This window comes from Prunus mume, linkage group LG2 (assembly GCF_029339155.1).
Source record: "Prunus mume cultivar Tortuosa linkage group LG2, ASM2933915v1, whole genome shotgun sequence".
NCBI lineage: Eukaryota > Viridiplantae > Streptophyta > Magnoliopsida > Rosales > Rosaceae > Prunus > Prunus mume.
The window spans coordinates 37,349,749-37,421,319 of record NC_142699.1 but is presented as its reverse complement, the minus strand read 5'-3'; the positions used below and the strand labels follow the sequence as shown (position 1 = coordinate 37,421,319).

Below are 71,571 nucleotides of genomic sequence, written 5' to 3'. Positions count from 1 at the left end.
GGGTTGGTCCAAACCAGGAGGAGGATATGTGATTCTTGGTAATTCAATCAGCGGAGGAAATATTGGATCTGGAGCTACTGGCATTAATTGCTTGGCTCAGGTCTCTCAGCACCCGTGCAACCGTAGCCTGAGACACAAGTTGGCTCATCTTGCAAGCAACACGCATAAAAAGACTAGACCACCAACGCCAAGGCCCTGTATACAAATATTTACCATGAAAGAAATCAAAATCTTATATTGTCAAACTATAAATTATGTACTGTTTATTAAGTAAAATGTGAATCTTTAATTTACAGTTTAATAATATAACATATCATATCATAATGTTCGTTGATATAATATTATTAATTATGAAATTGAAGATCTGTATGTACTTTTTTCAGATAAAAGACAAGCTTTAAGGTTAATTTTAGTGATGAGGTTGAGTGAAAAAAAGAGTTAAAATTAGGTTAAGTCAGAATTCGAGTCCGCCATATTGTAGGTGATCAAGAAATTCCTTAACACGTGATAGAATAAGTTTACATATCATGTTATTAGAGTACAATCTCGATTAAAAAAAATTCCAAAAGTCATTGTTCCCTTCCCGATTAGATTTTAAAATGGTAGTAATAGTATTTAGTCTACTACTAAATTGAGTAAATTAGTAAATCCAAAGCTGACCCATTTAAGCTAAAATCTTGTGCTTTTCGCTAATATATGTAATTTAATTTATAATAATGGAGAATGGCAAGCAAGAGGGAACAGAGAAGTACTTTTGGGAAGGTACAATATGGGCTTCCCATCTATCACTGTCTGATTAGACAGTAGATGGATGGATGGATGGATGGATGGAGATGAGCAGCAGCAGCAGCTAGGCAGCTCCATTATTTATCATCATGATCATCATGTGATAAATCCAACACATCATGTTGTGTGGGGCCCTCTTTCTTCCTCTGTTGTTTTTGATGCTGTTTCTTTCGTTCTGTTTTTGATGAGACTATAGTCTGTCAGTGTGTGCCACTCACTCACCAGACTCCCTGAATTCGTGTCAAAGTGTCAACGCCGTTAGATTTTCTAAATAAAGTTGTTGTAGCCGGTCTTTGTCAACACCTCCTCCTCACACCCTTCCATATCAATGCCAAAATATACACAGAATTTACTTTCTCCTATAGACAAATACGTGCATAAAAACAATCTTGAAAGGTATGAACTTCTTTTATTTATGGAAATCATAAGACGTTAGTTGTGGGATGACCACTCGAACTACAAGCCTCTTGCCAAAAGATTTAAACTTAGAATAATTGTTTATTGGGTTTAGAGAGAATCATAATTATTTTCTTTCTAAACAGTGGGGGGGCATACTTGATACACCAACACCAAAAAACAGTGTTAGGGATTAGTGGGCCCATATTCCCACTAGCCCTACTCATTTATGTGGAGACCCACCACCGAAAACATCCATGATGTCAACCGCATTGGGAAAACAGGGAAGAAAAGCTTGTAGAAGGTAATGAGCAAATAGAGCATTTTGGGCTCTCAAGGGAGAGATGGGCAGAGGGATTCTCTTTGATATTATTTTTGTTTGAAACTTATGAACACATATAAACATCTCATAAAAAAGAGAGAAGCCCAGAGAGAGCACACTTCTCATCTCCTCCACTTACATCTCATCTCTTGCCCTAACAACTTTAAATATATTATCTATAAATACTCTCCCTATTGATAATTAAAATCCTAATGGACTTGGGATAAAAAGTGTCGGGAAAGGTCGGGAACGCCGAGGCGGAGGCGGTGGTGGACGCGGCGGGTGGTGTCGAAGCTTGGGTTTTTGGGGATGAATTTGGGGTGGGGCTAGGGATGAAGATAAAAAATAAGAGAGAGGAATTAAAACTAAAAAGAAGAAAAAACCATTTCCATGTATAATATGGCACCAGATTTCTAGTCCTTGGAACTATGAACTGAACCACCACAAACTCAGCAAATTAATTAACCCAAATCAGCAGCAGGCAGCACCAACTTTCAGTCAATTTTTTCACATCACATTGCAACTTGAGGTGTTCTCATCACTAAAGAAGTGCGAGTATTCACCAGCTGGAGGAGGAGGGTATGGATAGTATGGGGGTGGTGGGCCAGCTGGCATGTAATTCACAGCTGGTGGAGGCCTAGCATACACCATAGGCGAAAACCTCTCATTGCCCATTGCCCTTTGCTGGTTCATCACAGCTTGCAAGTATTGTTGTTGCTGGAAGGGGTTTCCAGGCATGGCCTCAGGCCCAGCTCCCTGGAAGTAGCCGGCCCCGCCTCCGCCACTGCCACCATTCATCGGTGCTGCTGGCAGGCCTTGAACAGCTGGAATGTTGCCCATTTGGCTCATTGGCATGCCACCCATTGGCCCCATTGCCATGTTGTTCATGTTGGCCATCTGACCCATATTACCTCCTCCAGGCATGCCCTGAGGGCGGCCACCCATGTTTGAAAAGCATTGCTCATAGCTTGAGCTTCACTCATTCCTCCACCGCCACCACCTCCGCCTCCACCGCCCCCCTTTTTGCCCCCATTGGCGTTATTGATGTTTGCATTAGGACCACCCTTGTTAAGTGCTCCGCCACCATTTTTACCATCTGAGGGAAATCCCCCAATTTTTGCCTCCATTTTTTCCACCTCCACCACCTTGATTTTGATTGTGATCTCCTCCACCACCACCCTTCTTTCCTCCTCCATTTTTACCCTCATTGTTCCCACCTCCCATATTCACCTGAACAGGCACAGGCCCACCACCACCCTTTTTCCCATTACCCCCACCCCCACCTCCATTTTGACCACCATTCCCACCCTTTTGGGCAGCATTCATATTCATCATCTGTGGATGGTTCCCATTCATCATCGCCATCATATTAGGCAACTTACCATTACCCATCACAGGTTTCATCTTATTAAGAGGATGATGGGGGTCATCCATGTCATCATCAAACTCCTCATCATCATCATCATCATAGTCCTCATCATCAAGGTCGTCATAATCATCATCACTCAAATCCTCATCCTCACGCAAGTTGAATTTCACAGCCTTCTGGTTGGGGTTTGGGGCTGGGGCCTTGAAAGGAGGCATTTGCATGCCCTTCAATTGGGGGAGGTTCAGATCTTGGAACCCTTTCATTTGCTGAAGCTGCTGAAGCTGCTTAAGTTGCTGAAGATGTTGCTGCTGCTGCTGCTGAAGTTGCTGCTGTTGCTGAAGTTGCTGCTGTTGTTGAAGTTGCTGCTGTTGCTGCTGCTGTTGTTGGCCTGGTTGACCAACCCTTGGGCTGGTTGTTGCCACCACCCCCACCCTTGGGCTGGTTGTTGCCACCACCACCCTTCTGGGCTTTGTTGTTTCCACCTTTGCCATTGTCGATTTGCATGTTTTTGAGCTGATTGGCCATGTGGCTCTGGTTGTTGTTATTAGCCTTTGGAGCACCCCAGAGCTCTGCATGTTTGCCAGATTTTGCAAGCTTCTTAATGAGAATGGAAGGGTCTACATTTCCTGAGACAGTCACCTTCCCCTGCTCTGCATCTATGTCGGTGGTGAAAACTCCTAAAGAAAAAGGAAACACAAATTAATAATTTCAAAAATAAAAAGATGCAAACTTGAAAGTTCTAGTATACAAGAAGAACAAAAATCTTCTGGGAAATGTGATTCAGTACAGGGAAATATTAGTTGTCTGTGACAGAGTCAACTTAAAAACAGGGCTCTAACAAAATGGAGCATACCATCAATTTTCTGTAAGATTTTCTTCACTTTCTGCTTGCATCCATCACAGTGTATGTTCACTTTGAGAACACATTTCTGCATGTACAGATAACCCAAAGAGCAAAACAGAGTAAAGAGAAATATTCAAAAAGAACAAGACGAAAAAGAGCAAAGCTTGCTTGCTATATGCTACATGAAATAAAGGGATAAGCAAGGCAGACAAATAACTTTAAAGAAAATTAAATACATTTGAGTTCAAATGAAGCAAAGAATTAAGCACAGGGGACTGAAGGAGTACCTGGATCTTCAAGAACTCTTCTTTACTCATAGCTGCAACTCAAATGCAACAAACACAACACAATAATGGAAAGAGAGAAAAGGGTCGCAAATAGATCTAAGAAACAGAGAGGGTGAATTACAAGAGCTCGAGAAAAGGGTTGTCTCTGTTCTTTCTTTTTGGGACTTTTTTCCAAGCGAAAAACACAGAGAGACAATGAGAGAACAATTAGGTCCAAGTCTCTCTGAGCGGAGAGAAAGTTTTAAGACCCAACAAGGTTCAGTCTTTGAAGAAGAGCGAGAGAGAGAGAGAGAGGGGCTCAGAAGCGGTGGGTAGACATTACACTTCAATCGGCATCTCTGCTTCCTCTATTTCAGGGCAAGAGAGAGATGGGGTGAGTGAGCTAAAACAAAGAGAAAAGGAGACTGACAGAGAGAGAGAGAGAGAGAGAGAGAGAGTGTGTGATGTCTCCAAGGCTTTCACTCTTTTCTTTTGGGCCTTTATTTATGTATTTTCCATCCCTACCATACACACAGAACAGACTGTAACTTACTACACAATTAGAATTCCAATAAGCATGTGGGTCAAATTTGGCTTGGCTTGGCTTGGCTTGAGCCAAAGGTCAGCTTTGGCTTTGGCTTTACCATGGTGGTGAGCATAGTTTGAAATATTGATAATATTTCGGTTTTTTGAATTACGGATATTTCGGAATATATCTATTTATATATCGTATAAATATTGACAATATCGACGATAATATCGAAAATATCAATGTAAAGGAAAAAAAAAAGGGGGAAGGGAGGAAAAAAACACAAAGGGAATTTTGAACCCCTCCAATTTTACCCTCCAACACTTTAACTACCATATATCACTTATGTTTTAGTGATAATATGCTAAAATATTTATATTTATATGAGTGACATGTTAACAATTACATGCAAAACTATTTTGGGGATTTATCATTTGATGAATACTCTTCATAATACACTTACTCTACACATATAGAGATGATGAAGATAGTGAAAAATTTGAACCTCATAGGAATTTTATGTGGTACTAAGTCACTCATGTATCTTACCATGCAATGTATAAAGTGTAAAATATTGTAGTAAATCATTATATATAAATAATTATAGTGTGTTTAATTTATTATTATTATTATTATTATTAATTACTACGTATTTTCTACACTCAGTGTTTACCAGCTTGCTGTATAATCAACTTAAATAAGTTAAATCAATCATGTAATGCATTTCTTTTTAATTTTTTTTGATAAACTAATAGATAATTGACTAAATAAACATTCTCCAAAGTTTCAATAAAAATTTCTACTTTTTTTTTATATACAATTTCCGTGGTTTTTATTCATTTTTTATCGATATCGATAATATCCCGATATTTCCATCGAAATTTTCATATTTTTACACTACCGATATTTTTGATATCATCAATATTTTAGACCATATGGTGAGTCGTGAGTGGTGAAAGAGGAGGCTCGGATTTGTTTTTAATATTTGATAATTATTATCAGCAGATGTGAATGAAATCTGTCAGAATTCCTCTCCCCAAATTGGGTGGTATAATAAATATTGTCATTAAATAGGATCTTGTTTCCTTCCTCTATCTTATTTAAATTTTTACCTGATTCTTGTGCTTCCTAGTCTACATTCATCTGTCCACCCTAAATTACCATAATGCCCTCTTGGGTTGAAAGGAAACTTGAGCTTGGCAAAACTTTTTTACCTCACCACTGGTGAAGAGATATCTGGGTTTTGATCTTTGTCAGTTCTATCCAACACCATTGAGTAATGACCTCGCGTTGCGACTTTCTGCCATATAGTTTCGATGCGGAACATATATGTACTAAACATACCATGTAATGGAAATATTCAAATAATGAAGACAAATGTCATTCTCGTTCTCATCTTACAATGTGATTTGATGGTCAGAACTGTCGATCTTCAAAGCTATCCTTCAAAAAACATGCATAAAAGACTTATCTAATTAGGCTCACATCTAATTTAAAGTTGGACCAAGGGTGAGAAGTTAGATGTTGGTCATCGTGGCTTGGATCATTGATTGCAATGATTTGGTGTTTAAGTAATGAAAATTTTCTCTCTCTCTCTCTCTCTCTTCTTTTTTTTTTAAAACAAAGAAAAAAGAAGGAAGAGTATAGCATAAGGTCACCAAATTCATAAGGATACAATATAACAGGTGAAAGAGTCTAACAACGATTAGATCAAATTCAATTTTCACTTTACATGATTTTTTCGAAAAAGTGCCAAACATTGAAATAGTATATAATTGAATTTATGAATAAACTCTTTTTACATCCTGAAAAGAAATTTTTTTTGCAGGCATCGGGTACATACCATTCTCTTCCTATTTCTCTCATTATGTGTTAATAATGTCTCATGAGATTGTAACATTTTTAAATAAAGATAAAGAGAGAGATGAGAGAAAATAAGATGGAATAAATGACACAAAGGTGGTGTACTATGCATCGTATTGGTTATGGCATGAAACTTGTAATATAAAACCAAGATCACTAGCTAGTTCTAGGTTGCTGTCTAAATTGAATAATTAGTGTCCGATGTTCATGCAAATATTTCTCTGTGGCATTGGAAATGATTTCTAAACATGGAGAATTGATATTGACACGGGTTTTCTTGGTTTGAGATAAAAATCCAAGGAGATCGATTCATTTGGTTGTCATGCATTGCATTCTGATAACATCTGGTACGTCCTCCACATGCAGTACTTGCTCGAAATTTTGGGCCAAGGTTGTCGTTACCACCACATTTCCACGTGAGAAGAGATGGGTGAGTTGAAAATTGAGTTATAATATAATTTCGTGTTACATGCAATTAACCGATAGAAGAAGAAAAACATAAAAGGCTATTTCAAGTTCGAATCTCTCTTTTGAAGAAAAAAAAAAATTCAACCCATGCAAAAATGACATTCTACTATGGGGAAAATATAAAAGTTCGTAGCCTTTTTGTGCTCATATCATTCATCTTCCCCAAAATTATTGCTAGCTAGTTGCGAGCATACCAACTAGTAGAAAATTTCTTTTCATGAGGAAGAGTTGCCAAATTTGGATTGTGGTTGGTTTAATGGAAGGTGCATTATTTATGATATGTGGGAAAACTTGGAGATAAAAAAAGAGAAAGGAAAAAGTGAAAAACGCTTTAGAAACTACCTATGGAATTGGTATATTTCCATATGGTAAGGAAATTGTGAGTATTGGCTGTCATATAAGCTTTTTCAGAAAGAAACTAAGCTAGCTGTTGGTCAGGTTTATGCAACGCTAATAATGAAGTTCCTTTGGTTTTTTTGGATCCTGCCCTACGTTAACAGCAATTAGGTAAAAGAAAAGCAACAAGAGGGCCACAAGCAAAGCCCTCTTGATGCAGATGAATCATGCTTATGGGGAAGATTTTTCATGAGTTTGGGCACTCCCTTTTCCTGAGGATGCAAATCATTGCTGTCCTTGAAAGCTTAAACTGGTGATAATGAAACAATCCCTTGTTGCTTTTCTCCCTTTAGCTTCCTTTTTATTCCTTTGAAGAGGTAACTTTACCAGTAAAAAGATGTTTGAACGGTGACAAAGGGCCTTAACCCAATTGCTTTTCCTGTTCTAATTCAAACAAAGACAAAAAATTGGTTTCGAAAACGTTGATTGTGTTTCTGAGGGCGGCTTCTGGAGTCCGTAAAGGTTTAAGCAAAACCATGTTCTATTAGCAAAAGTGAAGAAGAACTTGTATATCATGAGGATAATACTGTTTTGCTATCCCGAACTAATCATGTTTTGCCAGTGAAAAAGTTATCACGCGTGGCGGAACATGCCCTGTAATATATAAGTTTTTCTCGCAAAAGTAAGTAGATCCCAAGAACAAATAAAAAAAGGTTGAAAACTAGGCTTTCCATTTAGCCTCCATACACACAGACAGTAAAAGCAACACGGCAACACTTCATAGCAGAATGGTGTAGTGTGTGATTTTGAAAACTAAATAACATGGGGCTTTGTTGAATGATGTCAAGTGGGTAGGCTAAATTTGGGATTTTGATATTACATATTTTTTTGTCACAAAGGGTCTTAAAAAGAAAAGACTTGGGCGGCCATGCAATGCCATTGCCATTTATGCAGGAGGTGTCACATGAACCTCCACATGGCCTCTGGGATAGATAGTGATTAATACGAGAAATGAGGATGAGATTTATGGAGATAATTTATTCGATTCACCTGCAAATGTAACTAAAAGGCTTGCCCACCCACATGGTTTCTGCAAATGCTTACTCGTTTTAACCCTAGATTTTTTGTCTGTAGGGAAGAATAATGGAGCTGTTGATGTTAAGATGTTGACTTTTCACTATCAAGGAAAGCCTCTAACTTTTGTACAATTTGATTTTTTTTTTTTCCTCTGTGCTTCATTCTACTCACAAAGATTCATCTATAATTTAAGACTTTCCAGAATAGCAAATGCCCTTCTGGTGACCATGCGCAATGAGTAAGATGCCAATAATAAAACCCAAATGATATAAGCAGTTGCAGTATTATCAAATTTAATGTATTGATGAAAACATTCTAACAGATTTTTCTTGTTCTTTTTCACCAAAACTTCTTGTTGGAGTTACATGCAGAGCAGACACATTTTTCAAGCTCTACAGAAAATCAATTCTTAGGACAAGCATTTTGGAAAGATATCACTAAGTTACAGAGTTGAATATATGCAGTGCTTAATGGACTGGACAGGCAACATTAGAAAAGAAAATAGGAAAAGAGGGTGGTGATATGGGATTTTATGTCCAACTTTTACTGCAAGCAATTAGCACTGTGAGCATATAGATTAAAAGGATATCACCGAAACAGCTGGTGATTATATAAACAACTAACAAAGTGGGATATTACCAGCAATCAACACTATTATAGCAGAAAGAAGTGAAAACAGGAGGATTATGACAGCTTTGGACTAAAATTCTTCCCCCCAAGAATTTTCACCATTTGAAGAAACCAAATAAAGCCAATGGTCATGTATCCAACCAACATGAGAAATTAGTCTCCTAACAGGCCGCCACATATAAGAATAACAAAGCCAGTTCTACACAACTCCGAAGGTCTCACAAATTTGTGTCCATGGTGAATTCACAGTGGTGTGATCAAGTTAAAAAGAAGACTAAAGCTAATATATAAATTTAACTGTAGTCCCTCAAGATGAACAAGATGTGATTCTCTAGAGAGCATAAAACACACAAACAGAGACATATAAGCAATAACGGACTGAAGCCAAATACAGGAAGAATGTTCAATAAGATGCAAATAACATCCTCTCACAGTCCACCTGAGCTTTATAGATTCTTAATTTGTCCCTTAAAAGATAACTTCAATGGAAAATATTCCCTCCCAGACTCTTTTTCAGCTGTATCCCAGAGTGAAAAAAGTACTTCCCTCAGACCCAGAATGTTTCTCCTATCCAGATGCCCCAACCCCCGGACCTGGAATGTTCTTCATTCTCTTTCTTGACATACAGCTCACCATACTCCTGGCTAACCCATATGTACACACACAAAAGCAAATAATGTATAGAAACTATGGATATCATAGAGACTCAACCAAAAAGGGGGAAAGTTAAGAGTACACTCTTCACCCCCTTTAAATACTGTATAACTCAAAAACTTCAAAAAACATCTACTGCATTAGGGGACAGGAGGTCTGGTGGAAAGTTTTCAGCCATCTCTTTGAAATATGTAATTTGACAAGAAGGTTCCTTAAATGTAATGAAGGAAATCAGACCCACACTTTTTAACTTATCATTTGTTTTTTGAAGTTCTATACAAGTTGCCTGTGTAGGAAACTGTTGAAGAAAGCTTGTGGCTCACACACACCAAGTGTATAATGGTAAAGAATGTTCTTTCTTGGAGAATCAAATTTGAGTAAGCTATGTAAGATAATCACATGCATATTAGAAAACATCGCATCAATTACAATATACAAAACAAAACAAAAAATGCATTTATACAACAGGTGAAAGCACACATAAAAGAAGTCAATAGCCATACCACAATCCACATAGTATGGAGAAAAAAAGTATTTTCATTGACGACTTTTATTTATCTCGATCCCTATGAGTTCCTCAATGGGTTGACGGCAGATAGGGCATTTATTGGATTGAAGCGTCAACTCTTTTGCACAATCGCTGCACATACACTGGAAAAGACAAATGAAATGAGAATAAGAAACAGTAGTCTTAAAAGTGAAAAGCAAAAGAATAGAGGTGTTTATCCTAGCTTGCAATGTTGTATACAATTCTTGGAGTTATGAAGGACTCAAAACTATAATCAAGAATTTGATTTCTCATCATCTAGAGAAAAAACATTTAGGGTAGTTCAAAAGAAATTTGAAAAAGAGATGATGAAAACCAGGGTACCATGTTAGTGACCCAACCATCCAATGCTCTCACTCCTACTGATACTTTAGCAACCACTAAGATGAACTAAGAAAACTTGAAGGTTAGCAGGAACCTCCTATAGGACCAACTAATGGTAGATGGTAATCAGATGAGTCAAGCCCATGTGCCGCGATGAGTTCATTCACAAGACACATGCTCGAGCACAATGTGCTTGAGCCTTCCTGATCATTATTCTTAACAGCATTTCTACCATATGGTACTAGTGCAGATTCACCAGCATAATCTATGGTAATTAGCTCTCTCTCAATATAATTATCTAATCTTAGACAAAGTCTCACCATATGTCGACAAGGTAGCACAGCAGTGTCCTTAGGTTCAGTCATGCATATCACACACTCCTTCCCCGGGTCATTGTCATCAAAGCCTTCCACTGTCGAGCTTGCTATTCCATATATCTCACGTAGCTCATAACGAACTTCATCAATCCACAGTATCTGCCTAATTACTCTCACTTGGAAATGGTCACCATTGTTCTTTTCTAGTACAGCTTGAGTAATCTGCATACGAGGGGATGTATCTGGGGTAGGCTCAACAATATGCTCATCTGTTGAATGAGGTGGAAATGTTTCAGCAGATATTACAAGCGGAAATACATCTTCTCCAGGTGATGGTTTTGAAAGATCATCCAACTCAAAGAAACCTAAATCAATGCCTGTTCCTGAGGGCTGACGAAATTTTTGCCCGGAACCCTTCTGAAAGGGGACTCTCACTGGCACAAATGCTTCAGGGAATAGTGGATCAAATCTACAGTCTGGCTCTTCCTTGGCAAAGTAGAACACTGTAATGCTGTCAATAAGAAGACATGATCAGATAAACAGAACATGATATACCCCATAAGAAATGAAGATCACCAAAGCACTGATAATTAGGAACAAAAAAGAAACAACAGCCTCTGCGCAAGAAAATGGAAATCATTACATATAACCATGAAGGACTACTAGCCATGGTCTTTACTGTTAGAGAACCATGACTGGCCAATAAGCATGTGATATAAGTGGAAACACTTATTTAAGCTATATACGGCGTATACATAGGGTGCGTGCTACATACATGCATAACCTTGCTGACTGGCTATAGACAGTTGCTCAGCAATAATATGCAGCAATCAAAACACCAATTTTTATATAACGCTACTTTTAGATGGTAACACTGCTTGCATATCAGTTGATATTATTAACCTCTAGATATAAAACAAGGTCTATAAAAGAGGCAAGGAAATAAGCCCATTGGGACCACAGATAGTGTGGACACCAATTGTAAAGAGTTATCTTTAAAAAATTGCCTTCCACAAATTTTTGATACAAAACTTAAAATGAAAGCACAAGAACATATAGACTCAATTATAAAGATAAAAGCTGTACTTTACGTAGTGCTGTCTTCAAACCTACGAAATACTTTATGAAAACAACATAACATTAACTGCATCTTACTTTGGTTAATGCTTATAGGTATATAATTATTAGATCACAAAATCTTTTGAAATGTGCGAAAGTTCGTAGTGCCAAGCATAACCCTCTTTTATATAGAAACAGATAAAATTTATAAATGGTAATGCCAGCATGACCTCTTAATATCGAGAGTTCAAGATAAATAACAGAAATCTGGAAAACATTGATGGAAAAGTTAGCCCAAACACTTGATTACAGTCAAACCTATCCCCTCCAATCTCTACTTCCTCTTTTTTTGTGAAGAAAATCTTTACTTCCTCTTATTTTTTGTGAAGAAAATCTCTACTTCCTCTTAAGAGCTGTTTAACAAACAAAACCAAGAAAATGTAAGCCCTTATATATGACAGGGAACCTTCCAATGGAAGAGAAGGGGCACCCATACCTTCTTAAGATAGAGAAAAACCTATAGCATCTATTGTAGAGCTAAAATTTCTGGAAAAAGAATTCACTTCAAAGAAACAAATGACAACCAATACTAATGTGAACTTGTTTGAACTTTGAAGCATTGATTCACCATTCTAAAAAGGAACCTTAGACAGATGTAGCTAATTTCCTTGTAATGGTCATGTCTACTACTGTCATCCAACCAACAGAGAAAACACATGAAAAAGCGAAATTCGTGGGCTTCATGTGTTTTAAGGCCTCCCGTCAGCAATTACATCGTCCAAAGACTCAAATATGAACATTAAGTAACAATCATTTCGTAAGTCCCACTTCTTATGATAATTCCAAATACTTAGCTAATCAATAAAATTGCAGTAATGCATTACATTTCTCTTCTTCCATCTCTCATCTTCCTTACTTAGTATGAATACCCTCTCTCTAATTAATTGCTAGGGAAACTCCATCTCAGCTAACCCAAACTGGGATGAACCTTTCGTATTCTCAGGTCCGAAAAGCTGTTAGCTTTGAGATCCAAAACCCAAATAAATCAAAACACTCATAGGCACTCAAATCATCACAAGCCTCAAGAATATGGAACAATTCAATAATTCAATAAGTGGAAGAAGACCTCAATTTGCTTACCTCCCATCATACATGGCATCGAAAACGAAAGAAACCAAATGTTGATCAGGGTTCAGCTCATCTATCTCAAGCCTCAATGTGTCCTTATGCACGTTGACATCGTTCTTCACCTTCTTGGCGTTCTGATGCTCAACGTGAGGCGGAGGAGGCGGCACGGGGCCCACGGGAGGCCGAATTGCGGGCCACCCATTAGCCTGATTGGCAGAATAATAAGGCTGGTAATTGTAATTGTAACTGAAGCGACCCATGGAGGAATTGGCATGGTTGCATGAACTGTAGTGGCCATAGCAGTAATGGGTTTGAGGTGGAGGAGGAGGAGGTGTAAGAGGAAGAGGGTAGGCGGGATAAGGACCTCTGGGTTGTTGAGCGTAAGGGGTGGCGGTATTGACATATGGGTAATTACTATTATTTGCAGAAAAAGTAAATGAAGAAGAAGATGAAGAAGTAAGCAGAGGACCAGGTGGTGGTGGAGGTGGAGGTGGAGGTGGCGGTGGTGGTGGTGGTGGAGGAGGAGGAGGAGGAGGTGGTGGAGGAGGAGAGAGAGAGGGATGGTCTGAGGAGTAATAGCGATGAGAACTTGCGATGTATTGGGGTTGAGGTGGTAGTTGTGGAGGTGGGTTCTGATAATAGCTGTTTCTTCTTCGGTTGCTACTCCATGAAATCCCCATTTTTGAGAAATGGGTTGGGGAAGAAGGCGAAAACTTTGATTGAGATGAAGAAAACAAAAATGGGTTTTGGGAGACTTGGACTGTGGACCGTGCTACTGTAGAAGAAGACTGTAGCAGAAAGAAGAAACGAGATCGCGTTTTGTTCGCGTGAAGAGTCAATTTGTGTATAAAACGACAGACGCATTTTGCGCCGATTAGAAACTCCGCGGACAGACACTATTTTGCGATACGATTGGAAATTCCGCGGGGTTATATCTCCTCAATATACATAAAACAAAAGACATGATGAAACATTTAAAATACTAGAAAATGCGATTAGTTAATGCAAACATTAATGATTGAAATTATTAATTAAATGAGAATAATATGATAAATTAATGTGTTTTCATATTTAAAAAAAATTAAAATTAAAAGAAAATTAAGAAAATTGATCATATTTTTATGGAACACAACTACCCATTATCTTTTTTAATTGTAAAATAAATTTTTTTTATAAAAATAAAAATAAAACTTCTCGCAAGTAAAGGTATTAGTTGCGATTTATTTTTGGTTTGTAATTCAACATCTCTGACCTTTTTTTATTTCTTATCCTAATCTCAGTTTCATCTATTTGAATGAAACTTGTAATCAAATATTTGATTCATTGGTCTATAATTCAACATTTCTTACTCATATTTTTTTATAAATAATTTTGTATCTCAATTTCATCTATTTGAATGAAACTTGTAATCAAATAGTGATTCAATTCTTACTTTTCTTAGGGTTGAATCAATAGTTTTTTTGGAAGGGGTTCATTTTTTTATGGCTTTTTGAAGGGATAAGTTTAACATAAGTAAAAGAATTTGGAAATGCTTCTCTGGCCTGGTCAGACAACATAGAAGCTTCTTTGAGTTCAAGTTTTCTACACTAATATAATAAAGATGATCATGGATTTATCCACATGTTCAAGCCTGGCACTTTACAAAGAATGAAAAATAATAATAATGGGCCTCTAGTTTAGGAAGGGCCCGGTCTACTAGGCATAAAAGGTTGTGTCCATCACCGCCATTTGTGGACTAGGCCTTTTTATTTTATTAGAAAATTAACTTGGGTGTAAAACCTTAATGTATTTTTATACCAGCGATTTTGGGGAAGGGGGTATTGAACTTAGGACTTCGGGTGTATGAATAAATACTCTTAACTAACTGAGCTCTTGCGTAAAGCCCTAATTTTTATTGTAAGGGGCATGTAGCTAAAGTGGTTAAGAGCAGTTACCTCACCCAAGGTCTTAAGTTTGTTAATACGATACTCTTTCGTAATATAATTTAACCAAGTGTTACCTTAAAAAGAGGCTATGTTCTTGTCAATTGACCCTAATTTTTAACTCAATGGTTATTAGTTTCTTAGTACCAAACACAAGCATGAGAAGGCAACTTATAACCATTGAGTAGAAGTCAATGGTGTTGTTTGTATACAGAAATGTTTACTTTTATCTTTTTCCTTTGTTTTATTTCTTGATCTTCAAATTGTACAAATCCTTGTAGAATGACATAATCTTGTTTGCTCTGTGGACCATGTGGCTGATATGAACCTAGAATGACATAATCTGAATATCTGAACACGGACACAACACCATTGTTAATCAGCTAAGAATTGAAGCCTTTGTTTCAACGATTTCATTTTGACTTCTACCACAAAAAGAACCCAACAACAAATCAATTTTGAAAACACAAAACCAATAGGTTAACCAATTGGCTCGATGCCGGCAGCAACCCTTCTTGAATAGTTGAATTCAACAAGAAGAAAAGTCTGGCTGGCAGCTGTTGATAAACAGAAATTATATAGTCATCTTCCACAGCAAAAATTACAAGACAAAGGTCTGCTTCCGCAAACACTGCAAGGTCTCTTTCTGCATTTGTTTATTTATTTATTTTTCTTGACGGCCAAACATCACATTGATAAAACCATATTTATCCAACAGATGCAACAATTTCATTCAGTATATAATACTACAATGTTACCTTCTGAAATCTTAAAAAACACACAATGATAGAAACAAAAAACAAACAAAACCAAAGAGGGATGAAAACATGCTTTAGTAATGTCATCACCACACATTACATACAAACTTACAAACAGAATAAAATCTCATCAGCAAAAATCTGGCCTGGGTTTCTTGCGAACCGATATGCAGCCTCTTTGATGATCCCTAAAGATTCTGATCTCACAATAGTCTCTGAGGTCCTCAAGGCTAATATATTGCTGCTTGACCATTCTCAATGTGTCACCACCACCAGTGTCATGAATCCAAACATAAGGGTGGCAAGTCTCATCATAGTAATAGAGCAAGCTCTTCATGCCACCACTCCCAATCTCACCACCTCCAGGCATATAGGCTTTGTATATGCTCTTGCATTTCAGCCTCTTTGAAGAGCCTGGTTTTATTGTGTGAACTTTTTTCAGTATAGAACCAACTCTTATTTGCAGCTCCAGAGGCTTGTCACACAGGTTCCAGATCCTTGTCCCAAAACCTGAGGCTTGTTGAGTATGATCCCTGCATCCATCAAAACAACCCCCAGTTGGGAAAATGCCAAATCTGGGCATCTTTGCTTTGAGGGCCTTCAAGTGTTTGGTCACCCTGGATTTAAAGACAACATGCATTTTTTTTGTGTTGCAGAAGATTCACTTCACTCATATATTTGACATTTGTAATCCATATATAACCTACATGGGGCTATAGCCCCATTAAGTCAATTCATGATACTTTCTGATATTCATGAATGGATGGCTGTGATTACTTGAGCTCTGACCTAACCAAGAGGGCAGTCATCACTTTCGGCAGTTGTGATTGTGTGACACTATATAGCTGATGCATGGAGTAATTGTATGAATTGTACCATAGAAAGATTTAACATGATAGAATATTGTTACCCCTTCCATTAAGGAACTGGTGGGTCTCCCAAGGGCCCAAAATTCAACACAAGACAGTGGGAAAGTTGGGATATGGAGACAAAATAAATTAATGAAAATGCTGAAGACCGCTTTTTCTTTGTTTGGAGAGGGAGAAAGAGATAAAGTGAAGTGTGCCCACACATACAAAGCTTAATAATGAGGTCTCATGTATATGATGTTGCTTCCCATTTGGTCATAGCAGCAACTACTTACTTTTGATTTACTCCTGTTCAGTAGACACCTTTTCCCTCCCAAAACTGCTCCCATTTCTATAAGCATATAAAATCCCTGGTAATTTGGACCACAAGAAGATTAGGACTTTCTCACATGGCTTTTTGAGTGGGGTGGTGTTTGTGCTGGTACATCACAAAGCCTAAAATATGTTACAGGAGCTTCTGCATTCATTCTTGTCAAAACAAACATATTGAAATTTCAGACTCATCTACCCAGCACAATATTTTCCACCATGACCCACATTGTGGCTCTCACATTGTCATATCCAACAAATACATTACTTTAGCATCAGGGCAAATCCAATCTTCTGTTTCTCACGTAACGTTTGGTGCAGAAAGAAAATTTATTATAAACTAATGGTAGGAGTCGCCTGTTATATTTTGTCAAACTTTACAAGAGGACAATATGGTTAACAGCAGATCTTCTGATAAGAAGCTTTACAGTACTGATGATTCTTGTTATAATCATCTGTTCACACTTGACTTATAGTGAGCTACAGATATTTTTAAAGACTAAGGATCCCTACGCTAATCGCAAACTACGACTACGCGCAGGGATCGTTTCACTATACTCTCTAGGGAGTAAATAAACTAATCGTTCAATTTACATCAAACCAACCATTCAAGGCAAAGGACTCACAAGAATGATCTCAATGATTTTCTAATTTTTATTTCAAGGTGAAAAGACAAAGCTACAGTCAAATAATACAATCTTCATGGTCAAATAAGCCACATTTGTCCAAAATTACAATCTACAATATGGGTAAACTGTACAGGGAATGAATAAAAAGTACCAGATGCTGGAGTATTAAATAGGGCATGGCCCCATTGAAAGAAGGTAGGTAGAAGAAGAATTTACAAAGAACAGGGATTTCACTTTTCATGATTGTCTTCAGACGGGTCTATCTTGATTAAGAGAGGTTGGTTGAGATGCGCAGGTGCTTCAGCGACAACAGGCAACTCTGGTGTAGCATTGATATCAATATCCTCATTTTCAGCCAAAGCTTTTTCCAGAGCAGCCTTGGCAACTCTTGTCACACAAATCATTAGAATCACTGCAAACAAGCCAAACAAAAAGAAAAGGAAGACAACTGACTACTTCAAAACTTCAATATAGGTACAGAAACTTATGTTACAAAAATAATATTTACCATCACTATTACGATGAGTATAAAACTAAAAGTGCAATTTTTAACCAAGTCTTTCTTATTCACCATTTTCAATATTGACAATTTCACTTAGTCCATAATTTTCTTTCGGGGAATCAGAAACTACCCTTGAATTCTGACTCAAGTTCCTATGTCTTCTCAACTTTAAATCCATCAATATCTTTCAAAATTTTGAGTTTATTTATTTCTTATTTTTTATTGTCATATAGCCTCCTCAGTTATCTCGGCTAGTCAAAAATCATGGAGGGTCATACAAATCATGTGATTACAATGCATCATACAAGGAAACTGATAACAATAATCAATGAGTAACATGCATGTAAAAGATGCAAAATGGCAATGCCTCTAGAATGAGATGATTCCCTCTCTCTCGCTCCTCCACACCTCCCACCTCCATCTAGATAAACCCTTTATTTTAGGCTTTCTATTTTTTTTTTAATGTTAATAGTCCTTCACACAGTAAATATCTTTGAATATATGATCGTCTTTCTTTGCCCACTTATAAAGCAACCATACAGAGATTTGTAATTTAGAATCTTCAATCTATGCCCCCTCTTTCATAGAAAAACACAAAAATCATGTCTAATCAGAAAACCTCAGCATACCATTATCCAGATCATAACTAAAATCATAAAAATTAGAAAACCTCTTCTTTTCATGAAAGTAAATTGTTACCCAATCTCATACCTGCCTTCATCAATTACATTAACTTCACAACCCCATTACAGTGGTAGTCTCAAACTTTCTCAAGTCACCATCTCCCCCAACCCAAATGCAAGACCACAAGAATCACTAGCCAAAGTCCCTCTACTATTGTCTTTGGGGCATGATTTGGAAACATCACAATGCAATGACCGAGACTACCAATCTTGACTAGGAGCTCGGGCTGGGGATAGTGGCGGAAGATTTCTTATATTTCTTGGGAGAAGATTGGGTGGTGACCTTAGGTTGGAGAGGCAAAGTAAGTGGAGAAAGACGTTGATAACTATAAGAGAGCATATGATGATTCCGATGACCAGCAGATGGAGGAGGCTAAAGATTAAGGTGGGTTGGAGAGCTGAATTTTTTGGAGGGAATTACAGCTCTGAGCTCATAAATGCTACATTGTGCATTGACCATGTTAATGGGAAGGGAGAGAGATTAAGGAGAACATGAGAGACTTTCAACTCCTGTCAATACAACAACACTGACATTTCCTACTTAGGAGTGTGCCAAAGTCCAAAAATTATATTTCCCTATCTGCTTATTTCGTTCTTCCTTGTTTCAATAACATTATTTGTATCTTAAGCTGGAAAAACGAGATCATGTTATGATAGTAAGAACTCAAACATCTTTGTCTAACATAGTAATTCCCATGCTCCCACCCCACTAAGAAGGAAAAGAAGAGAAGGTGGCCCAAAGAAAAGGCTTGTGTGTGCTTGTTGAGATTTTGCAACGTACCAGATACTGCGAGGCCCAATACGATAAAAGCCTGCATAGATAATATAAAAGAGTGAACATTTCCCAAAGCCTAATTCAAAATCTATAAATTGTGCTCTCTGAGAGCTTTATATGTCCATAACAAACAGTTATGAACTTATGATACAACCTTTGGAACATGATACTCACAACATGGTCCATAGGTCCTTAGTAAACCATGTTGATGTGATATCAATTTGGATAAATCACATAATTACAAGCAGTTTCAAACAGAAAAAGATGAGATAGCTCTTACCCAACGGGTCTTTGAAAATTCACCCCATCCATGGGTCACATCAGAAAGATCCTTGAGAGTTGTTCCAACATATACTAGCGCAAATGTTATTGGCTGTAAGAGAATCAATATCAAACACATTAACATCCCAATGAAACTAAATCTCTCTCTCTTGCATAGCAACATGTTGGGATAGAATCACAAAAAAAGTAGTGTCTCAAGGAGGGTGAAGAAAATACCATCATTCCTAACCAGGAAGCTAGCATGTATTGTCCTATTGGAACAGGAGTCACAGACAAGAGGTAATTTAACATGTTGAATGGGAGTAGGGGAACAAGACGAAGCAACAAAACAATCTGCAAAAAAATTAAATAAGCAATATCAACATCTGTATTTTTTACTATAGATAAAAGTCATTTTACACTCTAACTAATTCCACTACTTCCTTGTTTCATTGTTCACCACTTGGAAAACAACAAGTTGGGGTAAATTAATAAGATACAAAGCACATGGAAACACCAGTAAATGTGCATGCTAAAAATGTCAATTCAATTAATAAGGTCAGATATGAATCACCCAAACCTTAAATCCAGATCTCCGAATTGCAATTGCAACTGCCCGGAACTGAGGATAATCCTTCAACCTGGAAACAACAAATGATCTCCCAATCTGTATGGGAATTCATGAATAAGATAAAGAAATAAAAACATGAAAAATACAAACACATTATGACCAAAAGGACACAAACAAAATATTTACATACGAATGAGGAAGAACAGATATGAGAACTTAATACACCAAGAGGTAAGATTGTTTCACTGCTTTCACTGCTTCCCTCGTGATATTATTATTTTTTTCTTTCAGAAACTCAAACACTAAGAAATATACAATGAGATCTCAGAAACTTACAGTTCTGCCAAGAAGGAAGGCGGCCCCTGCACCTACAGTGGCTCCAATTGAGTCTGCAACAAAGCCCACAGGTAGCCCAAAAAGATAACCACCACCAAGCTGAAATATTTAAATGAGGAATCACATAAGGGTGCAAACTTGCAATTTAATCAGGAAGTTCTTTTTGAATTTTTCTCTGTGTAACAAAAGAAGAAGGGAGGCAAAACAAGAAGGAACTTCAGACCATGGGCTTGATGTTGCAGACTATAATAGTGAAAGAAAATTTTAAATGAAGTAGGCAAGTTATATGATAGATCATTATTCTACAGTAATTACAGTGGAGTAACAACAATTGCTAAGACATCGGACAAATGCTTACAGTAAGTACTGAAGCTGGTACTGCCAAGACTGTTAGTGGAATGTATGCAACAGCCCTGCATGTTACCCAAAGAAATATAAGTTGAAAGGTAAACAGAGGCAGTCTGTTACTGTTCACCAGTAAGTCATCTTTGAGAACAAATTTAACATGTAGGAAGTCTGTTACTATGACTAACTTCTAATAGTACAACTAAAATGATGACAGCAATCAAAATGAGACATGAACATGATTATTAGTCAGGGCCAAAACCAAGGAAAAAAACGATTTTGTAGAATAAGATGGTACAATTGCACATACGTTACAGTGCTACAATTTACTTACAGAACAAGCGGACCCCAAGGACCAAGATCCTGCTCAACCCATAATAAGAAGTCCTTCAAAATCTGCAGGTAGTAGTTATTTTATCAGTCACAAGTAGGACCATATTCAAATAAAAGAATTTGGTATCAACTTCAAAGGCAAAATTTTGGGCTAACAAAAGTCTCAAGGAAGTGATCCACAACATAAACCTCCTATAGCAGCAGCTGACAGAATTTATGCAATTAAGAAAGAGAAGTTCTACTGCATTGTCACATTTTAAACTAAAGGGAAAACTGAGATTGTGGGGAGGCTATAAAGCAACAAAGCAACATCCATATTAATATTCAAATGACATAAAATCTAGTTAGAAATGAACAAAGAATCAAATTCAGCTCAGCATTTTAGTCATGCTTGAAAGCATAATCCCAGTTTCCAACCCATCAAATTGGGCTCGTCCCCCAAAATCCATTCCAACTTTACTGTCAAGTCATGAAACATGTAAACTACCAAAGCCAAACCATAGCTCTAATGGAAAATATGCATACCCAAATTAAACAGACAAACGAATAACGTTATAAATCACAAAATCGAACAAAAGGCACAAGCAAATCATCCAATTCGCAAAACCCATATTGAAAACTAAAGGGAAAACAACGACCAAGGAAGAAACTCACAAATTGAGCAATCAAACAATGGAAACAAAACAGACCCAGATGAGAAAACCGAACCTTTTCAACAGGGAGAGTAAAACAAGCAGTGGCTACAGCGGCCACAAGGAGGAGGAGGAGTGTGATCCTGAGCGCAGAACCCCAAGTGAAAGCCATAAAGAACCTTCGACGCCAAGGCCTACACTCCTCGTCGTCGTCGTTGTATATAGGTTGTTTCAACGACAAGCGAGGCCTCAAACCTCCAAGGTTTGCCAGATTTGATTTGGCTCCAAAAAGACGTAAGCTTCCGCCCTCTTTCTTTCTGGGTACCACTGTTTTTGTTTTGTTGTGTTCTTATCTTTATGTATGTCTGATTGATTGAGAATTCTTTTTTCTTTTTTCTTGATGGGAGAACAATTTGGGAATTTCAGAGATGGGATTTGGATTGAGAATGAGAATGAGTTTGACAAAGAGCAGATCAGCAGGCACAAGTCCTATAATTGATTAATATTGTGATCATCTGTGCGTCTGTGTGTGTTGGTGGAGATTAAACGTTATTTCTGGAGTTTGCTTCTGAATCCCTTGTGAATTATTTAACTTATCAATGTGGCATGTTTTTCCAAACGCGTTACTGCCTGGTTTTTTTTTTCCTTCTTTTTGTGTGTGGTTCTTTTCAATATTTCCTTTGCATTTCCTTTTTCCTCCTTTAAAAAAAAAAGAGTTTTACTTGTTATCTAAAAGTCAAAATAATTGCAAGGAATTACCAAAAAATAGAAGAAGAGAAATATATAATATTTTGTCACAATGTTAGAGATTATGTTCAGTATGTAAAATTTATATAAGCTTAGAAATCCTATAGAAATAAAAATACATTTTTGTTTTGTTTTGTTTTTTTTTTTTTTGTTTGGGTGAAATTTTTTTTGTTTTGTTTTCACAATCTTAGAGATTAACAAATAAAAAAAATACCACTTCTAGGTTGGGTTGTTGTAGGGCACTTAGAGCACTTCCAACGGCAAGGAGAAGCCCGGGCATGAGAGGGCCTAGGCCTGCGTGACGGTTTTAGAGAGCAAAGGCAAGGCGTGGGCCCCACCACTTTGGGCAAGCCCCACATGTAAATCCAGCCCGCGCTGCTGCTTGGGCAAGTGACATAATGTTAACGTAAGCATCCAATTAAAATAATAAAAAAAGGTCAAACCAAAAAAACCAAAAAATTCAGAATTTTTTTTTAATAAATACCTAGCCATATTCTTTACTTCCCACACCAAAACCTTATCAAAATTAATCGTTTATGTATAAATAAAAATAATAATGTAAAGTGAATAGTAATTACCCTTTGTCATGGCAATGGGTGGAAACACACTTTGTCTTTTGTAAGTGACACTATTCATGAATAAGATTCTTGCCTCCCTTTGCCCTTTGCCATGACAAATAAGTGAAAATACTCTTACGCTTCAAAAATGGTTCTGTGCTATAAATGGGCTGGACATTATTCGCTGAAAGATGGTTTGAGCTGGGTTTTCTCCCTTCTCATGCTGGCTTTACATTTCAGGACAATTTGATCCTCAACTTCTTATTGGGGCATGGGGTTACCGGCCTTCAAGATTGACTATGGCGCAGATGCAAATATCTTTCATCAATTTTACATTTGTCCCATTTCAGAGTGTTACATGAGAAAAAAAAAAAAAAAAAAAAAAGAAGAAGCGATTATAATGAGACATTCTCCAATAAGTATTTAAGTTAAGGATTAGTTATATACTTCTAATCTTGACCGTTGGATTGCATCTCATTAAATGTGTTGGTAATCTTTTCGATGCAATCCAACGATTGATATTAGAAGTATATAATCAATCCTTAACATAAAATACTTATTGGAAATGAAGTCTGATTAACACTTTTGTTAGTGTTTGGCTATTGAATAAGAGTTGGCATTTCGTGCTTAGGTAAGGAACTACTGTTCGAATAATTCTTTTGTGTTATTGTTATATTGCCACAGTAGTAACATTATGGGGTGGTGTTATGGCCACTCTAAGTATTTTCCTGTTCAATGCCGTCGTGCCAATAACCACAAAATATATTATCTATTTTTCTGTTGCAATTTTGGTTAAGGAAGGTTTTCTATTTTACTTTTTTTCTTTTTCTCCTTTGCATGGAAAATTTATTTATTTATTAATCTAAATTTGCTTGGCAATTGGATTTCAGATTCTCAAAACTAGGGGATAAACCCTAAAAAGCCAGATGCCTAAAGGTGCTCTAGCAAGGACGGACTGACCAATGCAAGCCATATTGGTAAAATGCTGTTAATCAAATTAAAGCACTGTTCTCCCTGCATCAACTGCTCAAGTATCAAGTATTTGTAGGCCACCATTCATTTAGCATTAAAACTTGACCAAGTTTAGCTAAACCAAGAATCAAGGCAGGGCTCACCGAGGAACCAAACAAGCTGCCTGCCAGCTAATTCCTATTGAATTATGCAGGTATGCTAATCATTGTTTGTCATTCAACATTCATTGGATTCATTGGTATTTCATGTGGGTCTTGATTAGAAATTAGAATGAGGGAAAAATAATTTGGGGGCCCTAATCTATGTGGTTGAGAGACTGAATTTTTTATTTATATATATATAAGCGATAATCTAAATCATTGGACTAGACCTCGTTGGCTGGCAAATTTTGCCAAATGCCGATGGAGTCTAAAAACACAAATTTTGCAAGTTGTCCTTGCATGCCTTCGAAGGTTCAAAGCACTCCTCCCGCCAGTTAAAAGGGAAAATTGTGGACCATATGCTTTATCGGCACTTTAAAGGGAAAATTGGAAAGGTGCAATAAGGAATAAGCCGGACAAAATGAGGTACAGTTAAAAGTGAAAGGTACCTTTCCATCTTGGATCCTAGAAGAGTTTCTTAAGAATCACATGATACCAAATTAAAAACTAAAATTGTGACCAAAAGAAAAAAAAGAAAAGACCCAATTACAGTAAATTAGTTGTATGTCCTGATATTGAAGATGAAGAGGAAATATTCTTCGATTATAACTGAATTTAGGCCACTTTTGTGCCCTGTTTTAAATTTATCAGCAAGGCTGTAAAAAGGAAGATATCTTTGCTGAAGCTTGTAAAGATTTTGCTTCTGCACTTGATTCTGGTTTTTTTACATGACAGGCTGCATTCATGCTAGTGATAGATCAATGGTGTCTAGTTCATTTGGATGTTCGGTGACTCATACAATTGAGGGCACCAAGATCGTTGTGGCAGTTTTTCTCTGGTGAGCTTGAATCGATCGTAACCAGTATCGTGTTCAACATAAGGAGAGTTGGAAGAACTCCGGTGAGCTTGAAGCAATGGTGATCAGTATTGCATTCAACATAAGAAGTATCAAAAGATCATTTTGTGACAGAAGTTGAGTTACGAAAAAATCAGTAAACAATATCTAGAATGTGTCTAGGATAAGTGTGTGAGTATTTTTTGTAATTATTGTTCTACAATGGATGTGTTTTGGACTGAGAAATCTCATGGATTTCCCCAAAGGTGGAGTTTTACCATGTAATGTAAAATAATTCTCTGCATGTTCTTTTTATTTTATACTCTACACAGTTTAGAATTAATAAACCATATCAATCATGCTACTGAAGTTTATTTTTATTTATTGATTATAATTTTAAATTGGCCTATTTATCCCCTCTAGGCATTATTAGTCATCCTCCCAAGTACTTTCTGTCAAATTCAGAGAGACGGGTTATTGGCCCACTACCAACAACACCGATATTGTCCCTAACTTAACCGCCTACAAAGCCCAGTAAGTGTGGGGTTTTATCACAAAAGGCCTCGGTATTATTAGTAGTAGAACCATTCATTATATTTTGTATTTTATTTAGTGAAGTTTCCGATGTGAGACTCATATTCTTTAACAATGTTTGCGAGTCCTTACTTAGTTAAAATTTTGGTTCCTTACTATGTTAGGATTTTAGTTACTTACCATTTATCTAGTCATATTATAATTGAGATTTATTTCATATTATAATTTATATTTATTTTCTATTGTAATTTGGATATATTTTCTATTTTATTTAGGGTTAACACATTTTTGTACTTGTATAAATACCTTCATATTGGAGAAGAATAATAATATGAGAATATCTGAATTTTTTCCCCTACTTTGTTTGACTTGGTATCAGAGCCAGATTCTCTTGTGACCTGTGCTTGCGTTCTTCTTGAAATTTAAGTGCTTTCCTCCCCTCCTCTTCAGGGAGGGAGGGGGAGTGAAATGAATATGTTTATTGACGTATCCTCATTACTTTGATGTATACCCTCAAAGATGTTGCTTATTTCTTGACTCCAACGACCCCTTCTCTTCAGGAGGAGAGGAGGAGTGAAGAGAAATTGTGTCTACGTTAATTAACTCAAGTTTATATGGAAGAAGTTATTGTTGCAGTTGCCGCTACATCAGCGTTGATGTTCTTGTGTTCGATTCGTCTCTACCTTAACCCTAAACACTACCTATTTCTGTTGCACTATACACCTAGCCTATAATCCTAGCCTGCCGCCGCTTTCCATCTTGCTACCGTGTTGCCACATACCTTGCTACCGTCGTGTCTGTGTTCTACCTTATCTCTGCCGTGTTCACAAGGCTTCGTGTTTTGCCTTATCCACTACCGTGCTCACATGGATTACGTGTTCGCCTTACCTCGCCATGCTCACGAGTTTTGTATTCCGCCTATTTATGCCGTGCTCACGTAACTTCGTGTTCATCTTACCTCTTGCCGTGCTCACAAGGCTTCGTATTCTGCATTATCATTCTTTGTGCTCACGGGGTTTCGTATTCGCCTATTTGCCGTGCTCACGTGGCTTCGTATTCTCGCCTTATTTATTGCCATACTCACAATGCTTTTGTGTTCGCCTTATCATTTATCGTGCTCACGTGTTCGCCTTATATGTTGCCGTGCTCATAGGATTTGTGTTCGCCTTATCTACTACCGTGCTTTTAAGGTTTCGTGTTCTACCTTACCTATTGTCGTGCTTACAGGGTTTCGTGTTCGCTATGTATCCTATTTTTTCGTGTTCTGCCTTACCTATTGCCGTGCTCACAGGATTTCTGTGTTCTGCTATGTGCCCTATTTTTTAGGGTTTGCTCTTGTGTTTCCGCTGCAAACTTTGCTTTAATTTGTCACTTGTTTCACTCGTGGTTGACTAAAAGACATTCTCTACAATTGGTGCTTCTCAAGTATGGTGTTCAGTGACTCGCTTGTGAAGTTAGGTCTGCGAAATATCTTTGCCCAACTTAAGGGGGAGTGTTGGCGAGTCCTTACTTAGTTAGGATTTTGGTTTCTTACTATGTTAGGATTTTAGTTACTTACCATTTATCTAGTCATATTATAATTGAGATTTATTTCCTATTATAATTTATATTTATTTTCTATTGTAATTTAGATATATTTCCTATTTTATTTAGGATTAACATATCTTTGTACTTGTATAAATACCTCCATATTGGAGAAGAATAATAATATGAGAATATCTGAATTCATCTTCTAAACCATATGTAACTATACATAAACAAATAAAGAATGATAAAGCCAATCTAATGAACAGTATGGATCAAAATAATGAATGCACCATCTCACACTCTGCCTTGAAGCACTAGCAGAACTGTGTTAAATACCATGCATTCCGGCATTCTGGGAAGGGCCTGCATCTGAGATTCTCTTGATAGAATAGCGCCAAAGCACCATTTTCCTTCTAAAATTGCCTCAAAAAGTGAATTGCTTCACCTGCTTGCAGAACCTTGGTAGCTGGCACAAAGTGCACTCAGCAGTATATGATCCAACATAAGGTCTGCAAAATAATGGTGCCCGATGACACCATCTCTCCACTTCATCTTTGCAGGAAGTCGGCCATAGTGTACCCCATCATTGCACCGGTTATCGTAATGCCACGGGAAGGTCATATCGAAATTGTCAATTACACCAGAAAGGATCCCAGCTTCCTTCAATTTATCTAACAATACCCAATTGAATGCCTCCATCTTACTAGGATTAAATGCCAGAGCTCGTGCATACCCGCCGGTAGCTACTGTGGTACGATAAATGACTCTTGGAACTGCCAATCCTCTCTGCCTTATTGACTCCATAACTTCCACCCAAAATGATGCTGCATAGCTTGCCCCATTAATGAATGATCTTATGTTAGACCATTTTACCCCATCGTGTAATCCAGAATTCATGACTATAGTATCTGGAACCGTGTCTTCTGAGAAGTACTTCTTTATCAAATTCCTAAATCCTTCATTTTGCAAAGAATTCAAACCTTGGTAATTCAGTGTTTCATTCCAATGACCATTGAAAATGTTTGTAATTCGAACTGTCTGTGAAGGGTCTTTTGGGTTTGTAAAATTCATATCAAACCGTCTAGGAACTGCAGCTATATCAGGCCGATCCAAGATAAAATTGAGAATGTTCCGTATTGAGTCGACGTGGTTGGAATCACCCCAGAAGAAAATCCACCGGTTCTTCAAGCAATTCCAAGCAGCATCAGCTGAAAACAACCTAAAAGAACAGTGTGCGGAGTAAACCCAACCATTACTCTCCAACAAACCCAATGAACCATTGCACCATGGACTTGGGCAAGGAAAATTTGGGGCTAGGCACCGGTACCGACCATCTTCACTAATTTCACAAGCATCATTCTTGGCATGCCTAGTCCACCTTCCAGTCCAAATATCTCTTCCAAAATCGGACTCTTTGCAAGTATGTAGCTCTGGCAATTTAGCGGAGCCTTTGGTAAACCTGATTGGTATCTTTCGAAGCTCTCGATCATACACAAACCGGTGTGGTGATAATTTTAGACCCTCAAAATGCCTAAAAAGGAGAATAATAGTAAGATTGTATAACCCCACAAAGTCCGGATGAATTTGAAACGAGACAGAATAAGATCCATTGCCAAAATCCTTCACAACAGGCCTAGATTTCCATGAGTCCCCAGAAAGATCAGTCTCAAAGTAATCCCCACCTAAACAGCGAGGCTTCTTGTCATCACTCAGTGCTCGAAAACCAAATTCATAGATTTCGCCAGCTGGTAACTCAATTAGATCCCTACCATCCAAATCAGGAATTGCAATTTCCACTGTTTTAGAAGCTCTGCAAGGCTCTCCTCCAGGAGCTAGCCACCGAGCTAAAAGATTCTTTGTAACGTTAGGCTCTAATCCAGCTGAAACCCAACTCAAATCAGCTGGAACTACAGGATGCGTTTGATTTATATCCAACTTTACAGAAACCCCAGTTGAATTAGGCTCAGAAAGCGATTCAGAACGCGAAAGATTAACTGGGTCATGAGAATCAAAGTGGGTTTTGAACTGGGTCACTTTGGTTTGGTTCTTGGTCTGATTTGCCGCAATGTGCAAGGAGCTAAACTCCCCATTTTCATGGTTTTGGGCGAGATTAGTTAAAGCACTAACCTTTGTGACGAGGTAAGCTTGGCGGGACCTTGTAACGAAGCTCTGCATAGTTCTTGCATCGACGCTCCAAATGACCACCATTCCAACAATAACCAGAGCTGTTAAAACCCCAACTCGCCAATGAAGCAAAGGACCCGACCTTGGACTTAGACTCCATGGCTGTGATGAGGGCCAGCTCAGTCCCTTCTCCGGCATCTCACGACTGCAAAACCCACAACAGCAACAGCAACAAAAACAACGTCAACAACAATAAACTAAAGCCAATCCAAATGCTAAAAAGCTGTTATCTTTTTTCGATTACAAGAAAGCTGTTAACTTTGACGACAAGGAATATGTTTTTCTCGGATTTTTCAAGGCAGTGCATATAATAATAGTAGCCAAAAAGCAAAAAAGAAAAAATTAACACTAATACTTACTTGGTCTCTGCGTGTGTGTTGTACAATGTTAGAGATTTTTTTTTTTTTTTTTTTTTCTGCTTCTTTAATTCTGGAAAGCAGAGAGAATCACTCTGACAAATTATAAAATGCAGCTCTCCTCTTCTTCTTCTTCTTCTTCTTCTTTTTCTGGTCAGATGGATTTTTTTATACTCTGTTTCTGGAATCCAAAGCCTTCAAGGACCGGGCTTGAGACTCGTGAGAGAAAAAGGAGAGAGACTCTCTCTCTTTATTTTCTTTTTTAGTTGTATAAATTTACTATAAAGCTCTGCAAGAAAAAAGACATATATACTTATTAGCCTTGTCTTGGGGGAAAAAAGAAATAAAAATAGTTATCAACATATATTGAATATTAGTGCAGAAAAATATTTATTAGATTTTAGGAGGGAGTTGTGCTCCTACCAGGAAGCTGGTAATAATGCTTGTGGACGGAAATGCCCCTGATATTTAGGAGGAAGTGGAGGTGAGGTTGATGGATAGTGGATCACCGACAGGGTGGCCAATAGGTAGGGGCGTCGGCATGGGTGAGGAAGGGGTGTTTATGTCATTTGATGCATTTATGAAATTGATTGTGCATGGTGACGGTGGTTTGGGACGTCGTGCCACCTGGAATCACGTGTAGATGTTTGAGTGATTGTCGGACGCAGAAAAGGCCAAACCCGAGGAGCCGACCCATTAAGCAAGATAAAAAGAAAAAAAAAACTCCGTGGATTTACACGGCAAAACACTGACAAAAATCAATTTGTTTATAACTAAATTGTTGTTTTTCCATTATAAGATAGATGTTTTAAGGTTTTAAAAACAACGCTATATGTGACTATGACTATAAAAGGAAAATACTTGACAAACAATTTATAGTTTGACATATACGTAGAAATTTATTTTTTTGTATTTTGTACAAGTCACTGCAGTATATGAGTAGGTTTATAATCTACATATAATAAAGAATGACTCATTATCTGTAAGAAGTCGAGTAGTGTATTTTTTTGGAAATTAATCAAAAGTTCTTAAACAATGATTTTAGTATAAACTTTGATGATATGTACGCTAATACAAACCAAAGAACAATTAAGAGGTGGAACGTATTCAGATTCGAAGAAACAAAAGACGATATGAAATTATCATTAGAAGAGAAAACAAACAAAAAAACAAAGCTTATTTATAAGTGTAGATAACGCTACCCATAGTCGATTTTGAAGTGAAATAAAGTGATTATTAGTAGTTTGTTAGAGTTGGTTGGTAAGCTGTCACATATAAACAAGTTTGTGAAGTCAGTTGATGCATAACGTGTTATTATGTCGTGGCATATCTATAATCACATTAATTAAATATTAAATTTGACATACACCTTTCAAATTCAATTTGTGTTACCTACAACCCTTTACTTTTTATTCCTATAAATAATACCCAATTTTAATAAGTAAAAACTCATGACTAAGATCCAACTTATTAAGCTCAATATCTGATTTATTATAATTTTTAATTCCCAAAATACCCCTATTTACAATTCAACATGTATAGTGAGAGGTATTATTCATTTGCATTAAAGTAGGGGAAGAAAAACAGTTAGCCACCAAATAAAGATCTAGTGGCATGATTTGTAAATAAATGACACGTTGTGATCCAATTTTAAAATTGAGTTTTACTTAAATGTTGTATTATTGGTGGGTTATCATCTATGGTGTTCGAGTTACAACTTACAAGGGCCTATTTTAGCAAATAGTAAATTTGACTTAACCCCACACTTAAATAGTAAACTAATTAAGAACATTTGTGGTATCATCTAACGGCCTTTTGCCATGGCAATGGGTGGAAACACACCTTGCCTTTTGCAAGGGCTGCCACTATTCACGCGAATAGTAATAGCCACTGCCTCCTCTTACCGTTTACCATGGCAAATGGGTGGAAGTGCTCTAATAAAAACCCCCCGCTTGAAGCAAGCGACAACAATTGATATTTTTACGTAGGGGAAGAAGGGCACACTAATTACCAATAATTAACACATGCATGCAGCTAGCTAGGTACGTGAGAATTAATAATAATAAAACTTAATGAATCACCTGATCATGTGGCCCAGATTCCTCCCTCTGTGGTTCTGATGATGATGAACAAGAAGAATATCAGATTGAAATGTAGCCTGTCCTCCCTGCAGTTTGGATTTACTTCCCTGAAAACAGCTTCCTGCCTTGATATATATTATTGGTATTGGATTTTCTGGCTTGGCTTTCTTTGGGTGTCTCGATGGTTTCGTTTAACTGCTAAGCAGCTTGTCTTTAGGGTTCTTGTTTGCATTTTGGTGCTGTTGTCTCCTGGCTTGTGTTTTTATTTGGCTAATTTTTTGTTTCGAGTTTTTCTAGTTATTTTGATGGTGATGTTGGTCAGCTTGTTCCTTTGTTGTGCGGCCGTTTTTTCGGTTGGCTTTTGTTCCTTTTAGTTTGGGGAGTTTTCCTCTCGGCATTTTGGGTTTGTATTCTTATTCTTTTTGTGCTGTCAACATACATTCATTTACTAAAATGGGTTTATTTGTAAAAATATAAAACAAAATGCGTCATGTAGATAGCCTCCACTCTTTATCTTTCGTATAAAATAATAATAAATTAATTAAATTAAATGTATTTAGAATAATAATATATTTGGAAATTTGGAATATTTTATAGAAATCGACGTATAAATAACTATATGACAATAAACACGTAATCATAGGTGGTGGAAATTGGTCTGCCTAAATCTGGACATGAGATGAGAATGCCAACTAATAAAATACAAGCCCCATGAAACGAAACACACGGAGGATGGACGTGTGGAAAAAGCAAAGAAAATGGGAAGAGGGCTCTTTTGATTTTGACCGTCCAGATGTGAGCTTTGTGAAGGAGTTGTGGACCATGAAGGAACAATAATTGGTTTAATCAAATTACAAATAAAAGTGGGTGGCAGCCAAATTTTCAAAGAAGATGGCAAAAGGTTAAAAGTGATGTTGCAATGTGTGAAGCTCTAAATGGCTTTTTTGGGCTAAGATAGAGAGGAACAGCTTTGTCTTAGTGCGAAAGTGTTGTGATATTTCTTTTCACTTTTCTTCTAACTTATCCACACAAAAAACAAGAAGTAATTCAGAAGTTGGCGGAATTTGACGTTGTTGAAAGACATTGTGAGCACACTAATGGCTCGTACCAACCCCACCCAACATCTACCAGAAAAATCCATTTCCACCTTCCATCGTCCTACCCTCCCGTCCCGTATACTAATTATTATTAGTTAAGTCGTGTTAAAGTCAATCGTCCACGCAACTGATCCCGGTAGAAATCACATAACGATTAGAAATCATGTGGCGACTCACCTTAGCAAAAATCCTACCACATCGAAGCTAAAACCAGCCCTACAGAGGCAGAGAATCACCAAATCAGAGCTAGAAGACAAGTTATAACGTGAGGCACTGCTTTAAACAGCTTTATTGGCAGTGTCTTGTGCGAATAATGAAAGTTCTTTGATGGTGCAGCCAAATTCAATCTTGAAATAAATCCCAAAAGATTATGTTCACATGATTGGACAAGCAATTTGAATGCATCCAGAGACCTCAATTCAAGTGTACGGATAAAATATGGTCCATGTAAATGAAGCTTTTCTGGTTTGTAGTATATCCAGTCCGCGAGGAGAACATGATGATAAAGTATCTCATATGAAGAAAATATCAAGTGTTCAAACACAAAACCAAACCTCAAAATCATCAGTTTGATTCCACAATGCTAAACCCATAAAAAGGTGCAAAATATTTTCTTTTCTTTTCTATTTCCTTTCCCGATGAGTTAACAAAAGAAGAGTGTTCGACACAATCTCAACGGCGTGAGCAAAATAAGATCGAAATTCACTTGGAATTTTCTATATAGAAGAAGAAGAAGAAGAAGACTGAAAGCTGAGAAAATTAAAGACTGGGAATAAATGGAATAAAACGAAAGAATTTAGAATTGAAAATGGAGGAAAATAGAGCAACACACTAAACTAATGCCACGGATCATCCCAGCCTTTAGGTCCCTCTCTCTTAACAAAATCAATAATGGCATGGACAGCTTCATCAACTCTGTTAGAAAGGGAGTGATTACCATATTCAATTTCAACTTTCTCTGCACCACCCATTGCTTTACACAATCTGCATGAGATCCATGATACCAACACAATTGTTTAAACACATCATAGATTATACACATGCACAGCTCCAGTGTGCACATGCAAGCACCACAGGAAAAGAGATTAGCATGCTGTAAGGCATTATTTTTTGTTTCTTCTTAAACAAAATGAAATTTATGTAAAATAAGCAAAATAGTTTTGGTATCTTACCTTTGGACCAATGCTTTCTTGTCAACATAGTCTGGCACATATTCATCAGCCATGGAATACATAACCTGCATAAAAAAATATGACTTAATTTGTACTCATTGATATTGCCATTCACTAAACCAGAAAGCAATATCCTTCTTGTAAAAGGTAAACAAAACGCATGCTTGTCACCAAGAGGCTGATAATGTATTGACCATTTTTACTGAGCTGAATCCTTGAGCAATATTTTTATACCTTTGTCTTCCTGTTTTCTATCTTTTTTACCCTCTAAAAGAGTTGTGTTATTATGAACTTGCCTGGCTGAAAATATAGTAATAGTCTTATTCTGAAATTCTTTTATTTACTTCCTCTGCTCAAGTTGTTAACATCTCGCCTAAAATTTTACTTTAAATCAAATTAAGATACATTACAAACACTCTTTCTTGCAAATAAGAAAATTAAATAAGGACCTGGCAAGGTGTGTTAGCCATGTGCCCAAGTCTCAACCTCAGCTGGTCGTCAGTAAGGTCAGAACTAAACAAGTCATCATCCCCGTTGTATGCACAGAGAGAGTGATACCTGCAAGGCAATTCGTTCTTTAGACAATGAAAAATAGCAGCAAAGAAAGACAATATGGAACTCGGTGGCTAAGTAGCAAGACAATTTCTTAGCGTCATGGTGCAACAGACACATTGTACATCTCTATATAATTAGATCGGGCTTGTACCGGATCCAGACCAGCCGAACCTCTTGTGCACCTCTTTGCATTTTAAAACCAATTCCTTCCAAATAAATATTATCCCAAAAACTGGTAATAAATAATTCAATTTCATATTTATTACTTCAGATAATGATAATATGGGTGTATACTCACCGATAGGCAGTTATTGGGGCTCCTGGATCTGCTTCACTTGGCAATAACTCCGACCCACGGCCTTCACTGATCATGGTTGAAGCCAAGTCAATCATAGCAGCTGTTTCGGGAAGAGTTGCTCTGTATTCCCGATCACTGACTGGAGCCTGAACATTTTAGTTGGCATTACCACCAAAGATTCAAGTAAAGGTGCATATAGCCAACAAGGGTAAAAGATGTCGCCGTAAGCAAGAAGAAGAACTTTCACATCAATCATCAGACATCAAATGAAAGATGGCTTAGCAAGATGTACGCATACTATGAGTTAGAAAAGACATTTATTTTATGAAAATATCTTAGTTTTGAGTGCAAATCTCTCTACCAGCATATTTTCAATCAACCACAACTTAAAATCGATCAATTGATGGAATCAACCAGTAAGCGTAGAAAAGAAGGGAAGCCAACTTTACACCCAAATGACAAGATAATCTTCAATGCATTAATTACGAATGAAGTGCTTTAGCATCTTGAATTTATTTGCATTCAAATTTTCATATCAATATAAATTAAAAACTTCAAAGTATGGAAAGGGTACTACCTGCAGAATGGCAGCACGGACCGCTCGGGAGCATGCAGCATTTGTGCGCATGTAATGTACAATATCCTAGAGTCATAACCAAAAATATGGAATTGTAACTATAAGCCCCAAAAAGTGATAATGATGAGTGCAATGGTATCACACCGTCATAAGTTCATGTCTAAGATGCAATCAACACAAACCTGACAGCCAGTACTATGGCCAAGCAGTACCACACCCTCAGAATCTTCTTTGTTTATAAAGTGACTGATCAGCTGATCAAGTTCCATTGCATCCTTCAATACAAAAGGCAATGGTATTTATAAGTAAAAGCACCAATATTTTGTAACTCAATGCCCAACCCCAAAACCAGGAACGATAAAATATATGTACATATGTGTATTTTAAATAAGTAATCAAAGCCCAATTTCAGCCCAACTTAGTCCAATTAAAACAGAAAGATCAAACATGAATAATAGTCTCATAAATCTTGATGAAAAGGTCCAGACCAGTCACCATGGATCCTTAAACTAATATAGATACAATACAACTGAACCCTAACTGTCTTGCAACTTACAAGAATATATTGTACATAAGAACATAGGAAGCAGTGGATTAATCAAGACCTATGAAGAATGTTTCCCCTACTGAATGTGACAGGTTAAAAATAAGTTACTTGTTGCAAGCTGGAAGTGCCATATCCACTGTATGAAGATGACAAGAGTGGCTGAACAAGTGACCATTTCTCCTTGTCCAAAGCAATTGCAAGAGGTTCCAAGTAACTGTACACCAGATAAAAGAAAGATAAATAGGAATAAAACATCTTTAAAATTTGCTTTAAATAACCAGCATCATTGTAGAGTGAATATCCCTTTATTATATTAAGAAAATCACTCTGAGTGAAAATCATGCATAAGATGTAATCTAGTCACACAAACAGACATTGGGATGGGAGACAAAATGTCACTACAAAAAGAAAAGAAGTTCACAAGCAATGGAAACATACTCTGTTGCCAGAAAACCATCAGTCAGTCCACCAATAAAAATGACTTGTTGTCTATAATCACCCGTTTTAAATGCAACCTGCATGTTAAGGATAATTATCATTAACACAACATGTCATCAAGAAAATTAACGTATAAGCATGGAAGATAGGGTCCTAAAAGTGAGCATAGTGACTGAACTACACTAGACAACAATAACAAACAGCAATTAAATCAAAATGGATGATTTTCCAGAACAAAATAACTTTTGAACAAAATAACTTAAACAAGTCATGCACTGCAAAAAGGGAAAAGATATCCACAGTATAGTCTGGTTGAATTAAGCCCATATTAAGAGAGTAACTTTTCTTTGTTTGAATGTTAGCCTTAATCCTAAAATCCAATTTACCTAATCCTATGAGCATTTTATACTCAAATTTAGTTTCCATATTTAACTGTACAAAACGTGCCCAACCGAAACCAAACCACTAAAACCAAATGGTATGAATTAAAGAATAGGTACAGTCTACAGCGTAGACACAACTGAACTTTCCAACAGCAGGACTAGGTAACTTCTCCTCTTTGTTTCCGCAAGCAAGACCACCGAAACAATTGAAATCTTGAAAACCCTATCATTCTTGAAATGCTGTTCGCTCATAGCTGCCAGCCACTGAACTACTTCACATATAATTTGCAAGTTACCAAAACCTAAATTAACCTTCTCATCCAAGTTCCAGCCTTTCACCTCAAATCCTAATATCAGTAATTGGTAGTTTTATTTTACTCACCACATTCAAATCTAAAAGCCACCCCCACTAACATAATTCAGACTAGCTAATGCATAAAAATTGGGTTTTTTGACTGGCAATTGAAATTTTGAAAATACTATCGTTCTCGAAATGCCGATCTCTCGTAGCCGCCAGTGAACTACTTCACATATACTTTGCATCAAACCCATCTTAACCTTTTTCACCAAAGTTCCGGCCTTTCACCTCAAATCCCAATCTCGGTAATCGGAAACTGCTCAAAAAAAAAATTTACCCACCAAATTCAAATCTTAAAAGCACCCCTTCAACATAATTCAGACTACCTAGCAGTTAAAAATGGCAGTTTTCAATAACAAAATGGCATCACTCACCCCAATTCTTTCAAAAACTCCAACTTCCAAACAGAAATCGAGCTCTCAAAACTCCACGACCCACTAAAATTTGAATTAAATGCAGCACAATCCGGAAACAAGAAACATAAAATTACAGACTGACAGACCTGAATAGGCTTTGGGCCGTACTTGAAGAGCACGCCTCGGAACTGGTTCTTCCGTACAACGGAACCAGAAAAGTCGCCGGAACCGCCGGAGACAGAATCCGAGCCCATCTTGACGGACCCGGACCGGTCCGACCGGCCGCGGACCACGCCGGAGAACCACGAACCGGTCGAAGACGACGAAGAAGCAGACGAGGACGACGAGAGATTCATGTCAGAAGCCCCGATTGAATGCCATTATTATTATTATTTATTGGGTATGAATGAAAATATCAGGTGAAGATTTGGTAAGAAATGTGATAATTTGCAAATCCGCATCAAACTTGAGAGAGATGGTCAAGGTCCCTGATCTCTCCGTCCCTCCCTCTCCTGTGTGATTGTGATTACTGTCGTTGCTGACGTGGCAATGGAGAGAGACTGTTGCTGTTTTCGGCTTGAAGATGCCACGTGGGTTTGGAAAAATTAAGTTCGAGTTGGCCCAAAAGGCTCTTTGGGTCTGGCCCGTCTGGTGATCGATGAGGAAGTCCAATTACTCGCAAGAGTTTCACACTCGCTTGCCTTTTCCCACCTCCATAAATGCCATACCAGGCTCATCCCTTCCGCTCAGGCAATCTCTCTCTCTGGTTTTTCTCTACAGCAACAAGTTTGTTATTAAAGGTACAGTGGTCCAAACAATCATTTTTTCTTGTGATGAGGCATGCTTTGCTTACATGTGTAATTTTCCGCAAAATTGAAATCTTACATGTGTTTTTCTCCTTCCTTTTTCTTCTCGGGTCAACCTGAACAGCATCAACATGGATCCATTATTCCGGCGAAAAGATAAGGTTATCTTTGTAATGGGAGCCACCGGGACTGGCAAGTCCAGGCTTTCCATAGACCTCGCAGCCCGTTTCCCTGCTGAGATTATAAACTCTGACAAAATGCAAGTCTACAAAGGCCTGGACAAAGTCACTGAGGAGGAGTGTAGAGGCATACCTCACCACTTGCTACGCGAAATCGATCCGAACTCAAACTTCACGGCCGATTATTTCAAGCACATCGAATCGATCTTCATCGCCGGTGGTTCGAATTCCTACACCGATCGGACGGTGGGTTTGCTGGATGAGGCCAGGAGAACTGAAGATGACGAAACCCGAGCGGCTATTTCTAAAATTAAAGAAAGCGCTTGCCAATTGCAAAAGATCCGTCGCCTGCAGAGCCGACGAAACTGGAACATGCACCGCCTCGATCGACGCCACACAAATTTTCTTCAAGCACCACGTGGAGGCCGATCAAGCGTGGGAAACACTCGTGGCAAGACCCAAGCTCCTACATAGAGGAAGTGCGCAGTGGGCCCTGGCCCACATACATACAAGCTCCATTTGACATGTGCCACGTGGCACTTTTTTTGTTTTGTTTTTGTTTTTGTTTGTGTTTGTGTTTGTTTTTGTTTTGGGTTTTAGCTTCTTTCATTTTTCTTCTTTGGGATTGGGAGTGAATCCGTCGTGGCATCATTGTCATTCCTTGATCGATTTTTAACGACGTGACCTTGGAGGCACTCTTGCTGCCTGAATTGAACGTGCAATCTATCTAAACGTTAAACAAAAGTCACCACCAAGGAAGGAGCATAACATTATTTGGACTTCTTCTGAGTCACCACCAAGGTAGGGAGGAGCTGTAGTTTTTGTAGGTAGTCAATAAAGTATCTTCCCGATTAAAAAAACAAAAAAGAAGAAGATGAAGATAACATAATATGATCTGTGCCATTTTCAGAGTTTACCCAATAGGGGTTTTAAATTGGGCTGTACTACCTTAGGGCTCATAAATATAGAGCCCAAGTACAAAATACGCATTCCCAATGGAAGAATTTTCGGGCTATATATCATAAAATTGGCTGGAGATAATCCTACATTTGTGGACTTGCATAGAGCCTTAGACCATCTCCAACCATGAGGGCCAAACCCAAATTTTAGGATTATAGCCCCCAAAAACCTTCTCCAACCATGTATAATGAGGGTGGTAATTTGGGTCTGAAATCTTGGGTGGAATTTGGCCCAACTTTCCGGTGGAATTTCTGTGGGCCCCAAGTCGAAGCCAACTTGTGCAGCATGTGAAGGAATGACAAGACAGAGCAAATTTGCTGGACACGTGGAAGGCTCACATCAAAGGGACGTTGGAATCCAACAGCTCCCTTTGAAAACCAATTATGCATCTACTTGTTCTTTTTTTAATTCTTTATATAATCTTTTGGAGCCTTTAAAAGCTGGCCACGTGTAAAGCAATGGGAACCAACTTTTTGTCATTTTTCAAGCTTTCTCAAATAGATATAAACAGCCCATATTTTTTTCAACTTGATTTTTAACGAGAAAAAGAAGATCCAATTATCAAAATTAAAATCAAATGGTTAAAATAATATTTGTAATTTATCTAAATGAGATCCCACTCTCAAACTATACAATCATTCTCATTTTAATTTCAAGCCAAAAAAAATGTTATGTTCATGGAATTTTAATTTTTTAAGATTAAAATGTTTAGAAAATTAATTCACGAATGTTGAAACAAAATTAATGTCAAAAAAAATTTAAGCGTTAATCATTCTTAAACAATTTAATAAAGTTGCGGACTCAAATTATGAGTCCGCAAGGTTGGAGGAAAAAACAGTTTGAGTCATAAAAATACATGAATAGTTGTATTTTGGAGGGTGAAAATTTGAGTTTAGCCCTAACATGGTTGGAGATGGTCTTAGAGCCCCAGCAAGCCCCACATTTTGAAAATTGAACCTGCAAAAGCATGAAAAATTAGCGGGCCCTGCATATTGAAAAGCATTAAAAATTACTTTTTATGTTGCTACGGTCCTTTAGGTGGCGGTATCTATATGTGGTGTAGGGATGCGTTTAAAACTCTTGTCCCTTGGATTATGGGAGCACGTTTTGTGCGGGTCCCCACCCCAAAAAAACATCTTCCGCCTGGACCTTTGGTATGTGTTGTTACCAGTTACTCATTCTCGATGATTGCGGATTTGTGATAGTGTTGCAGCAGGTGGTTTCTGGATGGCACAACTGTGGTTTATGCTCAGATATAGGGTTTTCTGTTTTTTCAGTTTAGGCTTTTGTTTTTGGGCCTTCACTTTGTCTGTTATGTACTTTACTGTTTGGCCCTTTATTTGTTTGTTGTGCTAGTGTTCGGTTTTTCTTTAGCTTGTGGTTCTCCATCTTCTGTAATCCTTTTCAATTTATTTGAATAGAATTACATTGACCAAAAAAAAAACAAAACAAAACAAACAAACAAAAAGGCAATCCCCAATGGCATTGATTTTGGGCTATAAATGATGAAGCCCCATTGGAGAGTTCTCCAAATCTATGGACATGCATACAGCCCTTATAGCCTGAGCAGGCCCCACACGGAAGAAAAAAGTTGAGCCTACATGAGTGACACCAAAAGCTGCTTCACTCCTCAATATAGCTGCTCTATTTACTCGTCCATCAGCATATGCATTCAACCAACTTTTGCCCATCCAACAGTTGGTTTTTGAAAGTGAAAACTCACCCTCATCATTGAAGATGCTCCAGCTACTCAAGCATTATTCAACACTTTTTTTTATTATTATTGTGCAATTCAATTTTCCCTATAAAACACACATACTTAAAGATTTTTGTTGTGTTTCTTCCAAGTGCTAATATATGGTTAGGTGGTACAAGCAAAGATTGAAATATCGGCCGATACATTGATATATCTTCCGATATATCGGTATTTTCAATTGTTGACATCGATATTGGGGGGTAAGGCCATATCTTCCCCTGTATCGACGATATATTCCCGATAAGTGTGATATCCTCGAATATTTTGCCGATATCCCTGATATTTCCCGATACCCATAATAGAACCCAAAAAAAAATTAGAAGTTTTGAAGGCAATTGAAGCAAATTGAAACCCCAAAAATAGCTAATCCTTGCTCAGAACCCTATAATTTATTAATATGAAGAATTTATGCACAATCCACTGCTCACATACCTCCAACCCATCTAAAGAGGACATGGCAATCATTTTTGGATCTATGAGCATATGAAATAGACCTACTACTAACTCAAATGAATCTTATGATGACTATGGTTATGTCATGTGTAATTATAGTGGAACTAGTTATGGAGCTCAAGATGATGAAACATATTATGGACCTACTAGTTGGGTTAATCCTAACTATCTCATACATGGAAGGACAATAGGGAGCTCAAGAGATACCTATGTGCACCATGTTCAAACATTGCTTACAAACTGCTCGGGTTACATGACATGGTATGACTATTGTATGAATCCAGATGGTTGTTCCTCATTGTTTGAACCTCATAGGAGTTCTTCATTTATGTAGGCAGACACTTCTCTAAATTGTAATCCAATGTTTAAACAAACTATGGATTTATGCATTGTTTATTCATTCTAATCAACATTTTATTTTCAAACTTTTCATTATTGTGCATTACATACCACTTATATTTCATCATATGTATATCTTATTATTAGTAAATTTTGAGTCTTATTTATTCAACACATTCATTGATAATGTACATAACATCTATGAAAGTTTTGAACCAAAATTATGTGTTTCAATGCCTTATTTGCCATTTTTGTTGATTTTTTTTCCGATATCTAAAATGATAACAATATATCTCTCGAAATATCCTTAAATTGGAGATCCAATATTATCTGCACGGCCGATATTTTAATCCTTGGGTACAACTAAGGGTGTCGAACCACAAAGACCGATTGAACCTCTATAAATTACTAGTTTTGAAAGAGCCCTAACTAAAAATGAAAGTGACAAATTGAAAGTAGTTTTTGTGTTGTAAATGAAAAATGACTTCAAATGCAAGAAGAATGTAGCAGTGAATGATATATTGATGTAGAAAGAATAGGGATGAGAGTAGGGATTTCAAATTCACCATTGCAAAACCAATTACATGTTTATAAAATTAAATCATATTCAACTACCAACCTGTATCCATAGTTCGTTTTACATAAATATGATCAGCCATATGATGTGTGGTTTTGATCAAATACTCATAACCTGCAACCTAATTGGTATGTTCAACTTTGGTTCCAAGTTAAAAGTCATTAGCATGCAAGAAAACGTTAAAGAACCAAAGAAAATACATGGCAGGATGTTTGCATAGCATTCTCTTCATTCATTCACATGTCTACCAAGATTAAGCATGATGTTTACTATAACCTTGACCAGATAATCTGTAGGCAACCCTAATGGTGATCAAACATTAAAATTGACAAACAAATTTAACAATAGATTCAGTTAATGGAACAAGAAGCAGATTGATGAACTGAATACTTTAACTTAGAAACATGGATCAATGTTGCAAGGCTATATCGAAATCCCTAGCTATAAATTTAGTTACACATCATGTTCACAAAGATTAAAATGAAAATAAACAACATAAGTGAAAATAAATTCAAGAGAGGAAACCCTTGAACCAATTCTGATGTTGAACTTCTCCAAGAACAGCCTCCTGCGATGAGTCTTAATGGTGGAAATATATGGAACGACTAGAGTTTAAGTGTGTATGAAAGGAGAGAATAACAAAAAGGATTCTAGGGTTATGAAATTCGCCCAGAATAAATAGGGTCTGTAAAAGTGGCTAAAAGGCAAGTTTTTATAGGGTAAAAGAGGTTGCAAGATATTCCAAAGAGATCCTAACAAATCACCCTTTATTTTGCACGTTTTTGCCTTATTTGGCACCTCCAAATTAGGCTAGAAATCCCTATTGCTTTCCCATTCTGTTCTTAGTCTTCAAACAAGCCATGTTCGCCTTGGATTCTTTATTTGAACTTCAAAACAGGTCACGAAACTTGTTTCCACGTTTAAATAAGGGTCAGCTCCAAAAATGGCATGTTTTCATTTCTTTTGCCTTCAACTTGATCCTAAAGTAGATGCAGCTGCATATTAACACAAAATAGGGTAAAACACAACAAGTTTAACTTAAAAACATCACAAATAGACTAGAAATGGATGGTATAAATGTATAAATATATGAGTTATCAATTTTCACACAACCAATATCATTCACAACATTTATGTAATAATTGTTGGTTTTTTTTTTTTAGTGTAATCTCTCAACATCCTTATGAAAAAATTATTTGAAAAAATTATTTAAAAAATAATAAATCAAAGGTTGTTTTCTTTAGTTTAATGTTGTTTTTATTTAAGTCGTTTGTACTCATTTTTATATTCAAAGTCTTAATGATATATGTGTTTGTTGTTCTGGAATCTCATCTTAATTTGATTCTTTTGTTGTTAAAATGATCATAAATGACAACAACAACAATAACAACAACAAAATCACATAAAATACATGAACAGAAAATAAGTTAATCAACAACATAGCATTAATCAAAATACATCATAAAAATTCAAATATAGAGCCCCCCATTGTGAGAAAGATACCTTTAAAGCGCGGAATATTTCGTCGGAGCTCTAAATGAGGCTCTATCCACCATTTTTAGCGCTCCATTTAGAGACTATGATCGGGGATGCCTAAGGTCATCCCAATGGTTGGGGCTCTAAAAGAGATTGATAGAGCCCTATTTAGAGCTCCGATGGAATCTTTAGGGCTCTAAAGATATCTCTTCTATAATGGAAGACTCTATATTTATTTTTTTTAATGATGAAATTTGATTTATGTGTTTTTTTAAACTTATTTTGTTTTAATGTATGTTTATATTATGTTAGTTTTTTTTTTTGGTGAACATTTCAAAAAAATAAATAAAAAAATGGACAAGATTTATATTTAAAAAAAAGTGATTAGAGTGAAGAAAAAAACTAGCTATTTATTTTCCCTTAAAAAAAGATTTTTATTTTGAAAAAAAAAAAAAGGGTAGAAAGAGCACAAGAATCAAGTTTTTTATTCATTTTATATGCTAGCAGGCCCCATGTACATGTGGTTTGGTAGGCGAGTAAGAGGGCAAGTGCACGTCCTGGGCGATTAAGGAGAGAAAAAAGTGAATCATCTATAGGGGCTGCATCCGAGTCCACACATTTGAGGATAGCTCCAACGAGTCTTCAGCATTTAGAGCCCAGAATCTCTCCCATTGGGGATGCCTTTTCGGCCTTGGGTTGCATATATGAGAGCTCTATGGTGATTGTGTCCCAAATAGATACCTCATCGGGGATGGCCTAAGAGAGCAAAGGTTGGCCCAGTTTTAAGGCAACTGCATGCATTACATTACGTATATAAGGCCCCATCTCAAATGAACCAATCGCAAATTTTGATGGATAAAAGGCCAAACTAATTCTCCAAAACAAACGAGGACCGAGAACCAGTCGAAGAAGACAAAGAAGCAGACAAGGACCACCAGAGATTCATGTCAAAAGCTCCGATTCAATGCCATTATTACTATTATTTATTTATTGGATATGAATGAAAATATCAGGTGATGATTTGGTATGAAATGTGATCGTTTGCAAATCTGCATCAAACTTGAGAGAGAGAGAGAGAGAGAGAGAGAGAGAGAGAGAGAGATGGTCAAGGTTACATTATTGGGTTCCAATCAAGCTTTACGTGTTTTTTTAAGGTCGGGTCGAGGTTTCAAAGGGCTTGGCCCGGGCGGGGACTTTTAAAAAAGTATTGTAAATCTTTTTGTTACATATATATATATATATATATATATATTGTCAAAAGTGATGAATAAAGATATTTTTTTGTTGTTTTTTCTTTGTTCAGTTTGGCCTAAAGATGCCATGTGGGTTTGGAAAGCCCTATGTTGGATTGGATTGGAGTTGGCCCAGCTAATTGTTTTTGGTGCTTTGGGTATGGGCGTCTGGTATGATCAATTACTCGCAATTTTGAAAATAAATTATTTGCTCACTACACCCAACCAAATTGGAAATATCACAAAACCCTAATCTTAAGAATTAGTTTTCTTTTATTTATAATCTATTTAAAATTGAAGAAATTGTAAAATAATCAATAAACATAAAGGGCATACTTCCAGTGTGGAGATCGGCAAGGTCCTCAGTCTTTAATAACGGCCGAAGCCTCGCCTCCCGGACGAACTCCGCCCTCACCTATTTATGCATAGATGTGGGTTAAAGTACCAATATAACCAATCTTATCCAAAATATTGAAAAATAGGTTATCTCTTTTATGAGTAATTTTTTAGTATGATAGTCATATCGTCACCTAGTATTATCAATCTACTCGTATTATAGCATAAGGTGATAATGTTGATGGTTACACTTCAAAATTTCACCCATTTTACAATTCCGGCTTACTTATCCTTACCCGTTAGTTGCATTGGACTTTTATACTCTACATTGTGGTCCAAGATTGGGAAACCGATACCTTCATTTCCATCAAGGTTGGCCCAAAAGTTTCATCCTGGAGCAGCCCCGTTTGGAAGCTGGCAACATGTATAAAATGAAAGCTGATCAATTTGATTATTTATTTGACAAAATGATATCTTAAAATAAATTCGAGGGCAAAGAGATGGGCGCACTACCTGGTCGACTGGATGAATTCATGCCTGCAAATGCACACAGTCAGTCAAATAGATATTGCAAAAAATGGGAAGATTCCATTTTCCACTAGAGTGGAAAACAGGGTGTAGCACAAAGCCAATATCAAAACCCAACTTCACTTGAGGGAGACTGATTCCCAATCAATCGAAATTATTTCAAAAACCAGATTTCAACGCACATTCATAAATTACTTCTTACAACAATCCCCAAAAAACAAAAATTGACTTTTACCTGCCTATTCTTTACCAACCTACATGTATAGCATCTTTGTTCAGTGGACAAGTTATAGCTTAGGCAGGTTAGACCTAACATTTTGAACCACACTCACGACTCACATCGTCTAACTAGTACATTGTTCATCCGGAGTAGTAGCTATAGCTTGGTACAATATCATTCCAAACTACCACCAGTGGCGGTCCTAAGGTTTTGGCCTTCTATCTTTTATGTATATTTATGTGATTTTTTTATAAGTAAAAAGGAAAAAATAGAGCAGAGCTCAAAGTCATCACAATTGTAACCTAAAAAGAAACAAACAAAATGTAATCCATATAATAATTTTATAAAATGCATCAAAACATTACCTAAATATCACTCGTCTTGACTTTTTCGATGCAAAAGTATCACTTCACTTTGAATAATCAAGTTTTTCTACCATGTTTTTCTCAATAGAAAATATAAGCAATAGGCTTGTGGGTTTTTACCTTATTGTTCATCCTCCAAGAGCGCTACCTTTGGGAGTAGATATTCAATAAACTGCTTTTTTTCTTCTTTTGTCGAGCATACCATAATTTCCTTTATGCTGCTAGATTTTTGTTTTTGTTTTTTTGGTAGGGTATATGCTAATGATACTAGGTTAGAGCATCCAAAATCATGCTCCTGGATTTTTAGCTAAAATTTATTTAAATTCACCAAAAAAAACTATTTTAGGAGCTCTCTAAAAAAATTCAACTCCAACCATACTCCCTAATTTGGAGAGCTATAAATACTTTACTTATTTTTTAATTCATTTCCTGGTTTCTATTAAAAAAAAGAAGATCCTTTATTGAGTTTCCTCTTTTTAGTTTTAGAGTAAATAATTAGACTTTCTTTAAAACAATATTTGGGCATAATATAATAACAATATAGTATATATATATATTTTACAGTAACATACATATGTATATATAAAGGTTTATCAAAATTGTTGGCCCTCCCAAATTCTCAATTTGGAGCCCCTAGGCGACCGTCTTACCCACCTATGCTTAGGGCCTCCCCTAACTACCACTCTAATATTCACTAATGTTCGCATTCGCACTTAATGCATCGAAGCACCGAAGAAAAACCGCTTATGTAGAGGCTATGCACAAGGCCACCAATAAGATTAAGAACAAAACCAAAATCCACACTAGTAGTGATGCATACACAAAGGTCAAATCGTTTAATTTTGGGCATCACATAACTAATTGCATTAATCTTGTCAACCCACTTTTTCCCAACCTGGTTTTGACAAATATATACATAAGATATAATATTGACTATGACACCTTAAGAGTCTAAGTTCTCCTACTAAAGAAGGCTTTAAAAGTTTTTCCCACCAAAATGGCAAGCGTAATTATGTAATTTTGAAACTAAATTGTAGCCATAATTTGTCAAGATTTGTGCTGCCATATGATCATATGGATAACTGGTGTATATTGATCATAGAAATAGATTCAAAGATTTGCCTTGAAATTCAACCCACCAATATTTGTGGATGGAGATCACTTGACACAGTTAATATGATCGAGTTGCTTTAAATATATGGTTTTGGTTTTGGAGCTCAAGTCAAGTTGGGAGCAAGTCCCACTCAACTACTTATCTAATAATTACCACCTTAATTATACTACTTAGATATCATATGATGGACCATGGATCCATGTAATGTCAAGTTCAAATTCCGTAATCATACTTGTCAATGATTGCTATGAAAGAAAAGTGCAAATGATTATGAGGTATGAAATTCTTAGATGAGCTCACTATTACACATTCAAGAGTTTTCATGTAGAACTTTTAAGATATTCATTATTACAAATGAAACTCAATGATACATAATAAACTTTGAATCTCTACATGATCTTGCTCGAGAGTCACTACACGGACTTGCTGCCACTTTATATATTGTTTTGATTCAAGAATTAATTTTAAGCTTGATCTACATAAGGTAACAGCAAGTTCACGTAGAAACTCTCTTTTGAAAAAAGCCGGTTAACATTTCTCTTATTTAACATGATATCAGAGCTATAATTCTAGGATGTTATGAGCTCGAAACTTCCCAATCCCATATTCCATATATGCATCTTTATGTCTTTCCACTTGAAGAATGGAATTGCAAAAGAGAGGGTGTGCATCATTGATTGGAGTTAGGGACTAGTATATCACTAGTGCATTGAATTGAATGGAAGTAGTGGTCAGTTAGAATCAAAAGAAGGTGGGCTCAAAGGATGAAACGACCCTTGATTATATTAAGATATTAATTGGTAACTTGACATGGAAATGAATATATGTGTGCCCTCTTAAAGTCTTGAGACTATTAGATTATTAATCATAGTCATGGGCTTCAGCGCACGGGGGATGGTCCTTCAAGGATATTATAATGTAGGTCATGTGGATTCTATTATAAATTCGTATTGTGTAAAGCCATTATATATTGACTTGCTTATGATTGCTTCCGAGTCTCTTCATATCTCTTGAGTGCAAGACCTAGCGTGATTCCTCAAAAGATATAGCAACTATTACTCAAACTCAAAAGTCAATTACTCAACGTGACATTGTCTTTTGATGGATGTAGAATGAAAGATATGGTCATTTGTATTGCACATGCAAATACATGGTGCTTGAGGGCGACAAACAAACTATCATTTTTAACGAAAACGATGAAGGAAATCACATCGAGAATTTATTCTTTTTTTTTTTTTTTTTTTTTGGGTGTTGACATAGTACTTACGGCCAAGATTAAAATCATAACAGCCTAAAAAATAACGTAATTTTAGAGATATAAACACAATATCAACGCATAAAATATAACAGAAGATTCAAAGTTTGAAATCGCGCTAGCTATTGATGGAAAGCAAAAGGGTAAACTATTAGTCACGCTTGAGTAAAGTTGAGGAATTAATGATTAGCTTTTGTATGTTGATCAGTTTGAATATTGGCAGAAATGGAAGACCATCAAAAGGTTTTTAGGCTTAGAGAAAAAAAAGTATGATTGTGAAGTCCTTTTTATCTTGTGCTCATTATATATATAGATTTAGTGCCACCACCATTTGAATTTGTTATTTTAAAGCAGCTTTGCATCCCACGAACACTAAACCCATCATAGTGAATCAGTGATCAAGCGATCATGAGAAGAAAAAAATAACTATATTTGCTTGTACAAATTCTCATGCTCTCGATCAACCTTCAATTCTCATCGGGATTGAAGCTTAATTGATTACCTTGACAATTACTTTGACATTCTTTAGTACTGCTGGATTATGCAACAAGTTGGTACCTCAGATAATGTTGATTATTCTCTTGCTATCATTATTAATGTTGTATCATGTCCTATTGGTTTGAGTGCTAATATTTTGGATGTACACAATGGACTTCTTGATTTTACTACAATACTACAGAGATTAAGTGGAAGCACGTGTACACAAAGCCAATTTCTATAGTCATATATACAGTTCTTCTCCTATGCGAGCGTACAGACGTTATTAGCGTACGTGTGCCATTGTAAATAGGGAGAAAAACATGGATGGATAGTAGAAAATATATAACGTCCGAACGTTCGCATAAGAGAACATCTGTATATATATACTATCTTTCACACACAAATATGAAATATACGATCATACTTTTGTATTATTACATATTTAGTTGCGTTATGTTGTTAATTTGGATTATACCTTTCAAAGTAACAATTCATCTAATCAACGGTTCTAGTTAACAGCCTCACACATATATTGCGTATCAATTTATAATAAGAGAAAATTTTCTCGTAGTATTTATATAAAAACTACATGCTTGTTGAAGACTTGAAAGGACATATATATTTTGGCAATATATGTACTCCACCAAGAAGAGAAAAACCAGTATGGTGCTCCACTAAAAAAGCAAAGGGACCCAAAATGGGTACTAAATGAGGAACAAGTGTATCTATGATTATTACAATTGAATAATATTTACTTGATGAGTTGCATGAGTTAAAAGCTAAAGGGGGGCATATACCCTATGTCGATCCAGCTATATATATATATATATATATATATATATATATATATATATATTGGCAACACATCCAACACTCAATCAAAGTGCATTTCAACCAGTGACTACCAAAAATGATGATATTGGTCAATCAAATTCACAGCTTTTAGTACAAATGTTCTGCCGTTTTTCTTTTTATCTAGGATTTATTTATTTAATTAATTTTTTTTGTTCTTCTTCTTCTTTTTAAGCTTGTGGAATAATGGTCAATCAAATTCACAGCTTTTAGATTCCATGAAATGAAACCTTTACACCAAAAGATCTATCCCCTTCTTTCCTTTTTCTTTTGCACCAAATGATGAGTATTATTCTCCTACTTTTTCATCACCTCATGACTCCTAAAGATGCTGCTTCGCGTACCCACAAATATATATATACATATATATCACAGCCGGTGAAAAGAAAAAAAAATATAAACAAACTAGGAATAGTTGTACAGTTTCTTCTCCTCCTCCTTCCATATATGTCTCATGGATTTCTCTCTCTTTGACGAAAACGCGATAAAAATGATTCACAAACGTCAAATCCTAAAAGAAGAACTGGAATCCACTAAAAAATAAATATAAAAGTTTCCGAATTTTGTTGAAAGCATGAATAAACTGATGAACGGAATTCCATAACTTGGCTTAAATAGAAAATATATAAATTAAGCCTAGGAAACCGAAAGTTGCAAGGTATTCTCAAAACTCAACTGACAAGAAAAATATATTAAACTCCTAAACTTCTGTGGTACTTGTGTGTGTGAGTTTCCCCCCTCTTCCTTCTTAACTTTGACAGAATAAAAAAATATAAAATAAAAAGAAATAAAAGGAAATAGCCATATTAGGAATATATATCCTAATAGAAGACTTATTCTAAAATTAAAAATAAACAAGAAACGGTAGTGGAGTATAGCTTAGTTGGTTGAGCTCTTCCACCTCTAATCATGTGAGCAGAGAAGGTTTGAAAGCTCAATGACTATATGTCTAAACCCTCTCCTCCAATCGCTTGTAAAAAAAAAAAAAAAAAAAAAACAAGAAATTACAATACACCTTTCTTCTTCTTTTTTAATGCCATATTTGATATTTGAACATAATTTTCCTTGTTTGTGTGCTTTATTGGAAATTTTGAACCATTTTGTTTTCTTTACTTTTCTTCATTGGAATTGACTCATATTGTGCATTACAATTACAGTACTCTTTATTTAAGGGGAAAAAACCAAAAACAAGGAACAAATACTTTATCAGATGGACCATTAAACTCTAAGACTACATGTCATACAAGCTTTTGGCTTTCTAATGTGATGGGGAGCTCTATATAGTAGATTAGGACTAATCATAGTTTTCATGAGTTTAAAGCTCATCAAGTTAAGAGATATATTTAATCCAACATATGTGATGCTAATAATGTAGCTCATCATTTAGCTTGATTTACTTAGAGAATGTTGCACTTAGTTTGAGAAGCCTCCTGATTTTCTATATGTTGTTTTCGAAGATTGTACTTTTTTTCTTTTCTTTTTTAATTATTAATAAATGGCTGTTTTCTTAAAAGAAAGTATATTTAGGGCTCAATTACACCAATGCTCCTTGAAATTACGGTCAAATTTCACTTTGCCTCCCCAAACTTAAAGTGGTCCACTTACCCCTCTTGATCGTGGTTTGGCGTCAACTCTGTCCAAAAATTCGTAAACTATGATGACGTGGCAATGTTGTTTGTGTAATTTTTTACTCATGATTCATTATTCACCAATTGAGGGGTGATATGTCAAGTGGAGTCCACCTCCACATAGATAAAAATATAATTAAATATTCTAATGATTAAAACTAATTTAAAAATTAAAATAAAACTTTAAAATTTTTAGAACTAAAAAAAATATATATTTCCCTCCCTCTGTCTCTCTCTCTTTACCCGAACCTTTCCTTGTAGCCATAACCTCCCTTCCTCAAGCCACCCATATCCAACCTCATCCTTGCCTCCTACACCATGGTTGTGCTCTCAATCGTATCACCATCACCATTGGATCTAATCCTTAAGGATGGGGTGGGTAGGTGAGGGTTAGGGTTTTGTCATTTCATTGTTGATTTGGGAAAATGAGTTTTAAAGAAGGTGGTGTGACAAAGTGAGGCATGGGAAAACCAAAGGCCTCTAAATGGTCAGACGAGATGTGTCACATCCCGGGATTGGCTTCGCCGTAGCATGATATTGTCCGCTTTGGACCCCCCCTCTCTACCCTTACGGTTTTGTTTCTGGGAACTTATGAACAACTTCCCAGTGGGTCAGGGTCACCCATCCTGGGATTGCTTTAGCCCCAACTCGCTTAACTTCGGAGTTCTCATGACTTTGAAGCCAGTAAGCTCCTAAAAGGCCTCGTGCTAGATGGAGGTAGACATGTACATATAAGACACATCACCCCCTCTCCGTTGGTCGATGTGCGATGTTACAATCCACCCCCCTTAGGGGCCCGAAGCCCTCTTCAGCACACTTGCACCACACGACAGAGTGATTTTGATACCAAATTGTCACATCCCATGATCAACTCCGCCGTAGCATGATATTGTCCTCTTTAGGCCCCCTTTCTACCCTCACGGTTTTGTTACTGGGAACTCACGAGCAACTTCCCAATGGGTCAGGGTCACCCATCCTAGAATTGCTCTAGCCCCAACTCACTTAACTTCGGAGTTCCCATGACTCCGATACTAGTGAGCTCCCAAAAGATCTCGTGCTAAATGGAGGTGGGCATGTACATATAAGGCACATCACCCCCTCTTCGTTGGTCGATGTGGGATGTTACAAGATGCCCATTAGTTTCACTAGATTTGCATGATTTACCTTATATAGAATATTTAGTTCCTTTGTGACATCTTCCTTGGTGTTCTTTACAGCTAACTGCCCATCAATTATGGCTCCTTATACAGACCTTCCAATCCTGCAATGCTCATTGATATTGCCTCCATAATTGTTTTAATCTCATACATGATTGGCTTTCTTAGATTGAGGTGGCTGAGGTTGCTAAGGGGGGTGGCTCATGGGTAGGTTGGGAAGGGAGGAGAGAAGGATAGAGTTTTTTTAAATGGTATTTTATTACTGTTTTACTTAATTTTTTAGTTTTAATAATATTCTTATATATGTATAGGTGGGCTCTACTTGCCACATCACCTTTCAATTGTGAATAATGATCATGTGTACGAAATTACAAAAGCACCCCTACCACGTCATCATATTTAATAGACTTTTGGACGGAGTTGACGATAAGGGGCAAAGTGGGTCACCAAATCAGAGTCAAACGGGGTAAGTGGGTCACTTTATGTTTGGGGGGACAACGTGAGATTTGATTGTAATTTCAGAGAGCATTGGTATAAATAAGCCTATATTTAATCGAGTTGAATTGCATCAGTTTGTATGTTCCACAACCGTTACCCAATACAAACCAATTCCAATTGAGAATTGAATTTTATATTTTTGGTTTTTTGGTTCAACATCATTTTAACTCCACTCAATTTCATGGTGCAAATATAATTTTTTTTTTTTGGGTTTTCTGCAGTTTTGCTCCTTGAATAATTTGCATATTGTCAATTTAGCCCCTTAACAAATTTTTGGGTAAACTAAGGACTCCAATTGTTCAAAAATAGCCAATTGAGGGCCTACCGTCAATTTTTTCAAATTCCATCCGAATTTCAGTCCAAAGAAAGAGTAAATTTGTAATTTTATATAAAAAAATTAAAAAAGAGAAAATAAAAACCTCACCTACCTAATCTTCTTCCCCCTCCGTCTTTAAACAAATTAGGGTTGGGGTTTGTTATCGCTCTAAAGAATAAGTTTTCTTTCTTTTTTGTTTTCATTTTATTGGGCAGTTGAAAAACTGGAAGGAGTGGAGGGTGGAGAGGGACTTGAGAGCAGTAGAGGACAAAGGGACGTCGTCAGAGTCGTTGGCGAGGCGGCGAGAGGAGGTGGCGGAAGGGCGGGGTCTTTGGAGGTTGGGATGTTGAGAGATTAGAGGGTTCTGAGTTGGTGGGGATGGGGTTGTATGGGTCTTAAATTTTTTTTTTTTTTGGGATTTTTTTTTAATTTATAAAATTATGAATTTACCCTTAATTTGGAAGGAAATTTGGATTGAATTTGAAAAAATTGACGGTAGGCCCTCAATTGGCAATTTTTAAATAATTAGAGTCCTTAATTTATTGATAAAATTGTTGAGGGGCTAAATTGACAATATGCAAATAGTTCAGGAGGAAAACCGCAGAAAACCAAAAGTAAAAAAAATACAATTTTAAAAATCCAAATAACAGCTCGTGCTACGCTAAACTTGTGACATATATAGCAATTTTTGTTTCCATTTAAAAAAATGTAATTGGAGACATTTATTTTTTTGGTCGGTTCTCTAAAAACTAATAACCGACCAATCAAATTAAATTGGTTTTCCAAATGCTTCATATCCATTCCAACTCAAATGAGCAAAAAGAAAATTAACTGAAGTTGTTTGATTTGATTAAGCTTGAGCAACTTTCTTGCTCATCTTGACGGAGGCAATTATGCGCATCTTGTATGCAATACCTACGTATATTTTATCGTCTTCTTCTCAACTTTTTTTTTCCTTTTCTGAATTTGTGGAACGATCGATGTTTCTTTAATGAATAATTATAATTTACCAGGCATCAATTCAAAGGCCTTTGGATAAGGAGTGAACTATCAGAAACAAATGGGCTACAACTTTACCTAGCTTGTCCCTTCACCAAATATATATACTTTTATTTATTTAGGTATCAAAACCATGAAAAAAGGGAAATTCTTTTTGCCCACTGCTTTCTTTAAAACAACTATGCCATTCCATTCCCACCAAATTTTCATCGTTCGTACGTGTTCTTAATTTTTTTTAATGGGGAATAAAGACAACCTAAACCCAAATTAAAAAAAGTTACATGACTAAATAAATAGTACATGTGCGAAAGAATTATACTCGTTAAGGCTCTAACTCGATGAAAAATGACATTGAATTATCGCTTTATTCGAAAAAAAGGGAATCATACTGTGAACCACATCACTCTTCCTACTTTGAGTTGACTCACATAAAATAGTATTTTAATTTAAATTAATATACAGGCAGCTCCATAACCCATTAAAATGGCCGTTTTGTAGGTAGGTAGCTAGCTTTCCCTTTTCACCAAATTAACAGACCCCGTCAATTTTTGGTACATGTAACCCAGAAAATATTGTGTTGTGCCGATCAACACTTTCTGTGTGGTCCCTGTAAGATAATAATAATAATAATTATTATTATTATTCCAATTTAAGTATATTCAAACACTAAATCAGACTCACTTTAGTCCCTTGACCTAACCTTTAGCTTCACACTATAAAACATTGATTCTACGCCCAAAATATTTCATCCAAAAATATACATGTGTCTTGCGATCAATTGAAATCACAAGACAACCCTATACCACCCTCGGTTGCCTTAGCCTTTTCCCACCACCATAAATACCAAGCTCTCATCTCTTTTGCGATCAGGCAGTGACCATTCAGGTTCAAAAACTTCAAGCTGGACGAGCAGATCAAACCAATCCACTTGACGTCATAAATCATTTTCTCACAAACCGAACAGTGTTTTTTTCTTCTTTTTCCGCCAGGTGTAAATACTTTGCATATATACCTAGAGACAAAACCCATCTCACAATTCTTTTTAACTTTTTGCTAGCCAGCATCTCTCTGTCTCTGGTTTTTCTCTCCTCTCTTTCTCTACAGCAAGAAGCTCTTGTGCCTGCCAGTGCCAGGCCATTTTTATATCACCAAGTCGCCGCGTTTTTTTAAAGGTACAGTGGTCCAAAAAATCATGTGATGAGGCATGCTTTGCTTCCATGTGTAATTTTGTGTATAAATTAATTTTCCACAGAGTTGAAATCTTACCTGTGTTTTTGGGTCAACCTGGCAGGTTTCTATTAATTACAATGAAAATTTCCATGCCTGCCTGCAAGCAAGTACAGCCTATGTTGAGCTTCCAAGGCCCTCCTGGCTTGCCCAGCATCAACATGGATCCATTTTTCCGGCGAAAAGATAAGGTTGTTTTTGTAATGGGAGCCACCGGGACTGGCAAGTCCAGGCTTGCCATAGACCTCGCAACCCTTTACCGTGCTGAGATTATAAACTCAGACAAAATGCAAGTCTACAAGGGATTGGACATCGTCACCAACAAAGTCACTGAAGAGGAGTGTAGAGGCATACCTCATCACTTGCTTGGAAAAATCGATCCAAACTTCAACTTCACAGCCAATGATTTCAAGCAGCATGCATCCTTGGCTATCGAATCGATCTTGGAGCGCGACAGGCTCCCCATCATCGCCGGTGGCTCGAATTCCTACATCGAAGCTCTGGTGGACGACCACCCCGAGTTCAGAATGAAGTACGAGTGTTGCTTTATATGGGTAGATGTGGCGCTGCCAGTGCTCAACTCTTTTGTATCCGAGAGAGTGGATCGGATGGTGAAGGCGGGTTTGGTGGATGAGGTGAGGAGAATGTTCGATTCCACTGCTGAAGCAGAATATACGCACGGAATCCGGAAGGCTATAGGCATGCCTGAAATGGATCAGTATTTGCGGGGCGAGGCTTCTGGTATCAACGATGAGGAAACGCAAGAGAGGCTTCTTCAAACAGCTATTTCTAAAATTAAAGAAAACACTTGCATTTTGGCACACCGCCAATTGCAAAAGATTCGTCGGCTCTGCAGCCGACGAAACTGGAACATGCATCGCCTCGACGCCACAGAAGTATTCTTAAAGCACCGCGTGGAGGCGGATCAAGCATGGGAAAAACATGTGGCAAGACCCGCCAAGAGGATGGTTGGTAACTTCCTTGTAGACCCAATGCCCACAATTCTTCCATCCGACGCTCTTTCCACCGCCACCACCACTACCACCACGACCGTTCTTGCCACATCTATACCCGCCGTGGCCACCGCAACCCGTTAGATAGAGGGAGTATGCTCTGCTCCATTCGACATGATCCCACGTGGCAGGCTGCAGCTTTTTTATATTTCTTTCTTTCTCAATTTGTTCTCATCTTTATCATCGGCTGTGACTCTATGGTAAAAAAAAAAAAAAAAACAAAAGAGAAATCAGAAAAAGAACAAAAAGAAACGGTGAGAGGTCGTTGTCAGGTGGTTAAGTTCGCCTTTTTACTTGGGTGGCCGTACAGTTGGAAGCATTTTAGAAATCCGCGCTGGGTGGCTGCTGCTTTAAAAAGTTGGAAAAGGTTCTCTGCTTGCACGCTCTCGCTAGGCCTTCTTCCTTTCACCTTTCTGTGGAGTCCGTCCGTACCGCGCTGTGAGGCGCGCCTGCAAATCAATCATCAATCATCAATAATCAATCATGAGAAGTGATGGTAATAGTAAAAAGAGACTGTTGGGGTCCATCCATATATGTGAGTGAGAGTCGTCCAATAAGCTTTGGGCCCCATTTCTTGTGTAATGTATATGAGTCAGCAGAGAGAGAGGTGGTTTTTCTTTCTTTTTTTTTGGCCTTTTTCATTGTGTGCCGTACGTCTTTTTGACATGAGCTCTTCCCTTCTCTCTCTCCCCTTTTCTTTTTCAAATGTATATTGCTAATTTGCTATGGTATATATGAGATTGGGGATTTGGGAATTTCCAAATGTGTGTGCGCATTTAGCTTCGATTCTAAAGTTGAGTACCAATGCGAACAAATTCAGAAGGAAAGAGTTGAAATATAATCAAAGTTTATTGAATGGAATTAGGTTTGACATGAAGAATGAAAACTTAAGGAACCAAAGATATTTCGATTTGAAGATCGAATTTGAAATATCAGATTAGATTGAGTTTTAACAAGAAGAACGACTCACTGATAAACATGTTGATTTTAAATTTTGAGTTAAATTGAACTTGATGTGTTATATTGCGTGAACAGTTGTTTATGTATATAAAATTCGTCACACATAATCAACGCGGGGAGCCCTTTTTATTGATCAAATTTCAAGTACAAATAAAGATCAATCACGTTCTTGGACAACATCGAAAGGTGAAAGAACCTGCAACGTGGGAGGGACATAAGCCTAGGGATTTGATGGAAGTGAATATGCTGTAATTGACAATAGTTTTTTAACAGCTAGCTTCTATAGGCTGTGATTAGATTTCTGGAACTTACCTATTGCTGAATTACAATGGGAATCTTTGAAATTAAGGGGACCAAAAGGAAAGCTGCTGTAATTGGTAGGGTCGTCTATCCAAGATCCCTTATCGTTTTCATGCCAAATGATTCCAAGTTCCAACTATAAATTTTATAATCATGTGGGTACCCTTTATACCCACTCAAGCACTCACCACCACCTCTGATGTTAAAAGGTATATATAATATGTGGACCAACTCGAGAACACAAGAAAGGAAATAAAAAAGAAAAACATCTTGTGTTCTTAAGCTTCATGGCATTTCTAAGAAACGTTACATTAAGGGGTCAAAATCAACTTTATTAAAGGAGAGTTTAGGGATTGATTTTCATATGAGAGCGGCAAATGTATTTAGCTTATTGGTAGGAAAGAAGAGGATATCGAGGAAGCCAGGCCACTTAAAAAGCTCTTATTACGGTTAATTACAAATTGAAGACCTATAACATCGGTTAATTTGAACTTGAAGACCTACTGAGTGCCACGCTTCAAAATATCAGTTAAGTTGATAGTTAAATAGAAGGTTGGCAACAATTTGTAATTTTCTTCTATTGGGTGCTCTGATCTAGGCGACTCTAAAATATAATTGACTTTTTTCCTTCTTCTTACGTACGTACAAACTATTTTTAACAAGCGATATCTTTGGTGAATGTCCACGATTATGTGAAATGAGACAAGAGGCTAGCCACAAGACAAGATGGGTTGTGAAAGTAGAAGTATTCCTTGTCATTTCACTGTCTTGTTATCCTTGATCGATTACTAAAGGAGGGGAAAAAAAATCAAGTTTGATTGGAATGGGAAACAATTCCGATTGTCTCTAACGACGCCTAGCACCGTCCATTCAACTCATACCTTAATTCGTACTGAGCAAGGACAAAATAAAGATCAAACTTTTCATCAAACGTCGTCGTTGTGATTGAGAATGTATGGTATAACATGATATGCGAGAACAGGCAAAGGATACAACTAGCTAATTCTCTTTAGAATTCGACCAAAAGAAAAGCCAACTCTTTAGAATCTCTAGTTGTCTTCTAGTCGGATACACATGAAAAAGGACAGTCCACTCTACGGTATTGTGGAGGTTGTAATTTCTATCATAGTGCTTATACTAGTACAACACATGCTATTGCTGTCACAATTAAGCTTCTTGGTGCCTTCCACATTTAACGGTCTCTGTCCATTTTATCAATCAACAAGTTTTGTTTGAACTTGCAAGTTGCAAGTACAATGAACCACAATATATATATGTTTGATTTGAGTGTTGGAAATATCACTTGAATCATTCTACTTAAATGTTGCCTATGACCTCTTTAAACACCGGAAAGATAGATATACCAGTAAACTAACAGTTAGTTAATCGAACTTGGCTTGAGTTATAACACGTATGGTCTTCAATTGTCTTTATTTATTTTTGGTTCTTTCTTCATTTTCTTGATTAAGTGGTAGGCCTAAAAAAAACAAAATATCATATCCATTGTCCTTTAAAGTACTAGACAATTATTAGTGAACCATGCATGCACACTCTTTCCAATAATTTCTAAGCATTGCACATTCGAAGAAATGGGCACTTTTCGATTGAAAATGCAATGCCAACCGTAAGTTCCTATGTCAAAATAAGATAAAGCTTCAAATGCGAACAAAAAGCAATTGCAAGTGTACGTCTACAAAGAAATGGAAAAGCTGCCTGCCAAGAATGCTGTCGTGGTCAACTTGAATTAATCAATCTATTCCAAAAAACAAAAAAAAATATCTATAAACCCCTCTTGCACTAGTCTTTTAGTTCTTCTTGGCAACTTGTTTCTACTTCTGTTTCAATGCGCAGTTTCTTGGAAACTTTGGTCATTTGTCTGGTCTTCGTGTTGTCTGCTGGCGGTTTTTTGTTTTGCTTTTTATGTTTGTTTTTAGGGCTTGAGCACCAGTTTCTTGTAGTCTTGTAAGTATTTTTAGAATTTTTGGGGGTTGAGCTCACTGCTGTCGTTAGCAGGTGATGTGCAAGCTTGTGTACAACTCAGAAACGCGTAGCCACGATCGAATGAGAGAGCAAAACACGGTTTTGGCGAGGGATGTCGGGATTTTCATAACCACTTCTATATATATCTATTAATATATCTTAATCTTTTGCATAGCTCATTGGTCATGCTCAATACCTATTAATCTTGGTTCAATAATTGTTGAAGGATACACATAACTAGTGATGCCATTGAGTATTATTCAAACAAACAAAGACCGGTCAAGAGATTCACAAATTCATTTTTTCTGTCAGACGGTTTATCTTGCTTTTTATTCGAATGTGTGGTTCAAATTCACAATTTAACAATATATTAAGGATTGTGTGAAAACACAAGTGTTATAAGAACATTACCCTACATCAATAAAAAATGAATCTCGTATGTATTATTCTCGCCTCATGGGAAACATCTTAGAAAAAATGAAAAGAAAGCATCTATATTTCTTAAGTAGATTCGTACGTAATCATAATTAAGAACCATGGTGAAAGTGATTAAAGGTCAATCCTCACGGGTAGAGATATACATATTTATATATTATGGCTCCAAAGTCCAAAGATGAGAATGAAAAGTCAACTAATTGCTGCATATATATTCGTCTGATCCAATATATGGGGGAGGTGGGAGGTTGAGATTCTTGTAAGTGGGTCTGCTCTATCTGGAAGCTCAACTCAGAGGACGAAATCACACACCAGTTTGATGATAAAAAATCTATAAAAAAAATAACAAGAAAATCTTTTGCTTGTGCACTAACTAGATTTGATATAAGCTGAAGACTAGATTGTCATCTGAAATCCTCAAGGACAATGAGAGAGGCAGTCATTTGAAATGATCTCAAATAGATTTGATCCCAATGTTTATGGGATATTTGAGTTCTCTCAAATCATCATCATGTCGTGATAAGTTTAGACTAGATTATCTGAAATCTCAAATAGATTTGGCCCCAATATTTATGGGGGATTTGAGTTGAGCTTCTTGGCATTCTGAATACATTACAATTAAGGTGATAGATTTTCATGAACCAGAACAATTTTTAAATCCCAAACACAAGATGCACATGCAGTCCATACACTAAACAAACAAAACCTGCTTTTCATTAGTTGGTGTGTTTCAATTTCAACTATTTTATCTTATCCAGATAAGAATATTCTCGACAAGATGGTTAGTAAGAATTTTGAGTAAGTTCTATCTATTATTATTCTTTTCAAGTTGGCTAGTATCAAAATTTATCTTCAAGGGTTTATTATTCCATGAGATAGAAGAATAAAAAAAAAGTATATTTGAAAATTTTAATTACTTTTATATAACTTTACCGATGTCCCTCGATAAATTGTTAATTTACTATTATTCTTTAGAAATACAGCAAAAGCTATATAAAAGAAACAATTTATATATCACTTTGATAATTATGGCATAGTTCAAGGGGCAAAACCGCATATTACCCTATATAGTAACTTAATCTACATAGTTTTTACCTTTCTTATTTTGTTGAATCTGGAAATCGGTTAAGCTATATAAAAGTAGAAGCTATATAATGCAGCCAAAAGCATAAAAAAATGGCTTATTCGAAAATTGAAATTTGAGTGGTTGAGAAATAGGAAAGGAACAGATGTAAATATCAATCAAATGGGGACCTCTGCGTTGGACCTCTCCTATGTGACGCTTGTACAAGCCCTTAGAGCATTTTCAGCGGAACAGGTCAGCCTGGGCAAGAAAGAGCTTGAGGCCCCTTTCACACTTTCAGCGGGCATTTGCAGCTCGGGCAAATGATGTGCAAATGGTGGGGGCCATCAAAACAGGCAAGCCCAAAGGTAGATCGAGTCCGTGCTCTTGCCTAAAGGTTTGATGCTGGTGTCAGCGCACGGGTTTGAAATTTTTTTACAATAGGAGCATGGTGTACACGTGCCAACGGTAAACAAAATTTCAAAATTTTGTTTCTGGGAACTCATGCCCCCCATGCCCTCAAGATTTTGTTTATGGGAACTCACAAGCAACTTCCCAGTGGATCACCCATCTTGAGATTGCTCTAGTCCAAACTCGCTTAATTTCGAATTCTCATGACTCGAAGCCAGTGAGCTTCCAAAAGGCCTCACGCTAGATAGAGGTGGACATGTACATATAAGGCACATCACTCCATCTCGGTTGATCGATGTGGGATGTTACACAAATAGCCTCTTCCATCGAAGCCGCAGGGTCATGGACAACCATGGAAGATGTTTTGTTGTGTGAGTGTTGGTTCCAAGTTGATCATTACCCGATCACGGGTAATGAGATGAAGTTCTCTTATATGTGGAGAAAAATTCGGCTCGTACGGAAATGACCTTGGCTAGTAGGTGGAAAATTTTGAATAAAGAGTTAGGGAAATGGAGAGATGCGTTGGCAAAAGTGAGGGACAACGTTCAAAGTGACTAAAATCTTGGCAACGAGGTAAATTATTTGTAATTGCCGTTTTATTAAATTGAATGTCCTATTTTTTGAAAATTTCTTATATTTCTTATATTTCCAATTTTTTAAATATTTAAATATTATAGATTATACAAACACAAATGTGGTTCGGTGCCATTGGCAAAGGCAAAAAATCTTTCAACAATCACCAATGTTGGGAGGTTGTGAAAAATTGTTCGGGATTCAAAATTATTATCACAGGTCTGACCGTTGTGTTGAATGAGACACCGTTCCACGATTCATCGGCATCAGATTCTCTGTTGGGGTCCCCAATGAATAAAGATTTACCAATCCAAAGGGAGCCGAGGCCTATTGGGAGAAAGGCGGCAAATGCTAAGAGAGGGAGTAATTCGATCAATGAATGTACAAAAATTTTGGAGCAAATTGCTCTCAACTGCGCAATGAGAATTAAGAGAGACATGAAAAGAGATGCGGATGACAAGGCAAGGGATGAAGCATTTACAAGAGAGAAGGAGTATGCACACAAACACGACATGGATATGAAGGATCGGGAAACCATGGCTATGGATACGAGTGATATGTCTAATGAAACAAAGTCATTTTGGAAGCTAGAACAAAGGGATGTTATGAGAAGAAGACTTTTCCGTGACGATGGACCTGGCAACACATATCGGTTAAATGATGAAAACCATTAGGTTGTATTGATAGAGTTGGCACTTATTAATTAGTTGTATTGCTTTTCTTTTATTAAAACATAACATTCAATAATATAGCTATTTATATAAAACATTGCATACATCAAAACGAAGCATAATTCATTACAAAACACAAACAAAGCATAATTCAGCACAAACAAAGCAATGTTGAAAACAAAATACGAACAAAGCATAATTCAAAATAAGACACAAACAAATCATAATTCAAAATAAAACACAAACAAAGCATAATTCAAAACAAAGCATAAGTCAAAACAAAGCAAAATTCAAAACTAAGCATTAAACTTGACTTTATTGACCGTGATTGTCTCTCAACGCCCATAAGTGCTCTATCAAGTCAACTTGACGTTTTTGTGAACATAAGAAGATTGCATTTCGTATAGCGATCAATCATACTCTTGTTGTAACGACCGTCTGTAGTCAACAATTCGTGCTCCAATGGTTGTCCATTTGCTCCCACGGGTCTTTCATAAATTCTTGTCAATGCCGTGTTCATGGGATCGGGTTTGAACATCTCTGGTTCATCATAATCACACTCATCCTCCACAATTATGTTATGGAGGATGATGCGCGTCATCATAATGCTCCGAAGCACCTCTTCATCAAACATACAAGCATCTCCCCTAATGATTGCCCACTGAGCTTGGAGGATACCAAAACACCTTTCCCCATATTTCCTATAACCCTTTTGATATGCAGCAAAATATTTTTCCTTCTCCTATTGGAGATGCATAATTCTTTTGACGAATGTCATCCACTTTGAGTAAATTCCATCTGCTAAGTTGTACCCACTAGTAGACGGTATTGTTGATTTTATACGTGAGCTGAGGGGGCTTGTGTAAGTATATGCATTTTGTGATTTTATTTTGGCTTCCCTTGACAATTTTGTAATAGGACAATCATTGTAATTTCTCAGGCTCTAAGTTTAGATTAAGAATTACTTCTTTAGGTGTTCTTATCTGGCTACATTTTGGTGGACAACAATGTGTTTTGACATAGGTAAATTCTGCATTGCACTACATTGCATTCACTAAATTTCTGAAGATTATGATTAGTCATCTTTCCTTCGTATGATTAGTCAACCTTTGCATCAGTAGGTGTTATGTTGCACCATTAGTCCTTACCGTTAGAGAAACTTGATGGTAGGGACTAATGGTGCAACACAACACTTAATTGAGTGACATCTATAACTATTTTTGGAGTTAAGTGACCAAAATGTAACTCCGAGTATAGTTAAGGGACCATTGCTACAAAAAATCCTTATTATCATTATTATTTAATAGGCCAAATTGTAGTAATGGTCCCTGGACTATACCCCAACTTTACTTTCGTCCCTCCTTTTGATAAATTCTTACCGTCGTACGTTAATTATGCTTCCAGTTGCAGAAATCTTCCTTGCCATCATCTTTGTCAAATTTTCCGTTTAATTTGAGGGCATATTTATCTTTTCAAGTGGTGGATTGAATAAAGGCATGTCCATATCAGCAACTTCTCAAACTTATAGCGCTAAATTTGAACCTTAATGCCATGTCAGCCATTTCTAAAAATATTAAGGCATCTAGCGAAAAAAAATTATAGAGGGAAAGGAGAAGAAGAAGATGTCACAAGGTTCAGGCAGCCGTAACACATGGAAGCTTTGCGAGTGTGGGGGAGCTATTAAAAGATAGACTTCATGGACATATTCGAATCCGGGGAGAAGATTTGAGGCTTGTAAGAATAATCGGGTAAGTCACTTTGTCTGGCATTTTGTGTTTTTTCTCTGGAATTTTGTGGTTTTTGGTCCATGGGTTTTAGATCTAACCTTGGATATGGAAAATTCTTTAGAAGAACAAAGGCAAAGGTCATTATAGGGAGTGGGTGGACGAAGAGATATGCCCACGAGGAAAGGAAGTTCTTCCTGGGTTGCTAAGAAGAATGAGAGGTATGGAGCAGGAGCTGAATGAAATAGAAGAAGATAATGAAGGACTGAGAGATAAACTTATAGCAATTGAGAAAGAAAACAAGGAATTGACAGCAACAGTTGGAAGACAGAGAATGAAGATGGATGAGAAAATTATGGCATATCGACATAAAGGGAAACTAATGTGGGTGGGTCTGTTTATGGCGTGGGTTCTTGGTGTCATGGTTGCAATGTTGATGATTAATATCCTAAATTTGTCTGAAAAAATTCTAGAGAATTTGATGATCAAATAGTGAAATGTGTAATGTAATGAGTTTGGTACATTTGTGCCATTGCATAACTTCAATCCAAAGTTGGGTACATTTATGCCATTTGCATAACTTGAATCCAATGTTTGGTACATTTCTTCCATTTGTGTCATTGTAATGTGCAAGTGTATAAGAACATCCCTTAAGATAAGATATAATTTGACAATTGCATAACTTGATTCCAAAGCTTACATTAGTTCTAATTGCATACTCCAAATACATAACCAAATTTCAATCAGAGTTCATGCTCAAAATATGCCCTCCAAATACAAAGTTCCAACCAATATCCAATGCTAGCCTTGGATAGCAAAACACCAAATTATTCAAAACATCACTTTCAAATTCCTACCTAACCAAAAACTCAAGCAATTACACATCAAAAACTCCAACCTAACCAAAAAGTCTAGCAATTACACATCATGATGTTTGGATTTAGGAACATAATCATGGTCTTCAAGGTCTAGCCTTCTTTGCAGGAGATTTATATATGATATCGTGGCTTGAAACTGGCTAAGGTGAAGATTGGCCAGTTTTGGGTGGTCTAATCCTTTTTGCAGAAGATTTAAATCTTCTATGTGGGCTTGAAAATGGCTGAGGTGAAGATTGGTCAGTGTTTGGTGGTCTTAAAAATAGTTGAGATGATGATTGCACATTGTTTGATGGTGATGAAAAGGATGAATCTCCATTGTTTGGGAGGGGCTGTGAAACAACTAGTGTTTTCCTTTTTTCATTCTCATCTCCAACCTTCAACAACATATAACAAAACAATATTAAAAACATAATTTTGAAAACACGAAGTTATAAAACAGTCAATAAGATGTCACACTTATTGATGAAGAGCTAGGTTGTTTGCCCCTTCCTCTACCACCACCCCTTATTACACCTCTATGTATACCCCTTCCTCTGCCTCTTGTAGGCCTTCTTGGCCCATTAGATTGGTCCTACCATGAAAAAAACAAGGTGTCAGTTATTGGGCTCAATACAAATTGCATAGTAACCCTAATACATAAAGCTACCTCAACTATCTCAGTTACCCTTTGGTTGCTAGAATTGGCAAAATCTCCTTGTTTAAAGTGTCCTATTTTATTGTGTCCTTCCTGGCCACAAATAGAACACCTGATCTTGGTAAAAACCCTTCTCAATTTTGCAGGGGGTGGAATGTAATTAGGTGGTATAGGATTTGGAGGGACTGAGCACGTACTTCAACCTTAGAAGGGTCTTTGTTTCTTGATTTCTTGGGTCTTCTAGGTTGGGTCTTGTAAGGAGAAGGTCTAATTGGAGGCAAATTTATCTTCTTCCATTTATCTATGAATGGCACAGGGTGGACCATTGGATCATATGAGGAGAGGTAAGTAGTTTGGCTATAACACTCATGTGCATAGTCAAACACATTTTCTTGTTTGTGGAAAATACAAGAAATTGCATGTGAGCATAGGATCCCACACAAATCCCATCTTCCTGCAAGAGCAAGTCTTTGCTCTTAGATCCACAACAAACTCACCCCCATACATATGAGACACTTGGTATTTCTTCTCACCTGCTAGTCTGGGAATACATTGATGTGCTCCCATCTTGTTATTCTCAATGATCTTCACTATTCTAGGCCCAACAGGATGTTTCCAAACCCTGCCAGCAATTCTTCTTTCACACATCCTCAACATTAGATAAGTTTTAATTCTTTCAAGGCGTGTTAAGATGGACCTTGTCTCTTGCTTCTAAGTATGCATGAGTTGAATGTTCTCACGAAGATTGTTCAATAAGATGTCACACTTAAAGTGTTCATCAAAATGAGATCTGCTTCAATTCTTTGGTGGCTTTCTTAAAAGCCACTTGTAAGCTTCATTATCTTGCACCTTCATCTTCTCCATCTTTGCTTCATACTATGGAACAGTGGTGGCTCTTACTGCTGCCCACAATATGTTCTTTTAAAAGAGCTCAGAATGTTGCCCTATGAAGTTGCTATAAAGGTGCCTCACACACATTCTATGTTGAGTTGTAAGCACAACAGTTTCAATGGCTAGAAGAAGACCCTTTTGCTTGTCACTTATGAACACCCAAGTAACCCCATTCTCTATTTTTAAATCAACTACCAACAACTCAAGAAACCACATTCAAGAAATCTTATTTTCAGCTTCAACTACAACATAGGCAATGGAGAACATTCCACAGCTGTTAAAACTTCTCCTGTGTATGGTCCTGTCAAATGGCACCCATCCACGCCAATGACAGATCTACATCCCTCTAAAAATCATTTCTTACAACATGCCAAGCACCCTTAAATTCTCTGAAAAACAGGTTCACCCTCAACCATGTTAATCTTAATTACAGCTGTGCTACCCTTGTTAGAAGGATTTCGACTGTTCAGCATAAGCCCATAACCTTGCGTATTGCTCTAGGTAGCTACCTTCAATGACCACTCTTGACAACCTCTTGGCTCTCTATATTTGATGTTTGCTTACATTCATAACATACTGTTCTCGCACTTTTGCCTGCATTGCTGCTACATCCTAGTTGAGATTTTTCCTAATTTTGTCTGCAAACCTAATGGATAGCTATCTTGCATTGCAATACCCCAACCTGTTAACTCTAGTGCACTCATGTTTTCAAAGAAAGAGTCTTGATTTCAAAAGTAGGCTGATTCCTATCTATCCTTGAAGCCAACACAACAAATGGGCAATACTTGTGCCCAGCACATTTTGCTCTGACCCGAAAATTATCATTCTTCACAAACTTTATAGATTTGCTTTCCACAATTGCGTACTCCTTAATAGATTCTTTCATTTCTTCTCTGTCAAACTGCATTCCTAACCTAAACTGAGCATTTCTGAGGTTAGTTTCTCTTCTAAATTGTTTAAAGTTTGGTAATTTTATCTTCTTTCTCTTCTTTGACTTCTTAGAGTTTTCTTCATTTCCTTGACCATCCTCGGAACTTTCACCTCCCGAGAGAGTGCATCAGTGTCTTCACCATCATCTGAGATAGCCCCTGTACATTCATTAGGAGGCACTATTTGAGGATTAATGGTTGGTTCCTCTTCACCCACATCTGGTGGAACATTTGCTCTTTTTTTTGCTGTCATTCTAGGATCAATATTTGGCATCTCATCATCAATGTATTCATAATCACTGTCCTTTAACTCTTCATCCTCCTATTTTTCTTCATTTTCAAATTCACTACTATCAGATTTGACTTCCACATTTTCCTCTTCATTGTTTGCTTCATTACCTTATGAATCAACTTCCACATGTTCTTCTTTAGCCACATTTGCATACTCCTCAAAATCCAACGATGGCCATACCACTTCTTTTTGATTGCCAAGTGTGTTCTGGTCAGTTGGATCATGAAAATACAATACAACTCTTCTATTTGATGGAATGGTAGCAACAGTGACAAATAGTCATCCACACAGTTGTCTGCAAAGCACACCTTCCCACCCCTATATACTCCATTTTCCAACAAACCAAAATGGTGAAGTTCTAAAGTGCGTAGCTCGAGTTTATCTAACATAAAAAACAACATTACTTTGGTTATAACATCTGACAGGAAAATAATATTTTGACAACTTTGAAACCACATTTTCTTGCCTCAAACCAAGGACAACGACATAGGGCCACACATATAGCCAAACCAAAGACAACAACACATGACCACACATATAGCCAAACCAAGGACAACACAGGACGACATATATGCAGACAAAGCCTAAACCTATAAAATATCAAACGCACTAAGTTATAGTTACTTACCATACTTTGGATGGTCTCCAGACCACATAAACCTTGTCCCCATGTGAAGTATCTCTGCAAACACTTTGTAAACACTGAAACACTGTCACTTTCGATTGTCCCAAAATAGAACCCTCGAATCTTCAATAATGCACTAATACTTTAATCAACACCGTCTCCCTTTCAAACATGGCACTTTCGACCACAAATTGTACTTTGAAACATTACAATCAAGAAACCCTACCCCATTTTACCCTTTTCCCCTTTCGCTTGCTTTTTCCTCTGTTTGAAGTGAACTTTCAGTTTCAAAATCGCAAAACATGACAAGGTTTCATTTTCAACATTGGCTGAATCATTTTAATGTCGAAAATACTTTTTTGCCCATGCCAAGTAGGACTTGTCCATGCTACCTCATCAAATTAAACGGAAAATTTGATAGAGATGACGGCAAGGACGGTTTCTACAACTGGAGGCATAATTAACGTATGACGGTAACAATTTATCAAAAGGAGGGACGCAAAGTAAAGTTGGGGTATAGTCCATGGACCATTGCTACAATTTGGCATATTTAATAAGGTGCATTTTTTAATTATGAATTTGCCCATAATATTGACGAAAAATTGAATGGAATTTGAAAATCTAACGGTGAGAGGTAAATTAGCTATTTTTAAATAATTTGTATCCTTAATTTACCCCGAAAAAAAAATCTAGGAGGAAAATTGACATTATGGCATAGTTCAAGGGGCAAAACCACATATATAGATTTACAAGTTCAATAACTTACTACAGAGACATGTACCTAAAAAAATATATTCTAAATTAATTTTTAATAAAACAAGCGGCCCAAATTGTAGAATACCATTACCATACTCTAGGAAAAAAACCCTGTTAGCTTTTCACCAAGCCCAATTTTATCGAAGCAAGTCTAAAATAACTGAAAATTTCAACTCTACCACCAAACATATCCAAAACATGCAACCCTAATATTTTTTGAAAAAAAAATCCGACTACAAACCAGCAAAGAACAAAAACAAAATACTCAAAAAATGACTAATTGCCTTCTTCATTGCAGTATGAATTAGTAAATTACCTATACAAGTATTATAGTATCCCCAATAGCATCTTTAACAACTACGAGATGCTCAAATAAGTGAGCCACATCATAAACGTTTCTCCAACACCTTTGTCAAACTCGGTCGTCAAAGATGTAACATCTTTCTCTCTTTTCAGGACTGGTAAGTTGACATTGGCTCTTCAAAACATTTAATTTTACTTTGGAAAAACAAAACATACCTTGAAAATGTTAAAAACCTTTATTTTTTTTCCTTTTCAAAATAAATATATAGATGTTTTCCACATGTTTTCATATTTTCATTATTTTCCATAATATTGCATTAATTAAATTGAAAAGTCTATTGGAGCAAAAATTATTTAAGTAGCAAATAAACGTTTTCAAATCGCCACATAGGTCAACAAACTTTAATTTGCAGTTACTATTGGGGATGCTCTTAGTCCACACAAAGACAACGATGTAGAATGGTAGAAGACAACACTAATAGTCCCTACCATTGAAAAGACACACCTAAGGTGGCTATTGAGCAACAGAGATAAAACACCAATATTCGTTTCGTCTTGGTTTTTCTTTCTGCAACCCCTTTGGGTTCCAAGGATTTTCCCTGGAATCAACCTCTTCGGCTAATAAACCGGGCGATTCTTTCCCTCATCATGTTGTGGAGAGATTTTCCTTCCCGATTTTTACTGGGTTTTGTTTATCCTGAGTCTTTTTGGACTGGCTTTTAAAATCCTTTATGATGTGGATCTTTCATACTAGGTGCTGTGAGATCATGTGGGATGCTGGAGGTGATGTAGTCTTCTTTGCCCAAGTGCATATTTAGCGGTAAGG

General features: G+C 36.9%; 7 protein-coding genes and 1 pseudogene across 7 annotated transcripts; 2 read left to right on the top strand and 6 right to left on the bottom strand.

Moving 5' to 3' along the window:
* Positions 1-1,863: 1,863 nt before the first annotated feature.
* LOC103322841 (Heavy metal transport/detoxification superfamily protein) lies at positions 1,864-4,427 on the bottom strand. The gene is given in 6 exon segments (XM_008224782.2): positions 1,864-2,454; positions 2,457-2,616; positions 2,618-3,271; positions 3,273-3,550; positions 3,727-3,802; positions 4,005-4,427. Coding segments are annotated over 6 exon segments (1,641 nt in total). The 5' UTR covers positions 4,035-4,427; the 3' UTR covers positions 1,864-2,011.
* Positions 4,428-9,912: 5,485 nt separating this feature from the next.
* Positions 9,913-13,731, bottom strand: LOC103322842 (putative E3 ubiquitin-protein ligase LUL4). Its single transcript, XM_008224784.2, has 3 exons — positions 12,928-13,731; positions 10,732-11,239; positions 9,913-10,191 (listed from the first exon to the last, which is right to left on the bottom strand). Exons 1-3 carry the CDS (start codon positions 13,593-13,595, stop codon positions 10,078-10,080), a joined length of 1,290 nt encoding a protein of 429 aa, XP_008223006.2. The 5' UTR covers positions 13,596-13,731; the 3' UTR covers positions 9,913-10,077.
* Positions 13,732-15,543: 1,812 nt separating this feature from the next.
* Positions 15,544-16,352, bottom strand: LOC103322843 (RING zinc finger protein). Its single transcript, XM_008224785.3, has one exon. The coding sequence runs from the start codon at positions 16,233-16,235 to the stop codon at positions 15,726-15,728; it is 510 nt and encodes a 169-aa protein (XP_008223007.1). The 5' UTR covers positions 16,236-16,352; the 3' UTR covers positions 15,544-15,725.
* A 1,052-nt stretch (positions 16,353-17,404) lies between these two features.
* On the bottom strand, positions 17,405-22,472 carry LOC103322844 (SNARE associated Golgi protein family). The gene is made up of 9 exons (XM_008224786.3): positions 21,917-22,472; positions 21,210-21,271; positions 20,889-20,943; positions 20,531-20,629; positions 20,204-20,290; positions 19,861-19,977; positions 19,643-19,735; positions 19,369-19,399; positions 17,405-17,814 (listed from the first exon to the last, which is right to left on the bottom strand). The coding sequence occupies exons 1-9, from the start codon at positions 22,010-22,012 to the stop codon at positions 17,633-17,635; spliced, it is 822 nt and encodes a 273-aa protein (XP_008223008.1). The 5' UTR covers positions 22,013-22,472; the 3' UTR covers positions 17,405-17,632.
* Positions 22,473-27,268: 4,796 nt separating this feature from the next.
* On the bottom strand, positions 27,269-29,975 carry LOC103322845 (uncharacterized). The gene is made up of 2 exons (XM_008224787.3): positions 29,696-29,975; positions 27,269-29,481 (listed from the first exon to the last, which is right to left on the bottom strand). Exon 2 carries the CDS (start codon positions 29,472-29,474, stop codon positions 27,594-27,596), a length of 1,881 nt encoding a protein of 626 aa, XP_008223009.1. The 5' UTR covers positions 29,475-29,481; positions 29,696-29,975; the 3' UTR covers positions 27,269-27,593.
* A 3,392-nt stretch (positions 29,976-33,367) lies between these two features.
* Positions 33,368-38,203, bottom strand: LOC103322846 (alpha/beta-Hydrolases superfamily protein). The gene is made up of 9 exons (XM_089046553.1): positions 37,701-38,203; positions 36,458-36,534; positions 36,128-36,233; positions 35,655-35,747; positions 35,473-35,538; positions 34,896-35,041; positions 34,492-34,600; positions 34,043-34,107; positions 33,368-33,854 (listed from the first exon to the last, which is right to left on the bottom strand). Exons 1-9 carry the CDS (start codon positions 37,908-37,910, stop codon positions 33,707-33,709), a joined length of 1,020 nt encoding a protein of 339 aa, XP_088902679.1. The 5' UTR covers positions 37,911-38,203; the 3' UTR covers positions 33,368-33,706.
* Positions 38,204-38,491: 288 nt separating this feature from the next.
* LOC107880549 (adenylate isopentenyltransferase 5, chloroplastic pseudogene) lies at positions 38,492-39,249 on the top strand (annotated as a pseudogene).
* Positions 39,250-55,959: 16,710 nt separating this feature from the next.
* On the top strand, positions 55,960-58,075 carry LOC103322847 (adenylate isopentenyltransferase 5, chloroplastic). The gene is made up of 2 exons (XM_008224789.3): positions 55,960-56,252; positions 56,372-58,075. The coding sequence occupies exon 2, from the start codon at positions 56,388-56,390 to the stop codon at positions 57,402-57,404; it is 1,017 nt and encodes a 338-aa protein (XP_008223011.2). The 5' UTR covers positions 55,960-56,252; positions 56,372-56,387; the 3' UTR covers positions 57,405-58,075.
* The last annotated feature ends 13,496 nt before the right edge of the window (positions 58,076-71,571 follow it).

Excerpts from the sequence above, each read along its gene's own strand:
- LOC103322844 (XM_008224786.3), bottom strand. The coding sequence starts at position 22,012 with ATGGCTTTCACTTGGGGTTCTGCGCTCAGGATCACACTCCTCCTCCTC. Across the intron at positions 19,978-20,203 it reads TTCGGAGATCTGGATTTAAG|ATTGTTTTGTTGCTTCGTCT; the intron begins GTTTGGGTGATT and ends ATTTTTTTGCAG. Across the intron at positions 17,815-19,368 it reads ATTGGGCCTCGCAGTATCTG|TGATTCTAATGATTTGTGTG; the intron begins GTACGTTGCAAA and ends GCTTGTTTGCAG.
- LOC103322846 (XM_089046553.1), bottom strand. The coding sequence starts at position 37,910 with ATGAATCTCTCGTCGTCCTCGTCTGCTTCTTCGTCGTCTTCGACCGGT. Across the intron at positions 36,535-37,700 it reads ACGGCCCAAAGCCTATTCAG|GTTGCATTTAAAACGGGTGA; the intron begins GTCTGTCAGTCT and ends CTTAACATGCAG. Across the intron at positions 34,108-34,491 it reads TGGCTAACACACCTTGCCAG|GTTATGTATTCCATGGCTGA; the intron begins GTCCTTATTTAA and ends TTTTTTATGCAG.
- LOC103322847 (XM_008224789.3), top strand. The coding sequence starts at position 56,388 with ATGAAAATTTCCATGCCTGCCTGCAAGCAAGTACAGCCTATGTTGAGC.
- LOC103322842 (XM_008224784.2), bottom strand. The coding sequence starts at position 13,595 with ATGGGGATTTCATGGAGTAGCAACCGAAGAAGAAACAGCTATTATCAG. Across the intron at positions 11,240-12,927 it reads GATGCCATGTATGATGGGAG|CATTACAGTGTTCTACTTTG; the intron begins GTAAGCAAATTG and ends TCTTATTGACAG. Across the intron at positions 10,192-10,731 it reads TGCTACCTTGTCGACATATG|TGTATGTGCAGCGATTGTGC; the intron begins GTGAGACTTTGT and ends TGTCTTTTCCAG.
- LOC103322845 (XM_008224787.3), bottom strand. The coding sequence starts at position 29,474 with ATGCCGGAGAAGGGACTGAGCTGGCCCTCATCACAGCCATGGAGTCTA.
- LOC103322843 (XM_008224785.3), bottom strand. The coding sequence starts at position 16,235 with ATGCATGTTGTCTTTAAATCCAGGGTGACCAAACACTTGAAGGCCCTC.